This window comes from Crocuta crocuta, unplaced genomic scaffold, assembly GCF_008692635.1.
Source record: "Crocuta crocuta isolate KB4526 unplaced genomic scaffold, BGI_CrCroc_1.0 scaffold415, whole genome shotgun sequence".
NCBI lineage: Eukaryota > Metazoa > Chordata > Mammalia > Carnivora > Hyaenidae > Crocuta > Crocuta crocuta.
In genome coordinates this window covers 718,794-789,890 of record NW_027531525.1, presented here as the reverse complement: position 1 = coordinate 789,890, position 71,097 = coordinate 718,794, and the positions used below count along the sequence as shown (strand labels likewise).

Here is a 71,097-nt window from a genome sequence, read left to right as displayed (position 1 = left end):
TTAAAATTTTTAATGTTTTATTTATTTCTGAGAGAGAGAGACAGACAGCGTGAGCAGGTAGGGTCAGAGAGAGAGGGAGATACAGAATCCAAAATAGGCTCCAGGCTCTGAGCTAGCTGTCAGCACAGAGCCTGATATGGGGCTCAAACCCACAAACCGTGAGATCATGACCTGAACCGAAGTCGGACGCTTAGCCAACTGAGACACCCTGGCGCTCCAGAAGGACATCATTAAGAAAGTGAAAAGACCATCCACTAACTAGGAGAAAATACTTGCAAATCTTATATCTGAAAAAGAATTTGTATCCAGAGTATATAAAAGAACTCTTAGAACTCATTAAGATAAACAGCCAGTAAATAAGGGGCACAAGATTTGCATAGACATTTCACCAAAGAAGGAATAGGAATGGCATATAAAAAATTGTTCATCATAGGGGCACCTGGCTGCTCCAGTCAGTGGCGCACGCAGCTCTTGAGTTCGAGCCCCATGTTGGGTATAGGAATTACTTACAAAGAAAATCTTTAAAAAAACCAAGATGCTCATCATCATTAGTCAATAAGAAAGTACTTATTAAAACTACAGTGAGATACCACTATATGGCCACTAGAGTCCCCACAGTGAGATTCCACTGTATGTCCAGTATAATCAAATAGTGGGGCGCCTGGGTGGCTCAGATGATTGAGCCTGACTCTTGATTTTAGCTCAGGTCATGATCTCATACTTGATGAGATCAAGGCTCGCACTGGGCTCCGCATTGACAGTGTGGAGCCTGCTTGGGATATTCTCTCTCTCTCTCTCTCTCTCTCTCTCTCTCTCTCTCTCTCTCTCTCTCTCTCCCCCCCCCCACTTCCCCCATACCCATGTGCACACACTTGTGCTCTCTCTCTCTAAATATAAATAAAAACTTTTTAAAAATGTCTTGCGAGAATGTGGAGAAATTGGAACCATCACACGTTGGTAGACATGTATGATGGTATAGCCACTTTGGAAAAACATTTTGGAAAAAAAGGAAAAACGGTTTCATAAAAAATGAAATGTGACTTACCCTACAGTGTAGCAATTACACGCCTAAGTATTTAGTCAAGAGAAATGAAACTATGTCCAGATAAAGAAAGATTTTTATTCACAGTTGTATTATTTTAAGAGCCCCAAAGTGGAAAACTCAAAATGTCTATTAACCAGTGAATGGATACACAGACTTTGACATATTCATGTTAGGATACTGCTGAGCAATAAAGAGGAATATACTTTTGATACATGCAATAACATAGATGAACTCAAGAATCTTAAATGTAAGAAAACAGACACAAAAAACTACATGCTGTATAATTCCGTTTGTATGACATTTCTAGGAAAGGCGTTACTAACGTAGAAAGCAGGTCCCTGGGTGGCTAGGAGATGGGGAGCAGGTGTAGCCTACAAACAGGCACAGCTGAGTCTGGGGGCAGTGGACATGTCCTAAAATGGAACAGTGGTAATAATGGTAGTTGCACAACTCTATAAATATATTAGAGAGCATCAAATTATAGACTTAGAATGAGTGAATTATATGTTGTACGTTAGCCCTCAAATCTATAAGAATGCAGTTAAAGTAAACAGATAATATTCTGAAAAAGAAAAATGTTCTAGAGGCCATTTGCTTAGCAGATTCTGTATTTTGGGTTTTCTTTGTTTTTTTTGTTTTTGTTTTTTTTCTCCCCACTTATAATCCTAGGATAAAGACAGGAGAAATAAAATCCAAGTCCTTTGCTGATAGGCCATGAAATTAGATGATCATAAAAGTGTCCATCTTACTCTTCTTTTTCATTTTTAGGAACTCTTAGGAAAGAATATTGTAGAATTCTGTCATCCTGAAGACCAGCAGCTTCTAAGAGATAGCTTCCAACAGGTAACTTTTTCCCGTGGTTTGGATCTGAATAATATTTTTATTTAATATTTGTCATCATATTAATTCCTCAAATATTTATTGACCACTGATCGAGTACTGTGACAGGCACCACCATAATCTTATGTTTAGTACATAGCCTGTGATTTTAAGCCACACAAAAAAAGGACCGGTATTTTGAAACTATGGATAACGTCCATATTTTGGCTTTGGCTACTCACTGTCTTATACCTAGCTAGCTGTATCCAAAAGACTCATATTTAAAATATTCGAGGCCTCACTGAACTGTGTATGGTAGTAGAAATATTCATTTCACAGTTCTTTTATAGATAAGTAAGAGTTAATGGCTTTTTTTAAACCTCACAAATAAGGATTTTTTGTCACTATTAAATGTCTGAATTTTATACAGATTCTTAGACTGATGGCTCATATCCATCAGCTCATTCAACTTTAATACTGATCTTATCCCCAGTGGCTTTCTCAGAGCTAATACCTTCACCATGAAGCTCCTTGAGCTTTCCCAGTTCAAACTCGGGCTTCTTCAGCATTTTTACCTTTCTAACAAAGACACCATGAAGTAAATAAATAGATCAGCAAGCTTTTCTATGTCTTTTCTGATGCTATCTGGAATCAGTTTATTTACCATTTCTTTGAAGTCATTTGCACTCTCAGGTTATGATTTCTACCATCTTTTTCCAAATTTGGCAGACCTGTTGGTGCTGAGCATAAGAGGTCTTCTGATTAATCTGACTGATGTGATTTTTAGTAAAACCAACACAAAATAGACCAAATAACCACTGGTAGTCTTAACATGAACATGAGCTTCAATCATTGTCTGCCACTTTTTGACCATGGAACATATTTTCTCACGGGTAAGATTTATGCCATGGAAATTAGGCAGTTTTTGCCCTGAACATCCTCAGTAATTAGCTTGAATTTTGTAAATGCAACTTCGTCATTCACGGCAGATCAGCAGGGCTCACTTCAAAAACATGACCCTTGAGTCCATCAGATGAGATTTTGATTCCATACGTTCTCATGAGTAGTATTTTTCCAGTATTTCTTACATTGAACGTAACTGGTGCCTTCGCATCATAGCAGTCTTTCTGAGAAAATGGGTCATCCACTTTCTCTTTCATAAGGCATTGGTTCTTGCCAACCTCCATGGTGCTGCCCAAGGAGCCAAAAGACCAGAGTTAACTCTTAATTGCAAGCTGACTCAGTTGTTATTTTCAGGTGCTAGATTCTGTAAATATCTGGTGAATTTAATTTCAGTACAGATTTGGCTTTAGGAAGCACTCTAATTTTATATTACACTAATTTCTCTCTTTAAGCCTCAGTAGTGTCCTTAGGAATACAGTAGGTATAATAACAGTACTTAAATTCAGAGGGTTGTTGGGGATATTAAGTAAGACCAATGCATTTAAAGCACAGAGCCCACCTGCTATAGAAAATCAGATGGTGGCAGTGAAATGGCTCTGTCTCCTGTGTCCTCAGCATTAGCAATTCCATGTTCAGCTGCAGCTCACAGAAGAGTCACATTTCGTATATGTGTAGGCTCAGAAAAACCATTCTGACTTCTGTTGAATCCATTCAAAACTAAGGACATGGACCTTCAGTGTGAGAAGATATTGTACAGTATATTTTAAATCCTTGAAATTCCAAATTCTTGACATTTTGGCCATAGAGTATTATCTTATCACTTCTGGAAAATGTTTATTCCAAAACAGCTTTAATGACTCATTTAGACACTATATAATAAATATCAAGGTTGTTATTCTGACATTAGTTGCTACTGTGACTTCAGAGTACCTAGATAAAGGTGCTTTTTAATGTGTGGTCTCCAGCTGCTTGCTTGATTGCTGATTTCCTGATTTTGCTATCTCTTTAAGTCCAACTGAATTTATATTTCTTTTTCAGTAATAAATTTAGTTATTTCCAGTGAAGCTTGTTTTCCTTTTTTTACTCTTCCATCTTGGTTACTGCAGTAACCAAGTGTTTCATGCTTGATTTGTAAAAGGTGTGTGTGTGTGTGTGTGTGTATGTGTGTATGAAATGTGCCATTTTGTTACTACTAAGTAAAGTACATACCATTTCCTACTGTAATTGTTTCTCAGCTTGTAACGTTACCAGTTATTTCTACACTGTTTGTTGCTTAAATACAAATGTTACCACTTTTTCTTAAAAAACAATATAAAGTAGATATTTTGAAGCACTGGGCTTATACCTCCTTGGAATAGATATATACTGCAATCAGGTTTTCAAAGCCAGTACTTAGTTGTGTATAGATGTTATAATATTCATTCTGCGTATATTACACAGTGAGCACATGTAAGAATTAAAGGCTGCTTAGTATTGTAAAATGCAAATACTCATATTTCCTTTTTATCATGCAGTTAATGTTCTAATAGAAAAGCACATAGCCCAGTGCTGAATGTATAGTAACTACAAAATAAATGTTAGTTACAAATATTATTATTTTTTTACTGTTAGGGAGGGACAGTCAAAAGATAATTTTTTTCCATAATTACTTTCTTTTAAAAAACAAAATAAAAAAAGTAAAGCCAACTTAGTTTTATTTATAGAAACCTCTCAGTTGCTGTGAAAACAGAAGTTCTCAGGTATGGGGGGAAAATCTAGGATTGAGGAGCAACATGTGAGCTATTTCAGTGTCAAACCAGAACTTTCTAGTATAGACTTGTAAAGCTAGATCAGTAGATCTTTAAGGGACTTTCCAAGGGAAGTGGGAAAACAGTCTTTACTCTCCTGGAAAAAATTGTTTCTCTTGTTTGACTTTGACGAGAGTGGTCAGATAACTACTTAGGACTCTAGGAAGAAAATAAATATACCTCCCATTCCTTAGCACTTAGTTTTCACTCTGCATATTGTTTCATCAGTAACATTGAAAGAGACTGGTATTTCAAGGACAGTGACACAAGAATCTTAGGTTTGTAGAAATGGGAAATTTAAAAAAAAATCTAAAGAAAATTTTTTGTGGGTTTCACTGATAGCATGAAAACTTTTTCAGGTGGTGAAGTTAAAAGGCCAGGTGCTGTCTGTCATGTTCCGGTTCCGGTCTAAGAGCCGGGAATGGCTCTGGATGAGAACCAGCTCCTTTACTTTCCAGAACCCTTACTCAGATGAAATTGAGTACATCATCTGTACCAACACCAATGTGAAGTATGTACCATGAAGGCCTTGACCAATGTTGGGTATTTCTCGTGGGCCAAGTCTGCATAGCCTGATCAAGCTGTCTCCTCCTTTTCTACTTCTGGGATAGTAAATACCGTTAGTTTGAAGTTCTTCCTCTTCCAGCTTACTACAGAATTTAGAGCAATTCATCCAGGTAGAATAAGATTTTAACAAACAGTAGTTTAAAGAGTAAGTTCTAAGATGTGAAGGGTTTGTATTTCAACTTTATGTTTCAACTCTTTCTAGAAAGGATATTGTTTTTTTAATTTTTTTAAACATTTATTTATTTTTGAGAGATGGAAAAATAGAGCAAGAGCAGGAGAGGGGCAGAGAGAGAGGGAGACACATAATCTGAAGCTCTGTGTCAGCACAGAGCCCGATGCAGGGCTCACACCCACGAACCATGAGCCCATGACCTTAGCCGAAGTCAGACGCTTAGCTGATGAGCCACCCAGGCACCCCTAGAAAGGATATTGTTTTATACAACAGTTTATTGCTCTGTTCTGGTAGGATTTTCCTTTAGAGCAGGTGTCTGTAAACTGTTTTTGTAAAAGGCCGGATAATAATTATCTTAGCTTTGTGGGACATATGGTCTCTATTCTAGTTACTCAAGTCTGCTATTATAGCATGAAGAGTTCTTGACAAATGAAATGAATAAAGACAGCTATGTTCCAACAGACCTTGATTTACAAAAACAGACAGTGTACTGGATTTGGCTCATGGACCATAGCTGAGCGCAGAGCTACATCCACTCTTACTAGTTTCTGTTGCTCAGTTCCTTGATTCCTTTCCTTTTGAGCTTTTCTTCTTCAACTTTGTAAAAACCAGTTTTACTGAGATATAGATTGCATGTACCATATACTTCACCCATTTAAAGTGCATACTTTTTTTTCCACTACATGCTGATTCCCCCTGAAAGAAATTCTGTACTCCTTAACAATCATCCTCCCCTCTCCCCAAGCCTGTATGACAACTAATCTACTCTCGGTCTCTATAGGTTTATTCTAGGCATTTTATATGAATGGAATCATATAATACATGATTCCTTATGACTGTCCTCTTACGCTTAGTGTAATGTTTTAAGGGTCATCTCTGTTGTAGCATTTATATGTACTTCATTTTTTATTGCCAAATAATATTCCTTTGTATGGAGATACATTTTGTTTATCCATTCATTAGTTGAAGGTCATTGGGTTATTTCTACTTTTTAGCTATTTGGAACATGGCTATGAACATCTGTGTACTGGTTTTTATGTGGTATGTTTTTATTCTCTTGGGTGTATACCTAAGAGTGGAACTGCTGGGTCACTTGGGAACTCTGTGTTTAATCTTCTGAGGAATTGCCAAACTTTTTCAAAGCTTCAGTACCCTTTTACATTTCCATCAGCAATGTAATGAGGATTCCAGTTCTCCACGTTCTTACTATCTCTTTTATTATTATAACTGTCCCACTGGATGTCAATAGTCAGGTTACTGCTTTTCCATTTAGTCTACCTGTATAGAATTGCCCTTGAGCCTGGCTCTTGAAGATCTGCCTAGAAATAATCATCAAATATAAATAATACCTGTGACAATACGGAGTCTGTGTCTTTCTAATTATAGTGCTTTTAATATTACTTTCTAATTAGTATAACAGAGTGGATTGAGTTAGAAATTTGTATTTACTTAGGACTCAAGTACATGATCATGTTCACTGTAATTTTCTAGGGTTTCTTTTTGTTTTTGCATCTTTATATTATAGAACAACCATTGTTTTGTGTTTCCATTTTGCTTAAATTTAGAAAATTTTCAGTCCTTTTAAAACTTGTTTCTGAAAATAATGGTGTTCCCCATTTTTACATATCGTTTTGCCCACTACAATTTGCTTTAAATAATTCTTAATATTTTTAAAATAAATATTTTTTATTTTTTAAGTTTCTAAAAATTTTTAATGTTTTTTTAAATTTATTTCTGAGAGAGAGAGAGTGTGAGCAGGGAGGGTCAGAGAGAGAGGGAGAAACAGAATCTGAAACAGGCTCCAGGCTCTGGGCTGGCTGTCAGCACAGAGCCCGATGTGGGGCTCGAACCCACAACCTGTGAGATTATGACCTGAGCTGAAGTCGACGCTTAACCGACTGAGCCACCCAGGCGCCCCCAAAAATAAATATTTTTAACAATAAAATTTGGAAACATTGGAAAAGTTATAAAGAGGGGAAAACATTCTTACTATCCTAAAAGACTCTTTGTTGTTTGTTTTTATTTTATTTATTTATTTATTATTTTTAAAGTAGACTCTGTGTCCATTGAGGGGTTTGAACTCCTAGCGCTGAGATGGAGTCTCATGCTTTACTGACTTAGCTAGCCAGGCACTCCACAGAATCTTTGTTAATGTTTGTGTATGTATTGTAAGTTTTTTTACCTACACTTTTAAAAAACAGTGTACAGATACACACACACAAACACACACACACACACACGTATATAGTTGGTATATACAGTACCTAGAAGTACCTAGGATACCTAGAAGGATTTGACCCTATGCAGGATAAACCACTGTGCCATGGGACATCATTTTTGTTTGTACCTTGTTGTCCATGGTATGAAGTATTTGCTGAATCTTAAGTCACAGGTTACTTAAAGGATTAGACTTCAAAGGGCAATTTATTAGTTACAGCCTCACCTACAAGTAAATGTATTTAGCTTTATGTTCAAGCAGTGTCTCATCCTTTTATTCCTCTCTGTTCTGTCTGCTCTCCTTTTTCCCAGGAACTCCAGCCAGGAACCAAGGCCTGCACTGTCCAACACAATCCAGAGACCACAGCTGGGTGCCACGGCTAATTTGCCCTTGGAGATGGGCTCAGGGCAGTTGGCATCCAGGTGAGAAATGGTAGCAGAATTGTTTATTGATGAGCCTGGGGAGTGGGCTTCTGCAGTTCTGTTTGTTTGTTTGTTTTCTTTCTTTCTTTAAGGGACTCACCTGAAACTCTTTCGGCCAGGGGAGATTTTTTCCCCAGATTAAAAAAAAAACACAAAACTTTCTCTTCCTCCCGGCCTTTAAACATACAGGCAGCAGCAGCAGCAAACAGAATTGGACGTGGTGTCAGGAAGAGATGGACTGGCTGGCTACAACCATTCCCAGGTAAATGTGTCTGTTTTGAGGAGGACCGTGGGCACGTCCCCTAGTGCCAGTCAGAGTTCATGTGGGTGTCAGGGTTGCTGAATTGTCATGTTAAATCTTTCATGGTTATTTTTATCATGTGTCCCACAGGTTTCGGTTCAGCCTGTAACAACCACAGGGCCAGAACACAGTAAGCCCCTTGAGAAGTCAGATGGTCTGTTTGCCCAGGATAGAGATCCAAGATTTTCAGAAATCTACTCCAACATCAATGCAGGTATGTGTCTTCCTCATTGTCCTTTTAAATTCTCATGTAGATCACTTACTGATGTGCCTACTACTGCCCAGCGTCTCTCCACTTAATCATAATACCTCATGAGTAAATAGGCACTTGCTGAACTAATGTACTACAGCCCCTTGACTGGCCCTCCCCCCGCTCCTTTTGGTCCACAGATCAGAGTAAAGGCATCTCCTCCAGCACTGTCCCTGCCACCCAACAGCTATTCTCACAGGGCAACACATTCCCTCCTACCCCCCGGCCGGCAGAGAATTTCAGGTGAGCCCCTCATGTATGTGCTGCTCTAGGGGGCAACTGAGGCATTCAGTTGCTGAATCCGAGTGTTGTCCTTCCCTGGCTTTCTCTGGTTATTTCAGACAAAGCGGTGGAACTTGTAGGGCTTATGACAAGGCAGGCTGCTTTCCCGCCTCCTGTTTCTCTGCACCTGTCCTGTGGCTCTGTTAGGTTCCATCTCTGTGTGTCCAGAGCAGTGTGTGACTCTGTCAGCTTTTCTCATCTTTTCCAAATTCTGTTACTAAGATTTCCTAACTCCCAGAGAAGTCAAAGGGATCTAGGGAAAGTACTAGATTGTCCTGTGATACCTCGATTTGGAGATAAACCCATCCTTTTAATCTTTTCCCGCACTGTGTGTTCACTCCTAGAAACAGCGGTCTGGCCTCTCCTGTAACCATCGTCCAGCCGTCAGCTTCTGCAGGGCAGATGTTGGCCCAGATTTCCCGCCACTCCAACCCACCGCAGGGAGCAGCCCCCACTTGGACCCCTAGCACTCGCCCGGGCTTCTCTGCCCAGGTAAAGCTGCTCCTCTGTCCCTCCCCTGTGTACTAGATTTTGTTTGGTTGGTTGGGCTTTTTTCTGTACGTAAAATTATTGTCATCTGTCTTAGATATCTTCTTCCCAACCTCTACCTTCCAATTCTTTTTTGTTGTTGGGAGTAGCTAGATAATTGAAAAAACAGATAATCCCTAAATATCAGACTTTATGGTTTTCACATACTTGCTTTAAATCAGAATTGTTCATATAGAAGAACATGTTAAACAGGTTTCATTTACATACTTGTTTTGGAGTCAATTCTGAGTTTCCATGTTGGTTAGTACTACAAAGTACAGGAACAAAGGAGAAAAANTCACAGACTGAAACAGGCTCCAGGCTCTGAGCTGGCTGGCAGTCAGCACAGAGCCCGACGCGGGGCTCGAACCCACGAACCGCGAGATCATGACCTAAGTGAAAGTCGGACGCTTAACCGACTAAGCCACTCAGGCGCCCCCAAAAAAATGTGTTTAAAAACCTTATGTCATATATATTATATGTATGTTAAGCTTGCACAGTAATTTTTTTTAAGTTTATTATTTTGAGAGAGCACATGCATGCCAGTTGGAGAGGGGCAGAGAGCGAGGGATAGAGAGGATCCCAAGCAGGTTCCACACTGTCAGTGCAGAGCCTGACATGGGTCTCGAATTTATGAACTGTGAGATCATGATCTGAGCTGAAATCAAGAGTTGGATGCTTAACCAACTGAGCCACGCAGGTGCCCCAACACAGTAATATTTTAAATAAAAAATCCCAAGCCAAAAAGTATAGTCCAATTATGTTCAGTATAACCTCAAATGCATAAAAAAATGTGTAAGAAAATAACTGGAAAAAATTCTCACAACTCTAAATGTATAGTATATTAATCCCATAGTTCTTTGGTTTTTTTGCACTTTGTCCTAGAAGATTGGCATTAATTAGAAGAAATAATAGAGCGACTCTTAAATACGAAGAACAAACTAAGGGTTGCTGGAGGGGCTGTGGGGGGGGATGGGCTAGATGGGTGGGGGGCATTAAGGAGGACATTTGTTGGATGAGCACTGGGTGTTACACGTAGGGGATGAATCACTGGGATGTACTCCTGAAATCATTATTGTATTACATGTAACTAAGTTGGATGTAAATTAGACAGACATACGTAAGAAGAAATACAGAGTAAGAAATAAGTGATGAGCTTGGCTCAGAAGAAATCCAGTGGTTGGCAGAGGGAATGGCATGTATAATAATGTTAATATTCTGCTTGTTCTCTGTCCCTTTCTCTCGTTCAGCAGGTGGCTACTCAGGCTACAGCCAAGACTCGTTCTTCCCAATTTGGTGTGGGCAGCTTTCCGACTCCGTCCTCCTTCAGCCCCATGTCCCTTCCTGGTGCTTCAAGTGCGCCACCTGGCGCTGCTGCCTACCCTAGTCTCACCAGTCGTGGATCCAACTTTGGTGAGTTCACAATTAAAAGGAGGGCAGGGCCGCCTGGGGGCCTCCGTCCTTTAAGCATCCAACTCTTGATTTCGGCTCAGGTCATGATCTCACAGTTGTGAGATGGAGCTGCACGGGGCTCTGTGCTGGGCATGGAGGCTGCTTGGGATTCTCCATCTCTCTCCCTCTGCCTTCCACACTCGCACACTCTCCCTGTTTCTCAAACAACCACCACCACCACCACGAAGGAAGGGGGGTGACAGGAAAATCACACTACTAACAAGGAAGTATCTGGCGGTTCAAAGTTTCTTGTGTCCTGGATGTACTGACCTGGTTATGGGGAAATTCGGTGACGGTCCGTTTGGAATTTAAAACATACCCCCTTGAAAAAGACTTTATCATGTATTAAAAAGCACATAAGTTATTACACATTAAATAGCACGCAGATTTAATCTATGGGGCGCCAGGGTGGTTCAGTCGGTTAAGCGTCCGACTTCGGCTCAGGTCATGATCTCACAGTTCATGGGTTCGAGCCCTGCGTTGGACTTTGTGCTGACTGACAGCTCGGAGCCTGGAGCCTGTTTCAGATTCTGTGTCTCCCTCTCTCTCTGACCCTCCCCTGCTCACACACTCTCTTTCTCTCTCAGAAATAAATAAAACATTTTAAAAAATTAATCTGAGTGATAAAAAAACTCTTTGGAAGGGCTACCCAGAGAAGACAAATGAGTCTGGGGCTGGGTTTAAAACAGAAGAGGCGCTGAGAGTTCCTCCTCTCCAGTGGAGTTAGTAGCTTAAAGTTGTTTGCTCTTCCTTGCTGTATTTGCAGCTCCCGAGAGCGGACAGACTGCAGGACAGTTCCAGACCCGGACGGCAGAGGGCGTGAGCGTCTGGCCGCAGTGGCAGGGCCAGCAGCCTCACCACCGGTCCGGCTCCGGCGAGCAGCACGTGCAGCCGCCCGCAGCGCCGCCGCCCGGCCAGCCCGAGGTCTTCCAGGTGAGGGGGCGAAATCCGGAAACGGGAAGGGAAAGGGCCAGGGAGCAGAGACCGGAAGGGAGCTGGCACAGGTGAGGTGCGCAGCGGAGCAGAGAGAGACCACACAGTGGGGACGGGCAGGTCTGCGTGTCACTAACTAGAACTGAAGTGTGTGCCGTGCAGCCTTCGGCAGCAATGTGAAGCACCGTGCCAGGGTGTTGAAGGAAGTCATGTCAGCCATTCCAGGGGGCCACACCGACTGCACAGTGGCTTGGGCCTAAACATACTGACGATCGCTATCAAAGCCCATTCACCTGAGTCCCGTGGAGACTGCAGGGCCAATGGCGTAATCTTAGGACAGAGGAAGAGGTTTTTAGGACAGAGGTTGAAAGAGGCAAAACAGGTTTTGGGGGAAAACAAATAGGGTAAGAGACACTCCATGTATGTTCATAAGGGGTTACGTGCAATGTGGGAAGCAGATCTTCCTCCTTCTGAAAATATGGAGGACGGGAAAAGGGGGAAAATGTAGAACTGTGTGAGGAAACCAGAGAAGGACCAGGAAACAGAGTTGTCATAAAGGGGTCTGAGATGGGGGATGGGGAGGAGTGGGGAAGGCTCGGGGCACTCCGCCCACAGAGACTGTGGGGCCGGGGCGATGCCTCAGGGGAGTGCTGGGGAGAAGCTCAGGAGATGGAAAGCAATTGAGGCGCGTGACCAGACTTGGTGTTTTTCTCTCACCAGGAGATGCTGTCCATGTTGGGAGACCAGAGCAGCAGCTACAACAACGAGGAATTTCCTGACCTAACTATGTTTCCCTCCTTTTCAGAATAGAGCTGCGGGGTGAGGATAAGGGGTGGGGGAGGAAAATCACCGTTTGTTTTTAAGACAAATCTTTCTGTAAAGAGAATAAAAGTCCCTCTCCCTTCCCTTCCCTCACCCCTACTGTGTACCCCTTCCCCTTCTGGCCTTTCCTTGTCGTCCTGCCTCTGAGAAGAAATGGGGTGAATCCTGAAGGCTTTGGGGATCTTCGAAAAACGGAGGCTGGGTGAAGTTAAGAATGCCTTTCCTTACACTTCCTGACCAGAGATTGCTGCAGAAATGATTTGTGCCAGGGTCAGTAGGCAGGTCGGAGAGCCTGGCATCCATTCATCCACGATTTGCCTTGGATACCATGGCTTGGTTTTGGAAAGAAATTCTGAATAAGGTTGGGGAGCGGAGGAATGTCCTCATATTGGAGGACCGTGACACATGGTAGGTTATATATATACCTATATGGCTTTAGGACGTGAGCATAGGCTCTTTCTGCTGCCTGGTGAGTGAGGAAGTGAGAAAGGGAGAAGGAAACGTGTGCATGTGTGTGCATGAGTGCGTACACGTGTGTGTGTGCACGCGTGTGCGTGCACGTGTGTGGTTGTGTTTGTTTCTCCCGATTAGGGAGTTATGCAAAATTTGTCCCAGATTTTATCTTTGTTTTTCCATGTAATTTTCAAAGAGTCCTAAGGAGTTAAATCTTCTAGGTATTTCCCACTTAGTATTGCAGCCAAAGAGTATTTAAATAAATGTCTTTGCTGCACTCACATCTGTGCCCAGCTAACATGGAGCCGGAAGCAGATACATAAAGTCTTTTGATATGGCCGATCTCGCGTCGAACATATTTAGTAATGAAGCTGGGCCATTCCCGCTTGTGGTGCTCTCACCTTATATGGAAGGTCTGCAAACATGACAGATGATTAGGGTGGGAAGATAAACCCCTTTTAAAAACCCCATACTTGGCCATACTTGCTGCATTTTTCTGTCAGAATCACATACGATGTGTGTTCTGTAGAGGTTTTTTCTGCATGGAAACTCAACTTCTTGGATCAGCAGTCCCAGGGAAATCTTCACTGCCAGAGGTTAAACCAAATACCAGGTCTTGCAAAGTAGCCTCCTTCGTCCCATTCCCAGTGCAGTCTGGCTAGAAACTGAGACGTGGGTCTGTTTTGGACCTAGAGTTCTTCCTCTCTGCTCCCTCCAATCTTCGGATTGGATCTTGCTTTATGATACAAGAGTATGAATCCATGTGATAGATGGGGCCTGGACCCCCATTCTAACAGGGTCACGGAGTTAACTATAGCCATATAAATGCAGATACAGGTTACTGCTCTCTCTGTACCTTCCTCAGGTCACAGTCATGTGTATCAGCCTTTTTTTTTTTTTTAATTGGCTCAGGCCAGTATCTTAAGTGCAAGACTGACTTAATAAGGAGAAGACATTAAACATAGCCATAGGAGACCGAGGAGCATAGATGGCCTTGGAGAGGCTGAGAGATCATTGCTGGGTTTTTCTCCCTTTTGTCTCCGGTCTGGTGCCAGGTAGTGGAGTTGAAAAGGTGACAGTTTATTTTTTTATTCTATGTGCACACATACCATATACATATATATTTATATCACAATTTAAGAAGCCAAAAAGTTGAGTTTCCAATGGAATCCTTGTTTTTAATAATTGTTTTTAAATGTGATCAGGACTATAATATTGTACAGTTATTACAGGGCTTTGGGGGAAGGAGAGGGGAGGGAGAAGATGCTCTGGGGGGGTTGTTTCTGCTTTTCCTTCAGGGTTTTATTTTTGACTGTTCTGTTTTTTCTGTGTTGGCCATTTCTGTACTGCTGGCATCTGTGCTGAGCTTTACAGGGACAGAAATAATGACATGTAGCAAAGATTTTAAAACAAGATATTTTTTCCTTTTGTAAACTTTCTTGTGTTGTGTGATCTTGATTGCGGCTTTATTATTCCCTTCCAGCTCATAAGCAACAAATACCCACAAATATCCACTAGTTGAATCCATAGCCTAACCTCCAAATACGCAAACATAAAGCACGGTGTGTATGTAATCTCAGGATCCAGAAGTCATAAGGCTCTGATCACTCGGCACTCCTTGGTTGTGCTCCTGACCCTGACTCACTCTGAGTAAAATTGGCAGGGACATCTGACAATGAGATGGGGTTGGGGAGCCGCCCGTGTCCCCAGAGCACACGGAGAGGAAATGCGAGACCAAATATTCCTTCCCTGAGAATCTCTTGCTCTCCTGGAATAAAAGGAATTTGGGATGGGGAAATTTAATCTCTTCAGGTCTGGACTTGGTTTCCCTCTAGGACCATGTGGTTCATTGCCAAATCTTAAAACTCACAGGCATAAACCTGTGTTCTTGAGGGTCTCTATGCAATCTAGCTTGAGACGAAATCGATCCTATGTATTTTCTGTTCCAAGGACCATCTTTTCCTCTTCCCCCGCCTCTCTTTATGGAAGAAAATGGAGTTTGGGGATGTGGTTTAGGGACTGAACTAGACTCTTATGATCTGTCACATGCCTGGATGTTGGGGGAATCATTTGGAGAAGCTCATGTGACTGGTCCTGGATTGGGGATTTTAATAACTGAAACAGATAATGTTCAGGCATCCTTCCATCTGAGAGTTTTAGCAACAAGGAAGTCACATGGGAGTTGCTCAGTGCTTATGGCACTGAGGAGTGCTGCCTTGGGTTCCTTTTAGAACCAGCTTCATCTGGGCTTCCTGGGCGTATCCTTCCTCAGGAAAACCATGTTAGTCTGGGAGAGGTACTGACGACTTGTAGCCAACAAACTGATAACGTACAAATGATTTTGGAGCCTGTGGTTTCCATTACACTCTTTTCTAGTCTTCTGTGTTTATTTCCTCGTCCTTGCTCTGAGGGTCAGACACAAATCTGAAAACTGAGGTTTCAAAGCTGGAGAGATGAGTGATCACAGGAAAAGGGCAGGAAAAGATGTAATCCTTAATATAATAAATACCATATAGTAAAGATGGGGGGATCAGGACTGCGTCCCAGTAACCGTGGTGAAGGTAAGCCCCCCCACCCCCCAGTGAACGTGTATGGAAGTCATTGTCTGCCCTCGAAGACAGTCACATGGAACGAAATGGCCGCTTTCTGCCTTGATGCACACACTTCACACACACACAGAAACCCTGCGAGTCTGCTACTTCCTTTCCTCTCCAACCCTGCTTCTCAGCATTTCTTTCCCCGCCTCCCTATCCTGTTCACATTTTCCAGCCAACGGCTGGAACGGACTTCCGCAATCCTAATGAAATAAATCCAGCACCCCTAGTCATCTGCCCACATGATCCACACTCCCCAGCTGAAAGGAGCCCGGAGCACAGAACCCCATCAGCAGGTAAAATTTTCTACTTGCTTCTCGTTCCTTCCTTTGCCTGTTTTAGGGGTACTAGGGATGTAGCAACTTGGGGATCACGGTGAAATCTGTAGTTGTGCGGGTGAAAACAACAATATGCCCTTCGGTCATTTTCTGCCCAAATAAAATTTGCTGGAAATTTTTAGGACTCCTTCTCTGATTTCTATGTCTGTATACATGGTTGTTAGTGAAACCCCAGGCTGTAGGGAATCCTTCACCCTTCCCTCAAAGGGTGGCCCCTCCCTGTAGGGTTTGTGGTTTTGGCCAAAGGTACCAAAAGAGTTAACTTAGCAGCAGGGAGGAGGAGTGGTGCCCGGAGGTTACTTTTCTATTCCTTCTCAAAGCCCTTAACACTCCAGATACTGTAGAATGTTTTGCCAGTCTAAGATTACACAAAAATCAGACTGTAAATTAAAAAATTATGCAAACCGAATGACTTGCTTCAGAATGTAAATTGTTCTTAAAATGGAGAGCATGGGACTAAGCAAGCTGTTGCAAGAAACACAAGTGAAGCTAGAGAGTAAACTTCTAAAAAGCTGTTAATTTAATGGTCATAGAACACTGCTTTTGGGTCTTAACATTTTTCTAGCAAACTTTGGTTGTGAGGTTTTTGTCCTGTGAGGCCATCACAGAGGTTTTTTGCTGTCAGGAAGAAGAAAGAAAAACTCCTTCCCAGAGTATCTGGTTGAGATTAGGACAGTTTCCGGCCTGAAGAGGGAGCAGGAAGAGAAAGGAGGAAGAAATACATGACTAAGGAGATAGTAAACATCTCAAAAAGAATGGGAAATATTTCCCTTGTCCTCTCCTGGCAAGATCTGAAAAAGTATCAGAATTCAGGCAACGGAGTGAAAAATGCCTTGAAGAAATAAATAGGAAACAAAACTTAGCTGGAAATCTCTCCTTTGTGTATTCTCCAGCCCCCTCCAACCTCCAACCTTGTCAGTCTCCAAGTCTGCAGGGGACATTAGGAGACAGGTACCGAGTCCGGTCTGCCCCCAATTCCGGTTTTCTATGCAGGTGTGTGTGTGTGTGTGTGTGTGTGTGTGCGCGCGCGCGCTCGCTGAATCTCCCTAGGTCTGTGTGTGTGTGTGTGTGTGTGTGTGTGTGCGCGCGCGCGCGCGCGCTGAATCTCCCTAGGTCAAAATCCTTGAAATCAGATGTACCAGCCAGCACTCAATCCAAACCCAGACCCTTCCTGTCCTTGTTTTATCATACACAAACCACTCTCAGTTCTTTGTATCCCCTCCTTATAAATTCTTGTCATTTGCCTCGTGGTCCCAAGGAGGAGGTTCTTTTCTGGGGTTCATGAGTCCCCAGAATCGTTGCGTGTGCACATGCATTTCCTGGGTGATGGCTTACGGGATTTTATTAGCTTCTCAAAGGAGTCTATGGCTCCCAAAGGTTAAGAGCCAGCCATCTGGGAATACGGGTCCAGCTGTTTCCTCATCCCATGCCAGGCCGTGAACCCCTTGGCAAACAGAAGAACCTCCCCTAACTATCCCCTTCCCCAGGATGTGGGGGCTCAAGGTTCTACTGCTGCTGCCCATGGCAAGCTTTGCCCTGTACCCCGAGGAGACCCTGGACACGCAGTGGGAGCTCTGGAAGAAGACCTACGGGAAGCAGTATAACAGCAAGGTGCCTGGGGCCCTGGGGGGAAGCGTGGGGAGCCGGCACTCCAGACCCTAGTCCTAGCTTCCAGAAGCCCCTCTCGATCTAAATACCTTAGCCATCCCAGCCTGCAAACCTGCCCTGTTCTCTTTGACAGTTTCATTCCTCCTCTTCCACTCACCCTCCCTCCAGTTCTAGCCTCCTTTTCTTTATAATTGTCATATTTCTCTTTGGGGAAGACTTCTCAGATTAATACTGTTAATCCGTAAGCAATTTTTCTACATATCTCTGCAGAGCTTTGCCTTCTATTACTTGTATTTGTTTACACATTTCTTTTCGCATGCTCTTAATAATCCCATGGTCAGTTCCCCAACTGGACAGAAAACTGTATGTTTGTAAGTTTCGTCTTTTTTCTAAAAACCTCCAGAGTATTTTTTATGTGACCGTGTACACAGGACGCAGTCTTTGCCACTCCTGACTCTGCTCCGTTTAGGTGGACGAAATCTCTCGGCGTTTAATATGGGAAAAGAATTTGAAGCATATTTCCATCCATAATCTTGAGGCCTCTCTTGGCGTCCATACATATGAACTGGCCATGAACCACCTGGGGGACATGGTGAGTTGACCCTCAGCTCCTGGCCCACCTGCCCTGCTTGCCTTGGTTTCCTGCTCACGGCTGGCCTTTGTGTTCCTTGTCTCAGACCAGTGAAGAGGTGGTTCAGAAGATGACCGGACTCAAAGTGCCCCCATCTCGTTCCCGCAGTAATGACACCCTCTATGTCCCAGACTGGGAAAGCAGAGCCCCAGACTCCATTGATTATCGCAAGAAAGGATATGTTACTCCCGTCAAAAACCAGGTATGCTCCTTTCTCCAGGGGACAGGAATGTAAGCGGGCATGACCTGTTTCTTTCTGTGTCTTCGTCCTTAACTAGGCGCGAACTGGGAAGACAGGGCAAGGAATTAAGGGATGTGTCCCAGTGCTAAGAGAAGGTAGCCTATTGTGTTATTTATGTCATCACCTATTTTTGTACAGTTTTGTTGTTTCTCTTATTTTTTACAAGCAGCATTGCTGTAAACACCCTTGTGCATATGTTTATGAAAACATGTGCAAATATTATTGCAAAATAAACCCTAAAATTGGAATTGCTAGGTCACAGAGAATCCTATCCAAAATTTTTTTTATAATCTTAACATTCTTCGCAGCAAGAGAAGGCCAGCTTCCCCACAACATTAATGCTGATTTTATCAACCAGATGAAGAACTGATTTAACACTCATTCAGGAAGCACATCTTTTTCAGAACCGACCAGGTATAGTGCTAGCCAGTGGAGATTCAAGTTAGCCAAGACATAACCTGTGTCTTCAAGAAATCCTCATTGTTAAAAACTAGAACAGGAAAGAAAGAAAAATCTACAATCTACCTGCACAAATACTAATAGTTACGGCACTTTTTGAGAGATCGTTGTATGTCAGAAACTTATAAATCCTTTACATGAATTAACTTTTTAAATCTCCATACTCCATAATTAAGTACATTATTATCCACATTTTACAGATAAGGAACTAAGGCACAGAGAGGCTTAGTAACTTACCCAAGGTCACATATCTTGTGGGTTGCAGTCAGCACCCTGCTCTACTACAGCTAATGGTCACAAGAGTAACAATAGTTATCAACAGAAACAATAGCAATAGAGCAGTGCAACAATTAGATGAAGAGAAACAGGAAGACATCACAGAAAAGGGGATGTGTGTGCTAGAATTTGTAACATGTATGGAGTTCCATCAGACAGTTTAAAAATTTTTTTTAATGTTTATTTTTGAGAGAGAGAGAGAGAAACAAAGTGTGAGCTGGGAAGGGGGGGGGGGGCAGAGAGACAGGGAGACAGAATCCAAACCAGCCTCCAGGCTCCGAGCTGTCAGCACAGAGCCCAACGCGGGGCTCGAACCCACAAACCGTGAGATCGTGACCTGAGCCGAAGTCGGACGCTTAACCGACTGAGGCCGCCAGGCGCCCCTCCATCAGACAGTTTAGAGGGAAGACACAAAAAGCGTGAGCAGCAATGCCTGACAGTTTCTCTGTTACGCTTCTCAGGGTCAGTGCGGTTCCTGTTGGGCTTTTAGCTCTGTGGGCGCCCTGGAGGGCCAACTCAAGAAGAAAACTGGCAAACTCTTAAATCTGAGTCCCCAGAACCTTGTGGATTGTGTTTCTGAGAATGACGGCTGCGGAGGGGGCTACATGACCAATGCCTTCCAGTACGTGCAGAGGAACAGGGGCATTGACTCTGAAGACGCCTACCCGTACGTGGGGCAGGTGAGGCCGCCCCGCAGGGTTCCACAGCGCCATAATGGCTCCTCCCTCCCCAGCAGAGCCTTCTGTAGGGGAAACGTCCCATACATCTTGTTTTCTCTTGCCCTATCCTGCCTCCTGGATGGGCTAATCTCCTATAGGAGGCCAGGAAGAGTCTCCCAGCCTTGGAGACTTGGGGGCCCAGGGCCACCATAGCCCTGTCCGCCTCTCTGCCCTGGTGAAAACAGCACAGGTGACCCCACAGACTGCCAAATAGCCCTCCGCAGCCTGCGGTTCAGCTCCTCCACTCCCATCACAGAGACCCAGGCCCGCCCCATGCTAATTTACCAAACCGGGTGCCTTTATTTTGCATGATCTCAGCGAGGGTTTGGGGAATGTTTACGCAAGTTACGTACTGAACCACATGTTAATCTTCATAGCAGAAGGTGAGGTAGACTTCCCCCCTTTACATGCGAGGACACTGACACTGAAGGAGACACTACAGGTGATTGAATTCACACCCCTAGTTACGTAGCAGCGCCGAGACTGAGCTGCCACATGCTTAGCAGCATGTAATACCCTGGAGCAGAACTGAGTCTTGGGACGCATGCTCTTCAGCTTTCCTAGGTAATGACACACTTTGCCGAGACATTTCGAAACGTCTGTATCCCCACCTGAAGTGCATCAGAATTCCCCAATTTCCATCTCCTTCAGTACTTATCTGGCCATCTGCCTTTCTTTTTTCACGAACTGACTGTTTGTATCTTTGGCACATTTTTAATTAGGTTATTTTGCTCTTTCTCACGATGTTTAGGAATTTTTTTAAGTTTATTTTTTTGAGAGAGAGAGACGTGAGCAGGGGAGGGACAGCGAGAGGGAGAGGGAGAGCATCCTGAGCGGGCTCTGCACCAGCTGCGGGCCCAGTGCTTGGCTCCGGTATATGGACTGTGAGATCATGACCTGAGCCAAAACCAAGTGTCAGACGCTTAACAGACTGAGCCAGTCTGACCGAACCGACTTTTAGGAATTTAAAAAAGATATCCAGATACTAATACTGTGTGTTGTAGGTGGACATTTGTCTTTTTACTCTCTTTATATCCTTCTTTTTTTTTTTAATTTTTTTAATGTTTTATTTATTTCTAGGAGAGACAGTGGGGGAGAGAGAGAGAGAGACAGCGTGAGCAGGGGAGGGTCAGAGAGAGAGGGAGTCACAGACTGAAACAGGCTCCAGGCTCTGAGCTGGCAGTCAGCACAGAGCCTGACACAGGGCTCGAACCCACGAACCGCGAGATCATGACCTAAGCGAAAGTCGGACGCTTAACTGACTAAGCCACCCAGGCACCCCTCTCTTTATATCTTTCAACTCAGAAAAGTTCTTAATTTCAGTCTAGTAAAAACGACTGTTTTCCTCTGCCATTTGTGCCTTTTAAAAAAATCCAGTAGCAGTGAGTTTTATTCATTCGTGCTTAGTCATCTGAAATGATGTCTGTTGCAATAAAATTCTCATTAGTGCGAATGACTGAGCAAATCCATGTCACTGAGTCTGCAGCACGTATGGCCACCTCGTCGCATCTTCAGGACATTGGCCATATCAAAACAGTCGTTAATCTGTAAATTTCCTCCCATTATTATTCCATGCTGTGGTTTCACAGCTCTCAGGTGTACAAGGCAGAGAAACTGGAGGTTGTACCTAAAAAAAACTTCCTTAATCCGTATACAATTTTGAGAACTCCTGGATCCCAAGTCCACGTCTGAACTCTGGGGCTGCTACTTACTATCAGGGGCTAACTTTAGGATAGCATGCTGAAGCTGCCGACAGAGGAGCTTTCAGATTCTGACCACGGCAGGCCCATCAGTGAGCTGACCCGAACATAGCAAAATATTCTTTTTTAAACTCTCAAATACTCTTTTGACAAGTTTTTGTCATCACATGAGATCGAAACATTAAATCCCAAGAGTGCATACAAAACAAAAACAACCCCAGCCAGGTTTCTGCTTACAATTTTTCCATGTTAAGTAACCCAGGCAGCCAATTTAAAGGATTGTGTAACTATATTAAAGAAAAAGAAATTAAACACTATCAGAACTAATAGTTGATCATCCATTGATACCTTATTTGTTTGGTACTATATTAACCAGTTTCTTGAGAGACAGTTTAATAACTCAGAAAGCTTAAATAATTTGAATGAATGAAAATTACATAATAAATCTTACTTTGGGATAGAAAGAGCATCTGATTTCTTGGTGTGCCTGGCTGGCTTAGTTGGTTAAGCATCTGACTCTTGGTTTCAGCTCAAGTCATGATCTTAAAGTTTGTGAGTTCCAGCCCCACATTGGGGTCAGCCTGCTTGGGATTCTGTCTGTCTCTGTCTCTTTCTGCCCCTCCCCTACTTGTTCTGTCTCTCTCAAAATAAATAAACTTTCAAAAAATTTTTAAAGAAAGAGCATCTGACTTCTGATTTCTGTTAGCCTGCCCCTCAAATGATCTCTTTAGCAACTTGGAATGAGTTTGGTCTCATAATCAATTAAAATGAAGACTTAGCCATATGAGACACATATTCCATTTATAATATTCTGAATCTTGGGCTTGTGTCTACTTTACAGTTTTTAAAAGCCATTATTATCTAAAAATAGAAGCACTCGTGTGAACACACGGATGAGTGAACGGGGGGAGGCGAGGAGAAACAAGCGGGAAAGAGGGCTGCTAGAGGAGTGGTCGGGTAACACAGTAATTTAAGTCCATTCCGGCCTAAATGCAGCTTATGTGGACTTTAAAGTATTGTCACAGGTCATTGTTCCAAATCCATTCCCAAGGGATTGTTATTTGCTTACAAGTCTGCACGAATTTTGGCACTGGGTGGCATCACGGGTCAGGGAACAAAGGACTCCTGAGACAGGAGGCTCGGAAGTCTTAGAACATCGTGTCTCATCCTGCCATTATTGTCAGTAGTCCGACAATACGTTCTCGTAGATTCAGCTGGAAGGCTCTGGAGGGGAGCCCGAGGAGAGTGAATCGCCACGAAGAATACACCATGTTGATGTGCGCTGCCCTGAGGTTGTGTAACTGCAGTGACACATACTGTTGTTGACTAGACCTCCGAGACACAGTGTTAGTAACCCACGGGCGAGGCCGCTCAGTGCTTCACCTTTTTTTCGGGTCACGTTTTGTGCTTTTACCAAAGTCTCTCAGGAGAGCGCAAGCGAAAACTCTTCCTCACGCTAGTCCCCCCAGTATATGCGCATAAGGCCCAGGCTGGGCCACGGCCTTGGCCTCCTCCCCAGGCCTCCTCCCCACGTGGCAGCTGGGGCCTCCCTGCCTTCTAAGGCTCACACGTACGACGTGGCCAGAGATGATTCGTGCCTTTATTTATTTTTTTAATAATTTTTTTTAATGTTTTTATTTTATTTCTAGGAGAGAGAGAGAGAGAGACAGTGTGAGCAGGGGAGGGTCAGAGAGAGAGGGAGTCACAGACTCTGAAACAGGCTCCAGGCTCTGAGCTGGCTGTCAGCACAGAGCCCAACACGGGGCTCGAAGCCACGAACCGCGAGATCATGACCTAAGCGAAAGTCGGACGCTTACCCGACTAAGCCACCCAGGCGCCCCAATTCGTGCCTTTAGAAACATCTTATTTCAGCTCTCTCTCTCTACCCTGAGGGAGTAACAATGTCCTCTCGCTCAAGTTTCAGTGTTGCCTCTCACACGTATGCTTTAAAATAACCTGTAGCTGATTTTTGTATATGCGTGAGGTGTCCGCTTTCCATATTCTTGTTTCTGGTTGTCTAAAACGGGGAGGCGAGAACAGACGTCCCCCCCAAAGACAGGCCCTCCCTGTCGGGTGACCCCCGCCACGGCTCAGGGGAAGCTGCTCATGTCCCAGCCCCTGGCCCTTGGCTCTGTCCCGTCCTGTCTCAACCTTGTCTTTTCCAGGATGAAAGCTGTATGTACAACCCGACAGGCAAGGCGGCCAAGTGCAGAGGGTACAGAGAGATCCCCGAGGGGAACGAGAAAGCCCTGAAGAGGGCAGTGGCCCGGGTGGGACCTGTCTCTGTGGCCATCGATGCAAGCCTGACCTCCTTCCAGTTTTACAGCAAAGGTAAGGAGCTGCTCCTATCTAGCACAGTCGCCCGTGTCCCCCGACATGGGCGGGCAGCGCCGCAAAGGCCGCTGAGCGCTCGGGGTACTGAGGCCCCACACTGAGACTGAGGCTGCCAGGCGGACGCAAACAGCGGCCATTCGGTGATCGGCCCCCCCAAGTGGGCAGGATCCTGCAGTGGGGAGACCCCGGGGCTGCCCGGGGCCCCAGCCTGACGCTCTGGGCCCTAGGTGTGTACTACGATGAGAACTGCAACAGCGATAACCTGAACCATGCGGTTCTGGCGGTGGGCTACGGGGCCCAGAAAGGACGCAAGCACTGGATAATTAAAAACAGGTAATGATGGGGACCCGGGGTCTGTCTCTCAGTCACCCTATTACTGTACAACCTCAGCTCCAGCCTCCCAGCATTCCTTGCTCGCAGCTCAAGAGAAAGTTGCCTCAGGCTTTTTAGTGCTCCCTTCCCAGTCAGAGGCTCTTCACGGGCAGATGGGGCTACTCATGCTGCCCAGCGCCTGCTCCACGTGCAAGGGCTCAGTCAGGTGAGCGTGAGCGAGCGTCTGCCTCCAGTGACCTCACGGCCCCCGAGGCAGGCAGACCTAACTAACCAGAACAGACAGTAGCACAGGAAACTGGGAGGAGGCTTGGCATTACATTGTTTTTTCTGTCTCTTTTCCATAACGGGGCCAGTTTCTTAGAGAGCTTTGTGTCATCAGTCTGTTTGGAAGCAGTCGGGAACCACGTACAGGTTTAACATCCTCTTGTGCGACTTTTTGCCCTTCCCAAGAGGCTAGGGTAACACATATAAAAACTGGCCCCAAATTTTGAAGCATGTGAAAAGGAAGACTTTTCAGAAAGTAGATATGACAACAACAACGACAACAATTAGTGTTTCCTTCCCTGTTATTGGGAAGAAACAGAACTACAGGGTATTCGCCTCTCCTTTTCTCTTTAGCCCCTTGTGACTTTGGGGGGTAGACGCAGAGAATCCCACATCTCCTTTCCGCACTGGCCAGTACTAGCCTGGTGGCAGCACTACCTAAACTTGCTGTCCTCGGCGCCCTCCAGGGAGCAGGAGGCCTACACTCAGGGGGTTCAGAGCTCTGAGCTGTCAGCATAGACCCTGACCCGGGGCTCGACCCCACAAACTCTGAGATCATGACCTGAACCAAAGTCAGACGCTTAACCAACTGAGCCACCCAGGCGCCCCTGGGTCACTTTAAATGCCGCCTTTTGCATTAGGCCTTGATCCTTTTATCCCAAGCAGGCTCTCCTACCTTTGAGGCCTATAGCATTTTGTCTTCTCTCCATTCCTTTACTTTAAACTCTTCAAGGCAAAAACTGTACTTAAAAAAAATATTTTTTACATTTATTTTGGGGAGGGGAAGGGAGAATGAGACACAAAATGCAAAGCAGGCTCCAGGCTCTGAGCTGTCAGCACAGAGCCTGATTCGGGGCTGGAACCCACAAACGGTGAGATCATGACCTGAGCCAAAGTCGGACACTCAACCAACTGAGCCACCCAGGCGCCCCTATTTGTTTTTTACACTACCAGTACCTAGGCCCGTAGTCAGTTAAGTGTTTGAATGAATAAATACGCTGAAGGTACTAAACATTTTCCTTCACTGACCCCACAGCTGGGGAGAAAACTGGGGAAACAAAGGCTATATCCTCATGGCTCGGAATAAGAACAACGCCTGCGGCATCGCCAACCTGGCCAGCTTCCCCAAGATGTGACCTCGGCCAGCCAGCCTCATCCTGCTCTTCCGTTCCTTCTACGAGGGTGCGACGTACCGGTGCACTTTGGAAGGGAGTTGGTGTGCCTCTCTCGAGGCAGATGTAGCAATATAGAGATAGTCCAGTCGGCTTCCCCATTTGTTTGTGCTTTGAGTGACACTCCTACTGCTTTCCCTCTCTCCACCCAAGGCCTTGAGTTGTCATCGTGGCCACAGTAGCAATTTTCCTAACAAGCGTGCGTCCTTCGGCTAAGAGACATGACCACAGCCCGCCCTGACTGCTGCCATGGCTGATGCTGTGCATGTAGTCAGAGGCCGGAGATCTTTCGATGGATCCTTATTCACAGGATAGTTAGCTTTCACCTTCTGGAGGACTAAGGGGACCTGACCTCTCAGTCTCCAAGTTCCCTTCTGGATCCTGAAGGTAGAAACTTCTGTTTTCCACCCTGGTTCATAAATATATTCACAAATCTTTGGGACAAGTTTATGTGACATTAGAAATATGCTTCCTTTTGCCTTCTTTGCATTTTTAAAGTAAACCAAGTATTTATCTGTCTCTAATTTAATAAATACCTATTTAGTAAATACTCATTTGGTGGCAGATGCTTTGCTGGGTGCTGGAGACAGAAAGATTAAAATCCCCACACAGTCCTTCTACTTGGTGTGCTCCCCGCCTGCTTGGAGCGACCGTCACAGAAACAGTTCACCCTAATTCATTTCTTCGTTCATTTCTGCAGCCAACATTTATGAGGTGCTTGCTGTGTACTAAGAACTTTGTAAATCTGGGGAATTCCATGGAGATAAGGAGACCTCGGTATATAATTCTATCTGTAAGGGAACCAGATTAATGACACATGAGCCTGGCTCTTGAAAAGCACCTTATGGCCCTTTCTGCAGTTCTACAGCCTAAACGGTTGCTGTCATCAAGAGAGGAAACTCTTATAATGGTGTCCAAGCAGCATTATTAACTCTAAAAGACTGCACAACTGGTTTTGCCATTTTTCACAAAATGTTTATTGAGTACCTAATATCACCACTAGAAAGAGTTTGCATTTATTCAATACTTAGCATGCATCAGGTGCTCTTTTATTTCATTCTATACAAAAATTATTTACTTTTGTGTGTAAATATTTATTACCCTGTTGCAAGCAGTACATCTTAAAAATGTTTATTTATTTTGAGAAGGGGAAAGAGAGCATGAGCAGAGGAGGGGCAGGGGGTGAGAGAGAGAGAGAGAGGGGGGGGGGCCCAAGCAGGCTCCCTGCTGTCAGCGTAGAGCCCCATATGAGACTCGAACTCATGAGNGGGGGGGGGGGGGGGGGGGGGGGAGGGGGGGAGGGGGGGGGGGGGCCCAAGCAGGCTCCCTGCTGTCAGCGTAGAGCCCCATATGAGACTCGAACTCATGAGCCATGAGATCATGGCCGAAGCCAAATCAAGAGTTGGATGCTTACCACGGTGAGCCACCCAGGTGCCCCATAAGCAGTGTATTAAACGGTAGGAGGATGGAACAAACTAGTATTAAATGGTAGGAGGATGGAACAAACTAGTAAGACATGGCTCTGACTTCAAGAATGTTATAGACTAGGGGCGCCTGGGTGGCTTAGTCGGTTAAGCGTCCGACTTTTGCTTAGGTCACGGTCTCGCGGTTCGTGGGTTCGAGCCCCACGTCGGGCTCTGTGCTGGCTGCCAGCTCAGAGCCTGCAGCCTGTTTCAGTCTGTGACTCCCTCTCTCTCTGACCCTCCCCTGCTCATGCTGTCTCTCTCTCTCCTAGAAATAAATTTAAAAAAAAAAATTAAAAAAAAAAGAATGTTATAGACTAGTGAAAAAATATGAACCCATGATGAAATAAATGCTAATTATGCAAGCTCAGGAATGAAAAATTCATTCTTTTTAAAAATATTTATTTAGTTAGTTAGCAAACAGGGAGGGGCAGAGAGAGAGGGAGAGAGAGAATCCCAAGCAGGCTGCAGGCTGTCAGTGACGAGCCTGGGATGGGGCTCAATCTCACGAACCATGAGATCATGACCTGAGCCAAAATCAAGAGTCAGTGGCTTAACCAACTGAGCCACCTAGGTGCCCCATGAATCATTACTTCTTTATTTTTTTATTAGAAAAATGTTTTGATGTTTAATCAGTTTTGAGAGAGAGAGAGAGAGCACGAGCAGAGGAGGGGTAGAGAGAGGGAGACATAGAATCCAAAGTAGGCTCCAGGCTCTGAGCTGTCAGCACAGAGCCCGATAGGGGGCTCAAACCCATGAGCTGTGAGATCATGACCTGAGCCAAAGTAGAACACTTAACCGACTGAGACACCCAGGTGCCCCACGAATCATTAATTCTTAATGGGATTTTAGAAGAGGCTTCATTGAGAACAGAGCTTTGCAAGATCTGAATGGGTGGGGAAAATGGAGGTGGGGTGGAATAGATGGAGGGAGGGCAAATCAGGCAGTAAGTTTTGGGTGAACCAAGAGAGCTAAGGAATGGTGAGGGGGCTGCGTTACCTAAGGGTAGGGTACAAGGCATCTATAGTAGATCTGAGGTGAGCAAAGTGGATTGGAGTTAAATCCTGGGAGGCCTTGAATGCCTTCCATGTCCAAGAAGCTCATACTTCATTTTATAGATATACAGGCATTTAGTGGACATCAAGTATTTTTAAGAAGGAGACAGACATGATCAGATCTGTATTTTAGCAACATTCCTCTGGCAATGCTGTAGAGAACAAAGAACAGATGGAGGACAAAATGGAGAGGCAGGAACTGGAGAAAAGTCAACACTTAGGAGACACTGCGCATACTCCATCTTTTCTCAAAGGAAGAATATTGCACAGAATGACTCCTGAACTTTTTTGAAGATTAAGTAGGAGTTTGGCAGATGGGGAGGTGGGAAAAGGCATTTGGACCCAGAGAATAGCATATTCAAATGTGCAGGCATGAGAGAGAACTTTCAGCAATCTGCCAGTAGCTTTTGTTGAGCTTTGAAAAAGCCAAAGACGGATGAGCTTGAGAGATGTCTAACTCCCCACCGGGAAAATCTACACAGTTCTGTTATCTTGATCTGGGGTTTTTTTTTTCCCTTCTGCCTAAAGAGCATCTTTTAGAATGTCCCTTGGTACAGATATGTGGACACACGTGGACAACAAATTCACTCTGTTCCTGTATGTGTTTGGATTTGTATCTAGATTTTTCTATTCTGGTACACGAATGTGAATATCTACACTTGTCCAGTATCACACATTTATACTCGTTTTCATGTCTAATAGTTTTGTCTTCCCCCTCATCACTCTCCTTTTCTAGAATTCTTCCTGAGTATTCTTGCTTTCTGCTTTTTCCATTTGCTCTTTAGAATCAGTTTTGTCATTTGTAAAAAGTCTTTCTAGTATTTTTATTTAGATCACATTACGTTTATATCTTTAAGTTTTTTTTTTCCCCCGAAGGGGCAGAGCGAGAGGTTGAGAGAGAATCCCAAGCAGGCTCTGTACTGTCTGCACAGGCTGATGTGGAGCTCGAACTCATGAGCCACATGATCATGACTTGAGCTGAAACCAAGAGTCAGACACTTAACTGAGCCCCCCAGGGCCCCATATCTTAATTAGGGAAAATTGACTACTTTATACTACTGAATCTTCTTATCTGAGAACAAGAGATGCCTTTATATTGTTTCTTGTACTTTTTTGTGCCCTTAAAGATATTGCTCATTTTTTGGTAACACTTTTTACAAGTTTAGAATGTTTACCTTTTATTATTATTTTTATATTTAAGTGGGGTCTTTTCCAACATATTTTCTATTAGATGTATATTTGAAAGCTGTTGCTTTTTGTTGTTGCTGTTGTGTCAGCTTTTGTACTCAGATCCTTTATCTTGAATTCTCTTTTTGTTTATTCGGTTTTCAGTTGATTCTCTTGGATTTTTTTGAGTCAATAAGTGTATGGTTCACAGAGGTAAATTTTACCTTTCTGATTTTTACCTCTGATTTCTTCTTCGTTTGTTTGCATTACATAAAACTTCCAAAATGATGCCAGAATTGATAGATCCTGACCTAAAAACATAATTATTTTTATAGATAAAATTCCTAGATGTACATAATTAATTTAATCAAACCCCCAAATCAAAATTTCTATTGTTTCCAGTGTTCCCAGGTACAAAAAAAGACTGCAATTAATGATGGATATTTCAATACAGAAAATCTTTAATTGTGCAGTTAAATCTGTCATTATATAATTTTTTAATTTTAGAGAGGGAGAGAGTGCGCAAGCAGTGGAGGTGGGGGAAGAGAGAGAGAGACAGAGAGAGAGAATCTTATGCAGGCCCCATGCTCAGTGTGGAGCCCAATACAGGCTCCATCCCATGACCCTGGGATCATGATCTAAACCCAAATGAACAGTTGGATGCTCAACGGACTGAGCCCCCCAGGTGCCCCTGAACATTTTAAATGTATGCAAAAAGAGAGTAATAGAGTGAAGCCTCATGTACATATCATCCATCTCGAACAACTAATCAACATTTTCCAATCGTCTATCATCCATTCCTCTTCCATTTTCCAAAATTTAGTATTTTAAAGCAAATCCCAGATATCATTTCACTCATAATCATTATACACCTCGGGAATTTTTTAATATAATCACCATGCCACTGGCATGCCAAACAAATTGAACACTTGTTTCTTAATATCATTCACTGTTCAGTACATTTAAAATTTTCTCCAGTTGTTTAAAAGTGCCATTTTACTGTTTATTCAAATCAGTATCCAAACAGTTTTACACATTGCACTTGGCTGTTTCTAAGTGTTCTATTTTCCACGACAATAATGGCCCGACCTGCACTCCCCCAAACACACAGGTTTTTTCCTTCCCATAACTGATTTCATGGAGAAGCCAGCCCATCTTCCCAGCAGAATGTGTCCTACTCTAGATTGGGCTGATTGCTCGCTCTTTCTGAATCTAAGGTCCTCACTCTTACCCACTGCAGTATACCTGGCTTCTCACTATACTTCACAGATGCTGTGACGAGGAAATGAAAACTTACAAGTGACAGTCCATTAAACTTTTAGTGGCCCTGATAGTGTAGAAATCCTGGGAAGTTTTATTCTTTTTACAGTACATATCCTTTTGGCTGAATGTTCAGGCTCTTCTGCCCTTGAAAAGCCTTTGTGAGTGATTGATTGACAGGCTTCCTAACACTTACAAGCTGAGTTTGTCCAAGGACTTCAAGAACCTAGTTTTTCACTTCTGGGTGAAGCCCTTTAAGCCTAAAGGCTTGGTTTCTTCAGACTCTCTCTTTATATATAGATTTGACAGAGTAAAGATGTTACACTTTTGCAGATGACAAGATTGTAAGAAAATTCTAAGGAATTAACTAAAAAACTATTAGAACTAATAAATAAGCTCCGCAAAACTGCAAGGTACAAGATCAATATATAGAAATTAATGTTGGGGCACCTGGGTTGCTTATTTGGTTAAGTAGCTGACTCTTGGTTTCAGCTCAGATCTCACAGTTTGAGTTCGAACCCCGCATCAGGCTCCACACTAACAGCACAAGCCTGCTTGGGATTCTCTCTTTCCTTCTCTTTGCCCCTCCCCCACTCATTCTCTCCCTCTTTCTCTCTCAAAAATAATAAACTTTAAAAAAGACATTAATGTTATTTCTATGGAGTAGCAATAAACAGACTGAAAATAAAATTAAGAAAAAGAATGCCAGCTCAGTCGATTGAGTATCCGACTCAGGTCATGATCTCAGGGTCATGGGCTTGAGCCCCGTGTTGGGATCTGCACTGAGAATGGAGCTTCCTTAAGATTCTCTCTCTGTGGGATGCCTGAGTGGCTCAATCATTTGGACATCCGACTTTGACTCAGGTCATGATCTCACAGCTCGTGAGTTCTAGGCTCCCTGGTCTCAGTGCACAGCCTGCTTTGGATCCTTTGTTTCCCTCTCTCTGCCCATCCCCTGTTCATTCTCTCTCTCTCCCCCTTTCCCCTGCTTGTCTACTCTCTCTCTAAAATAAAAACAAAAATGCCGTTTACAACAGCATCAAAAAGAATAAAATACTTAGGAACCCATCTAACTATGCAATATTTATACTCTGAAAACTAAAAAACACTTGTGAAAGATATTCAGAAAACCTAAATAAATGGAAAGACATCCCATGTTCATGAATTAGAAGATAATATCATTAAGATGGCTGCATTCCCCAAACTGATCTATAGATTCAAAAACAATTCCTATCAAAATCCCAGGGGTGTTTCCTTGTAGAAATTAACAAGCTGACACTAAAATCATATGGACATCAAGAAATCAAGTATAGCTAAAACAATCTTGCAAAAGAACAATGTTGGAGGACTCACACTTGCCAATTTCAAAACTTACTACAAACCAACAGGAATCAAGACAGTGTATTACTGGCATAAGGATATAGATCAGTGGAATAGGATTAAAAATATAGAAATAAACTCTCATTTATGTTCCATTGGATTTCAACACAGGCACCAAGATAATTCAATGGTGAAAGAATAGTCCTTTCAACAAATGATGCCGGGGCAAGTGAATAATCTCATTTAAAAGAATAAAAGTGAAATGCAAGCTCACACTATATACAAAATTAATTCAAAATGGTTTAAAAATCTAGGTTTAAGAGCTAAAACTATAAAACTCTTAGTAAATATATAGAGCTAAATCTTCTGGGCTTTTTAAAAATTTTTAATGTTTTTTATTTATTTTTGAGAGAGAGACACACAAAAAGTGTGAATGGGAGAGGGTCAGAGAGAGAGGGAGACACAGAATCTGAAAGAGGCTCTAGGCTCTGTGCTGGAGCCCGGTGCAGGGCTTGAACTCACGAACAGTGAAATCAGACCTGAGCTGAAGCCCGATGCTTAACCAGCTGAGCCATACAGGCGCCCTTCTTGGCTTTTCTTAGACATGACACAGTAAAATCAACAAAAGAAAAAAAAACAAAACAGATAATTGGATTTCATCAACACTAAGAACTGCATCAAAGTGTCACTCAAGAGAATGAAAGACAACCTAGAGAATGGGAGAAACTTGCAAATCACATATCTAATGAGGAATTGCTATCCAGAACATATAAAGAACACCTACAACTCAACAACAACAAAACAACCCAATGTAATACTGGGCAAATGACTTAAATAGACATTTCTCCAGAGAAAATATTAAGATGATTATTTTTTTTTATTTTTTTTTAATGTTTTATTTATTTCTAGGAGAGAGAGAGAGAGAGACAGCGTGAGCAGGGGAGGGTCAGAGAGAGAGGGAGTCACAGACTGAAACAGGCTCCAGGCTCTGAGCTGGCAGTCAGCACAGAGTCCGACGCGGGGCTTGAACCCACGAACCGCGAGATCATGACCTAAGCGAAAGTCGGACGCTTAACCGACTAAGCCACCCAGGCGCCCCTTAAGATGATTATTAAACACAGGAAAATATGCTCATCACTAGATATTAAGGAAGTGCAGATCAAAAGCATAATGAGATGCCGCTTCACACCCATCAGGATGGCTGTTACAAAAAAGCAGAAAATATTAAGTGTGGCAAGTATGTGGAGAAATTGGAACTCTGAAATATTGCTGGTGGGAATGTAAAATGATCCAAGTGCTGTGTAAACAGTTTGGTAGTTCCTCAAAAAATTAAACCGAATCACCATATGATCTGGGGTGCGTGGGTGGCTCAGCTGGTTGAGCATCTGACTCTTCATTGCAGCCCAGCTCATGATCTTACGGTTAATGAGTTCAAGCCCCACCCTGGGCTCTGCACTGATAGTGTGAAATCTGCTTGAAATTCTCTGTCCCTCCCCGGCTCACACACACACACTTTTTCTCTCAAAAAGAAATTACCATATGAAATAGCAATTCCAGGCTAGCTGCATATACAAAAGAATTGAAAGCAGGGACTCAAACAGATACTTGTACGCTAATGTTTTTCACAGCATTGTTCACAATAGCTAAAAAGTGGAAACAACTCAAGCATCCATCAACAGATGAACGGATAAAGAAAATGTAGTATATACGTGCAATGGAATATTATACAGTCTTCAAAAGGAATTACATGATGTATACTACATACTTTAATATGATAACTGATAGATACTATGCCATGGAATAGCACTGAAAATAAGCCAGACACAAAAGGACAAATGATTCCACTTTATATGTGGCATTTAAAAGAGGCAAATTTAGAGACACAAAGAAGAGGCTATGTCTATTAGGAGAGGCTGGGGAGCGGGTAGAATAGGGAGATATTGTTTAATGGGTGTTAACGTTTCTGTTTGGAATGATGAAAAGGTTCTAAGTAGGGGAGGGTGTGGGATTATGTTTTAGAATTTTCTATATTTTCAGCTTAATTTTGCTATAAGCGTAAAACTCTAAAAAACAGTCTTTTTAAAAAAATTCTAGAAATAGATTGTGGTAATAATTACACACTATTGTGAATGTATTTAATGCCATGAAATTGTATACTTAAAAATCATTAAAATGGTAAATTTTATGTGTATTTTAACATAATTAAAAAAAAAAAAACGAATCAGGAAGGCACCTGGGTGGCTGAGTCAGTTAACCGCCTGACTTGAGCTCACAGTTCCTGGGTTCAAGCCCCACATCAGACTCTGCGCTGGTCTGGAGCCTACTTGGGATTCTTGCTCTCTCCTCTCTCTCTGCCCCTCCACCACTCACGCTTTCTCTCTCTCTCAAAATAAATAAATAAACTTATTTGAAAATATTTTTAAAAAATAATAATAAATAAAATTTAAAAAAGAATCAGGGGTGCCTGGGTGGCTCAGTCAGTTGAGCGTCTGACTCTTGATTTCAGTTCAGGTCATGATCTCATGTTTATGGGATCAAGCCCCACATTGGGCTCCATGCTGCACATGGAGCCTGCCTGAGATTCTCCCTCCCTCTCTCTCTCTCTCTGCCCCTCCCCTGCATGCTCTCTCTCTCTCTCAAAATAAATAAACTTAAAAAAATAAAAAAAGAATCAAAGAGAGAAGTTCTAATGACTACTTAAAGCTTCATTATCCAGCCATGTAATTTTGAACTAAACATTGCTCAGTCACTGTTTTGTTGTGATTCCTATCTTCTCAACTTCTTTTATGGTCTATATTAGCAAATTTTGTCCCTCCATCTTCAAAATATGTGAATCTGGCCACTTCTTTACCTCTACCATGATCTCCCAGTTTAAGTCCCCATCATCTGAGCCCTGGTGGGGTCTACGGTGGCCCCACTAACTCCCCACTCCCACGAAACCCTGCTCTGCTGTAGCTCACACTGTATCTGGTCTCTGTACACCAGGTCAGATCATTGCCCTGTGCAAAGCCCTCCCATTACACTTTCATTTAACAAGCTGGGCACTGTTCTGGAAATGCAGCAGTGACAAAAATCCACAATCTCACAGAGGTTATATCTATCTATCTATCTATCTATCTATTTATCTATATACATATATCTATATCTATATATTTTTTAATATTTATTTTTGAGAGAAAGAGAGTATGGGTGATAGGAGCAGAGAGAGGAAGAGAATCCCAAGCAGGCTCAGTGCCATCAGCACAGAGCCCAGTGCAGGGCTGGATCTCAGGAATCTGAGCCAAAATCAAGAGTCTGATGCTTAGCTGACTGACCACCCTGGCGCCCCATGGAGCTTATATTTTAGTGAATTTAGAATATAATACAAACATTCTTAAGCGGCTACCAGTATGATCTGGTCCCAGGCTACCTCTCTGACTTCATTTCAGCCCATGGCCCTATGAAGAGCATTTCTCTAAGCAAAATTAGAATTCTCCTGAAAAGAAAGAGGTGAATGGTTGTTAAAAAGTGTTCATGCCTATGGGCATCTGGTTGGCTCAGTGGGAAGAGCATATGACTCTTGATCTCGGGTTATAAGTTTGAGCCCCACACTGGGGGTAGAGATTACTTAAATAAAATATTAAAAAAAGAACTGTTCATGCCTATATAAAAGAGTACTTACCAATACCCCCTCCCCAGTGAAAAAACCCAGGGCTTTATCTGGTTCAGCTGTTAAGACCAGGATATATATATACATATACACATATAGACTTCTTCATCAATTTGGAAATGGCCCCTTGAGGCTTGGCAACCTAAAATCTGTCTGATAACTAAATTGATGAAGAAAAAACAGGGTAGTAACTACATGAAAAGTCTAACTCTGGAAAGGGGTGAATGGATGGAAAATAGCACACAGCTATCACTGTGCTGCAGCATAAATTATATCCTGCTAGGCAGGAATAAAGACTCCCTGTTGGTAAAGTGAATTTCTTGGCCAGCCAACAGGAACCTCTAGTTCTGTTTCTGTAAAGATCTTTCTTATTGTCCACCATGACCTCTGGTTCTTCCTACTAGATGACCTTGTTTGTCCTTATTCTCCACGGCTCTGCCAGAGGTGGGCATAGGGGAAATGCCTTTTTTGGATACTCAACTTCAGCTGTGAGCCTAGAAAAGCAACAGACTGTTAGGCTTGGGGGTTCTTTGGCAATACAGTTCCCATAAAAGGTTCAATTCTTTCTGCTAGTTATCACAGAAAAAAAAATTTCTAGTCACTGTAGCCAAAGGGATGCAAAACTTTGATAGGCTAATCTTGGGACCTACATCTATTCTTGGAACCAGGGGTGAAGTTACTTCTATCTTAAGCCCAGGAGTGTGTGTGTTATGGGGGATGGTCTCCATTTTAAATCCCCCTTCTATTGCCATAAGAAGGGGAAATGGAAACTAAGTGACAAAAACAAATAATTTACACTGTCAGACGTTCTTTGGCTCAGGTATTTTCAACTTTTCTTCACTATTGCAGAGAAGACAGATATTCACATTTATGACGTATTTCCATGATACATTCACAAAATAATGTCTCTGGGAGCTATCTATAAACTATTCCCCCTTCCTCTCCCAGAAGGCATACTGAAATACACACATTATCAAAGTGATGTTATTACAGAGATAACCTGAATCTGCTCCAGTTAATTCTTAGATAGATCAGTTGGAAATTTTGGTACTTTATTACTACTAACAAACTTATTGTGACTTACCTTGCAATTGATTGTTAACACACCAAATGTGTCACGGTCATTATATACTTGGGGGAAGGGTCTTATCTTTGGTACCTCAAGTAATTCTTAGTTATGTCTTACTTTGATCTCTTGGTAAAATTAACCTTCCTCCTTAGAACAAACATTGCCAAGTAATAGAAAGAAGCACCCAGGATAATGGGGAATGTCCACCAGGATCAAGAATCTCCAGTGAAAAATGCACCATGCAGATAATCTATACAGAAAGTATTAAAAATAATGTGTATTTTTAATTTAGAACGTTCCTATTTTCCTCAATGATTCGAGAATCATGTTCCCTTTTGGGGAGGGGATGCTGGGTACAGTATACTTTATTGATGGTACATGACAAGGCATGACTCCTCAAGCCCCTCCCCTTCTTCAGGGGATCTGGGATGGGAATGGTGTAGAGCCTGGGACATTCTTAGTGTGCTGGGAGATGATTTGGGGCAAGGATTCCCCAGCAGCTGAGGGCCTCTCTCTTCATCTTGCTCTTGCTGGGGTTGGCAGTCCAGGGGGCTGTTACTCCTTGGAGGCCATGTGTACCATAAGGTCCACCATGAGGTGCTGTAGCCAAATTCATTGTCATAGCAGGAAATGAGGTTGACAAAGTGGTCAAAGTGCTCACTGAAAGAGATGCCAGCCCCAGCATCAAAGGTGGAAGGGTGAATGTCCCTATTAAAGTCACAGGGGACAACCTAGTCCTCAGTGTACCCAAGGATGCCTTGAGGGGGTCCTCTGATGCCTGCTTTACCACCTTCTTGATGTCTTTGTATTTGGCAGCTTTCTCCAGGTGCCAAGTCAGTTCTACGACATTGGGGCTGGGGACATGGAAGGCTATGCCAGTGAGCTCATTCAGCTCAGGGCTGACATTGCCCACAGCCTGGTGGCACCAATAGGAGGATGATGTTCTGGGCAGCCCCTTGATCATCGCATCACAGCTTCCTGCGGGGCTGTGTCTTCCAGGTGGCAGTGACGGCATGAGCTGTGGTCATGAGTCCTTCCATGATACCAAAATTGTCATGGAACACCTTGGCCAGTGGGACCAAGCGGCTGGTGGTGCAAGAGGCATTGCTGACAATATTGAGAGAGTTGTCATACTTCGTGCCTATCATGGTTCGAACCTCATGGTTCGTGCCTATCACAAACATGGGGACATCAGCTGAAGGTGTAGAGATGACGACCCTCTTGGCCCCACACTTCAAGTGAGCCCCAGCTTTCTCCATGGTGATGAAGACCCCAGTGGACTCCACAGCATACTCAGCACCACCCTCACTCCATTTGATGTTGTCAGGATCTCGGTCCTGGAAGATGGAGATGGGCTTTCCATTGATGACAAGTTTCCTGTTCTCAGCCTTGAATGTGCCACTGAAACCAGTCACGGGTGATCTTGATAGAAATAGTAGAACTGAATTAGCTGTGGGTAGAATCATACTGGAACATGTAGACGTGTAATTGAGGTCAATGAAGAGGTCACTGATGTTGAAAGCAGCCCTGTTGACCAGCACCCAATACAACTAACTCCATGTACTCCGAGCTTCACCTTCGTGTCTCTGGGACATGGTTGGCACCACACCAGAAGATGCAGCTATCTGTCGAATGGGAAGGAACAGAGATCCCTGTTTTCTTTCCTCAAAGTGTAAACTAGATAATTTTAACAAAGAGGTAATTAATTTGTTAGTCTCCTATACTCTAATCAGGGTATTCTTCCATCCCATTTTTGTGTATTTCTTGGGCAGAAGGGTCAGTAATAAGTGAGCTATTTCAACAATGGAAATAATGTTGTTATTAAATCCCTAGCACAGAGTTAATCACTTGGGTAAATTAACAGAGAATAAAACTAACATCAGTATCATCCTAAAATTCAGAGCCCTTTCCTTTAAGACTAAATAAGATAGTTCCTCACAGAAACCTGAAGCAGTTCATTTCAAGGGTACATAAGGCTAAGAGAGGGTGACTTTAAAACATGGAGAAGGCACTAAGCTTCCTTATTCTGCTTTCATTTCCCTTTTCCACATCATCCAGGCGATGTTTCTTCATCTGCTATAGAAGGGAAGCAGCATTCTACAGAAAATTTACAAGTACTATAGCAGGTTTCCTTGTTTTTATCTGTTTTTAATCTTGCTACAGATCTTCCTCAACTTATGATGGGGTTACAACCACCCAAACCCATCGTAAGTTGAAACTTAATTATAGTTGAGAATGCATTTAATACACCTAACCTGCTAAACACCATAGCTTAGCCTTGTCTACTGCAAGCATGCTCGGAACACTTGTATCAGCCTACAACTGGGTAACATCCTCTAACACAAAGCCTACTGTATAATAAAGGCCAAATATCTGATGGATACTGAAAGCGACAAAACGGAATGGTTGTGTGGGTACAGAATAGCTACCGGGGCACTGGTGGTTCACCCCCATGACTGTGTGGCTGGCACCCGGCTGCAGGTGATGGGCAGCATCATACCACATGTCACTAGCTTAGGAAAAGATCAAAATTCAAAATCTGAGATGAGGTTTCTGCTGAACGTGTATCACTTTCGTACCATCATAAAGTTGAAAAATTGTAAGTCGGGGAACATCTGTGGCAAAGTAAATTTGCAACAGCCAGGGTGATCCATTTCAAAGAAGCCTGCCACACAAAAACCCCAACCTACAGCTCCGGAGTGTTGCAGGATGATTTTAGTTTTATAAAAATGGATGATGTGTACATGGGGTAGACTATGTAATGACATGTTCCCTTAATGTCTTGGAATACTGTAGATTTTTATAGACTTTTACACACCAGGAGAACATAAACTGCAGAGAAACCTGAGACTAAAAGCCTCAGGGTGGGGGGAAGGCCTTAGAAACCACTGCCAAATGGGTTATGAATCAGAAGTGAAGATAAAACATACAGAAGATTATAATTAGGAAATCAAGCCAAAAAATATTCCTTAGTTATGGCCTACACATTTGTTAAGCCACAGAACAATACAAAGATGAGTAAGACAGGATTCTTCATTCTCAAACTAGCTGGTGAGATAAAACTATCATGCGGGGCGCCTGGGGGGCTCAGTCGGTTAAGTGTTCGACTTCGGCTCAGGTCATGATCTCACGGTTCATGAGTTCAAGCCCCACGTCGGGCTCTGTGCTGACAGCTCAGAGCCTGGAGCCTGGTTTGGATTCTGTGTCTCCGTCTCCCTCTGCCCCTCCCCTGCTCAAGCTCTCTTTAAGAATAAACATTTAAAAAAATGTAAAAACTATCTTATGTAATAAAATATGGAATAAGTTCAAACTGTGGGTTATAATTTGCAAGTGTCGTAGAAATATAGAGAAAAGAAAGATGAGTGAGCTAGTTAGAGAAGGCTTCGTGGAGAGGCGGTGCTGCGGTAGGTCTTTCAAGAGAAGAGAAGTCAAGGTATGGACAGACCATTTCAGAAAGACACGACTGGTCACACAATGTGGGAGGCCCACAAGACCCGCATGACTACAGCAGAGGTTGAGAGTTAAAAATCTGTTCTAAATTGAGTAAAATGCTCAAGTATGCGCCAGATTGTGAGGAAATGCAGCACACAACAGAGAGCACTGGAAAAAAAAAAAAAAAAAAAAAAAAATGGCATGATAAAAATGTGTCTCAGAAGTACAAGGTAGACTAGATTGAAGGCTGCTGAAATAATTCAAATCATGTCAGTAAATATTTAGTGAGTGCCAACAGTATCATTGCCATACATACTGTGGAGGACACAAAGATGAGTACGATGTACACAACTCCTGCACTCAAGAGGCTAATCCGTATGGCAAAGACATAAATAATTGTGATAGTAAGTAGAAAATTAAAAGGATGATTTTTGTGTTCTTAGAATCTATGAGATTCTTGAAGAGTCTCAAAGCACTATAGAGATTAAAAAAAAAGACATCAAGTTGGGGATAAAGGAAGTTTGGTGGGGTTTTTTGTTTGTTTTGTTTTCTAATGTTTTTTATTTTATTTTTTGAGAGAGCGAAAGAGACAGCGTGAGCAGGGAAGGGTCCGAGACAGAGGGAGACACAGAATCTGAAGCAGGCTCCAGGCTCTGAGCTAGCTGCCAGCACAGAGCCGGACACGGGGCTTGAACCCATGTACCGTGAGATCATGACCCGAGTTGAAGTCGGATGCTCAACTGACTGAGCCACCCAGGTGCCCTGTTTGGTTTTTTGTTTTTTGTTTTTTTTTAAGAGGTGTGTTTTTGAATGGGTCATGAAGGAGCAACAGGATTTCAAGAGGCAGAAATGAAGAGAAGGAAATTCCAGACAGTAGGAGGCAAAATAATACTGTTGGGAAAGCACTACTATAAAAACTGGGTTCAATTCCATGTCAACAATCAGTTCTGTCATCTTGAACAAGTTTTATAACCTCTCAGAACTTTCATTTCCCCTCTGTAAAATGAGGATAATAATTGTATCTAACTCATCGTGTTGTAAAGACAGAATAATAATACATGAAGTGCTCGCTTCACCAACACATATACTGAATAATAATGTACGAAGAGTCTAGCACATACATTGGCATATAATTGGCATCCAGCAAATGTTAGCTGGGGCTGTTATAATAAGAAAGTGAGCATGAGGTGCAGAGGATGATAAGCACGGATGTTCTGGACACATGAAGAAAACTAGTTGTTTTAAGTATGAGGTCTGTGTGTGAAATAGATGTCTTAGTTTGCTCAGGTGTCTATAACAAAATACCTAAACTGGGAGGTTTATAAACAACAGAATTTATTTCTCACAGTTTTAGAGAGGCCCAGCTTGATATAAAATACCCAGTCCATGCAGCAAGGGACAGTAAAAAGAGTGTGGACTCTGAGTTCCAGATCTACCAGTCACTTCCACAGTGACCTCAGACAAGTCTTTCTTAAGTCCCATTAGGCAGTGTCCAGGAAGGAAGGCGGAAGACATCTATCTTTTGCCCAACTACTACATTCATGCTCTGTACTGAGTATAGGTTTATAGACTCTGTCAGGCAGAGAAATAACGACTAAGAAAAACAAAATTGAACCTTTCTAAAAACAGTCGGTTAAGCATCCGACTTTCGCTTAGGTAATGATCTCGCAGTTCGTGGGTTTGGGCCCCGCGTTGGGCTCTGTGCTGACTGCCAGCTCAGAGCCTGGAGCCTGTTTCAAAGTCTGTGACTCTCTCTCTCTCTGACCCTCCCCTGCTCACGCTGTCTCTCTCTCTCCTAGAAATAAATAAAACATTAAAAAAAAAAATTAAAAACAAAAATAAAAACGGTTGTCTATATTTTTTAATTTGTTGAAAGAAATTTGTTTTTATGCACATTTCTCACTAAGGAAGCTATATCAGGAGGCATAAATACATATAAAGGCACCAAGGCTTTGGTGCAAAAAATAAAAGCAAAAGCAAAAAATTAGGTATGATATCAGATGTATAAACAAGGACAGAAAAAGATAATCTGAGGTAACTGAGGGTCCCAAGATAGCTTTCTTCTGGAGTTCCTTCTGTTCCTGGGCACACCAGCTTTCCAACCTACCTGCTGAGTCTCATCCCTTGTTTCCCCAAACCCTACACTCTCTGGATGTCATCACTGGGCTCATCTACCTGGGAGCTACAATGTATTTTAAAATAGTAGGGCTGCCTGACTGGCTCAGTTGGTAGAGCATGTGACTCTGGATCTTGGGGTCTTGAGTTCAAACCCCACATTTGGGTGTAGAGCTTACTTTTAAAAAAAATTATAGGAAGCTCATAAAATCTCTGTAAAGGCCAGAAAATCAGGCGTGGAGATGCTGTCCCCCTTCTCAAGTCCCAAACCACACAAGGAATGCTGCTCATCCTCTACTGCTACTCAACAGACACAGTATTTGATATGAACACTTATGCACGTGACACTGGGGACCAGACGCAAAGATACGCCGCAGCCGCTGTGGGACATCTCCTCTACCGTCCTTATCAAAAAGCCTACAAGGCCTGGTTCATCCCATACTCATCCTGAACCGATGTCTTCTAGGAGTGTGCCTGATCGGCCAAGGCTGGGTCACATGTCTGTACCTTAACGGCAACGAAGGCTTGGAGACAGAGTTTTGGCTTCCAACTTGGAGAAGTAAAAAGTATAATGTGGGAAATTCTCCAAACATAACGAGATTGTTCAAAAGATGCTAAATGGCCAGAACAATAAATGAGGACCATATATACTACTGTGGAGTTGTTCTCAGGCATGTCCAGGAATGAAAGCAGAAGACATCTATACTAAAAAACTGTACTACTTGCTAAAGTAGTTTCCAAAAATCTGAGAATATAACTTGTACAAATATAAAATGAACATGGGTCAATATTTTATTCAGCTCATCAATTGGTAAGGAATCAGTAAGATATTAAAACTGGTTCAAATAAGAACCGAAGTGATGGCTATTTACATTCTCTGTTCAGTAGAATCTACTAGACAAAACTCATTTGCATTTTTAGGTACAAGAATCATCTCCAGAGTTATTCATTTTTTATAACCTAACTTTCTCTACAGAGTTGTAAAATAGTTTGGTCAATATAAGTCCATCAGACTCTTGCACCCTCACAGAATCAGGTAACCCTGCCGCCCTGCTTCAGACTTCACTGAAAGTACAGCCGATAATCTCATTTTGTTATTTCTAAGGACTGAAAAAATTTCTTAATGCAAGTGGAAACAAGCAAGGTGGAGAAAGGAAGGATACTGATATACTGGCATATTTTCTTATTTTTTAAAGTGAGAAGATAAACCATAAATTGTTAAAATGGGTACCTATTATCAAAGGAGGAGGGGAGTACTATGGAGAGGACAGAACTACAAGCTAGACTTCTCTGAATATACTTCATTTTGCTGATTTGGCTTTGGATCCATATAAATGTTTTACAGAATTATAAAGCAAAATCACATACATTTAAAAAGTGTCTCTAGGGGCGCCCGGGTGGCTTAGTCGGTTGAGTGTCCGACTCTTGCTCGGGTCATGATCCCAGGGTTGTGGGCTTGAGCTCCGTTTGGGATTCTCTCTCTCTTCCTCTGACCTTCAGCCCTGCTTACACACACACTCTCTCTCCTTCTCTCTCTCTCTCAAATTAAAAAAAAAATAGAAAGAAGAAGAAGAAGTGAAATGGAACACATGAACCTAACTGGCCTAACAGGTGGTAGCATAACCATACAGGGAACTATTCCAGGTGACTGAAAACACAATAGCTGACTTACATCCTTAGCGGAATATGGCCTAAGGGGGGTGGGGGTGGGGAATCTGTTATTATTCTCTGTAATAACCTTATTGGTGGTAGACTAGGTATTATTATTATGGAATATGATGGGGTAAACTAAATGAGTACTTACGTTGATATTTTAGAGAACTGAAATGTTCAGCAGGTTTGAAAGAGGTACAGATGAAAGACTGGTGAGGTTAGGTAAAAACTCCATAGCCTTCCATCTGGATTTGAAGTGTCAGTGTGAGTTTGGGATTTATTTAATCTATTTATATGATAATTATACATAATATACATAATATACATAATAATTTTATATATATTGTAAAATTATATATAAATAAAATCCCCTTGCTCTGTCTACGGAAAGGCTTAGAAACAATGATCAATCTGGTATCAGTGACACTCCTACTGCCTAGGTTTTGGTATTTATACATCATTTCCACTAATGATCCACTAATGATCTCCTTGGAGAAATGGCTGATTCCAGGTCTGGGGCAGGAAGTGCTCCAAAAAAGCCTATGACAGTTCATCATACCAGAAAGTAAAGAACCTATTAAAGGGTACTAATGTCATGCCAAATACAGAGACTCAACAACCCAGAAGCCAATTTGAGTAAGTTCCCACTGGCCAAAGATGGGACAACATGGATATTAATAGGCACAAAACTGTAATGGGTCAACACATAGAATATGGTTAAATCCATGAATTCGTAATGATACAAAAATAGCTCAATGTTTTGTACGTGGATCTTATTTGGATCTCAACTCAAACAAGTTATTTTTTTAAGTGTATGAAAAAAGGAGAGTGTGAATACTGACATGATTGATGGCTTTAAGAAATTATTGTTAATTTGTTTCAGATGTGTTCATGGTCTTGTAGTTGGATTTGTTTAAGAACCTTTATCTTTTAGAGATACACACTGGAATATTTATGTAGGGAATAATCTGATGTCTAAGATTTACTTCAAAATAATCTGGGTGGTGTGAGTGTAAATGACAGAAGATCGGTCATGTATTGATAACCAGAAGCATGGTATAATGGTTTCATGGGGGCTCACGTCACTATTATCTCTACTTTTATACATGTTTAAAATATGCAAATAAAATTCCTTTAAAATTAAGTGACCATAAAGCTGAAAATGTCTACTACAGAAGAGAAGCCTCAACATTATGACATTGAGTCACCCCAAATTTACAGATATGTCTGCAATTATATATACAGCAATTCAATATACATATAAACATAGCAACTCAAATAAAAACTCTGACAGAATTTTTCAGAAAATCTGATATGCTGATTCATATGGAAAATTCATATGGGAAAGTTAACATGCACAAAATACCAAGACAACTTTGAAAAAGAAAAACATAAGAGTGGAGGAGTGACTTGTCCTATGAGACATGAAAAGAGATACAAAGCTGTTTTAATCAAAACTCTGTGATATCGAAGGAGCAACAGAAAAAAGAACAGATCAGTGAGCTCAGAAACCAATCTATGTATATATGGGAATTTGGTTTATGACAGAGGTTTCCCGTTCACAATGGGAAAGCAAATAAAATAAGCTCCCTATTTGACACCATTTAAACAAAACTAAATTCCAGATGAAATAAAGACCTAGAAACAACTATAAAAAAGGAAAAATAATACACCCTCTAAAACTAAGAAAATTAAATGAGTGTATCTTTTTTATACTAGAATGAACAAATTTTTCTTAAGATAAAAAAAGGGCACCTGGATGGCTCAGTCAGGTAAGCGTCCAACTTCAGCTCATGGCCATGATCTCATGGTTTGTGAGTTCAAGCCCCACGTCGGACCCTGTGCTGACAGCTCAGAGCCTGGAGCCTGCTTCGGATTCTCTGTCTCCCTCTCTCGCTGTCCCTCCCCGACTTGTGCTCTATCTCTCTCTGTCTCTCAAAAATAAATAAATGTAAAAAAAATGTTTTTAAGACAATAAAGCATGTATCATAAGGTAAAAGTGAATAAATTTTTCTGTACCAATATTGTAAAATTTCATAGAGAAAAAATCAATAGAAGCCAGAGACACCTGTGAAAGACTGAGAAGATATTTTTCATATATATCACTGTCAAAGATTAGTAGCCAGAATACACATATATATGTGTGCATGTGTGTATAAAACAACTACAAGACACTAAGAAAAAGCAACAATAGAAAAATGAACAAAAGATATGAACAGTCATTTCACAGAAAACTCCAATGGTCAATAAATGTGTGAAGATACTCAACCTCATTAGTAATTATGAATATGCAAATTATTAAAAATGCTAATTCACCTTGCCCCTTCCTCTGCCCAGTTAACTCTAGCAGTAAGATGTACCTAGGGGTATCTTTTTTCTATAAATATACTAACCTATATTACTATCAATAAAGTATCCTTTTTCCATAAATACACTAACATCTATTACTATCAGTAAAGACATTTTGAATTGATGAGCCAAGGAATAGCTGAGTAAGAATTAGACAACAGTCGTTGCGGGTGGACGGTCATGGGTTTTCCTAGGAATTCCTGGAGGAAGCGGGGGCTTCAGGAGCTTAATGCTCATCTCTTCATAACTAAGTTTATCCATGTGAAAATTGGTGTTTTGAGGTAAAGTGAATTATCAACATGATGAGGGATGAAAGGGTAAACTTGCACTGCTCCTATTTTGCTGAGTGTGTTCTCCTGCCCTGCTCTCCTGGGGGCTCTCTGAGGGGCTTACTGTACCCGTAGGATGAGGGCCAGAGAGAGCTGATCTGGTTAGACTTTAAGTGAAACCGAAATGAAAGTGTACTTCCTCATTGTGGATACCTCATGTGACAAGGTCTGATTTCTTTTTAAAGTCAATCTAAGTGAAGTCTCTTTGCTGCCTTAAACTCCTTGGAGAGGGCCCACCTTCAAGCATTCTTAGTACGGAGCGCCTGCCAGGTCCATCATGTATGTACTGTCTGTTCTTTTTCTCCCATTTGATCTTTAAAGCCTCCGTTTATGTCTGTAGCTTGCTGTGCCTGCCAGGGTGTAAATCTCTGGTTTCAGGAAGTAAACTAAAAAATCATGCCACTCAACTTGCCTCGTCTTTTTCTGATTAAAAAGAATCTATTTTTGCAAAGTTAATGTCTGCCTGCACATCTAAACCTGAGGCTGAAACGTAGCTTCCTTTGGAATATAATTTGAAGACTTGCATGGTTACAGTTCCAGCTGTTTTGAATTAAAAAGAAACAGGAAAGAAAGCATAATCCAGTTTGAAGGAGGTAGTTGCTGAATTTCTGTTAAAGTCTTTTTGTATTAAATATAGAAATGATGTTTTCAAAAGTAAAGTGCTTCCTTTGAAGTATATATATTTTGATTGTTGGAAAAAACAGTTAAAAACATAAAATGACTCTAGGATTTGAAAGCAATACATGGGAGTTGTCTTTCAACTACCTCTAAAGGTTGTGGGTACTGAACTAGACTAGAAGAGCCCAGGTATCCAAAAGTTATGAAGATAAACTGATTTTTCAAAGGTTTGCCCTCCTCTTAAGGATGATGGGGTCTGGGGAGGATTTCCCTTGATTGCATCTTGTAAAAGTCCCTGCTCTCCCGGCTCCTCCTCACCCCCACCCCATCCCTCCTACCTCGGATGAATGTGTAGTATACCAGATATGAGGAAACTCTTGAAAACCACTCTTTAAAGTGCTACTAAGTACTGGAAGTGGTATTCTCATCATAAATCATGAATTCCTGTGACAATATATCCCAGAAAGCTTCCCATATAATTCTGATTCGTATTACCCCTTTGACAGGCTTTACACTGCTAATTTTTTTTAATGGAAAAATATGGTCACAATATATGCAGCTAATAACTACCTTTCCTACGTTACCTTTCCTGTAACAGAATGAAACAGCTGGCTTGGGTGCTCCTGGTGTGCTCCTATGCAACGGCAGCAGCACATAAAGACCCCACTCTGGACCATCACTGGAATCTCTGGAAGAAGACCTATGGCAAACAATACAAGGAAAAGGTAGGCGGGCCTATCAATGAGCAATCCGCTTTGGCTTGAATAGCCTATGCTTTCTCTCCCTCAAATCCTTACAAGCAATGTTTTCCATAAATGCTTATGCACTCATTTCTCGGCAGATTCTATTCTTGGTACTAAAGATATAGCAGGAAACAAAATAAAGTTCCTGGTTTTGTGCAGCTCATATCCTAGTAGAAGAAACAGGAACTAGGTAAAGAAATATGCAGATATGGTATGTTAGGTGGTGATGAGTGCAGTAGAGAAAAATAAAGTAAGGCATGGGGGTCTGGTGAGACCTAGAGCTGAAGGCCTCTGGGAGACAGCTGTGAGAGGTCGGCAGTGACTATTCTCTGTACGTGACAGAATGATCAGGGGAGCACTCTAAAAGAAGGTGACATGTGACCTGAGAATTCATAGACACCAGGGAGCAAACAAGTCATAACCGCAATGAAGGTTCCAGGTCAAGGGGAGAGTACATGTTCAAGGACAAAAAGACCTTATTTCAGTCCCTGGTGCAGAGAAGCGCTACCAGATGTTTTTGACTCTCACTTCCCACTTTGTACTGTTGTTTTTATTTCAAAACATACTTACTGATTTTTAAGGCCTTAACCCTAGTGCTTCAAATAATTAAGTCCTATAACTTATAATTTTCCTGAGTTTGGGGGTGCCTGGCTGCGAAGTCAGTAGAGAGTGTGACTCTCAATCTCAGGGTGGTAAATTCAAGCTCCATGTTAGGCATGGACCCTACTTAAAAAAAAAATTCTGACAGGCACCAGGCTGGCTTAGTCTATGGAACATGCTACTGTGGAGCTCAGGGTTGTGGGTTCAAGCCTCACATTGGGTAGAGAGATCACTTAAGAGTAGAACCCTTAAGGGGTAGCTGGGCAGTTCACTTGGTTGAGTCCAACTTCAGCTCAGGTCATCATTTCACAGTTCATGAGTTCGAGCCCCACGTCAGGGTCTGTGCTGACAGCCAGAGCCTGGAGCCTGCTTCAGGTTCCGTGTCTCCTTCTTTCTCTGCCCCTCCCCTGCTCATGCTCTGTCTCTCTCTTTCAAAACTAAATAAACATTGGGGAGCCTGGGTGGCTCAGTCGGTTAAGCATCCGGCTTCGGCTCGGGTTATGAGCTCATGGTTCATGGGTTTGAGCCCCACATTGGCCTCTGTGCTGACAGCTAGCTCAGAGCCTGGAGCCTGCTTCAGATTCTGTGTCTCCCTCTCTCTCTGACCCTCTCCTGCTTACGCTGTCTCTCTCTCTCTCTAAGAAATAAAAAAAAATTTTTTTAAACCTAACTAAAAAAAACTAAATAAGCATTAAAATAATTAATAAATATATATATATATCTGAATTTGTAAGCAAGAATTATGTATGTATGTATGTATTTGATGTATTATTTTGATGTAAAAATGACAGTTTTAGTAGGATGTCCACTCTGAGTAGTTTTCTTAGTAGTGATGAATTTTACCCTCATCCAATTCCCTTTAGAGCCAGGCCTCTAATTTCAAGGTTAACTACAGTTAGATGTTCAGTTAGTACCATTATCTGGTTAAATGAATGCTCTCTCTCTTTTTAAAGACTCTAGTCCCTTTGAAGGGATGAAAGTGACCTTTGATTAGTATTCTACCTTTATAATTGACCTTAAAGTTCAAATACATAATGCTATTCGACACTTAATAGCTACAGTATAGTGTAAACACGACTTTTCTAAGCACTGAGAAACCAAACAATTCATTTGACTCACTTTATTATGATCTTTGCTTTATTGCACTGGTCTGGAACTGAAACTACAATATCTCTAACATATGCATGTAACTAAGCTCGTTTTCCTGATATTTTAGAATGAGGAAGTAGCACGGCGTCTTATCTGGGAAAAGAATCTAAAATTTGTGAATCTTCACAATCTGGAACATTCAATGGGAATGCATTCATATGATCTAGGCATGAACCATCTGGCAGACATGGTAAGTAAATTACAAATAATCCCACTTTCATCTCTGGGTAAACATAATTTCCATCTCCCGAAAGGCAATTCGAAGGTAAACAGCAGGGGAATGTATCTATATGTGGACAAAGTTAGAAAACAGTAGAATTTAAGGACATGAGAATTTTTTTTCCAATTAAACGCATTTATTAATTTTTATTTATTTTTGTTTACAAATAGTTTATTGTCAAGCTGGTTTCCATATAACACCCAGTGCTCTTCCCCACAAGTGCCCTCCTCCATGCCCATCTCCCCCTTCCCCCCCCACCCATCAGTCCTCCGTTTGTTCTCAGCATTCAAGAGTCTCTCATGGTTTGCCTCTCTCCCCCACCCCCACTATTTCCCCCCTTCTTCTCCCCCACGGTCCTCTGGTCCTCCGTTAAGTTCTTCCTAATCCTCCTATACGTGCAAACATATGGTATTTTAAGGACATGAGAATTTGCAGATGCATTGTTTAGTCCTATTGTGACCATTTTCCTAAAACATTTTTCAGAGAAATATTTGAAACTCACAGGCTACTGCTGCTTTTGCTTTTTTAAATTAATTCTAGAAAGCATTGCCTAAAGATTACTCACAATCTTTTAGTTAAGTTACCATAATTCTGTAAGTTTAAATGATAATATGGTCCACCTGCTTTCTNTCGTATAGATAAACCACATCTTTTTTTTTTTAGCTTTTAAAAATTTATTTGTTCTCACTGATTCCATATATGATACACAGATATAAAGAAAATTAAATTATTTCTGAGTTGTTGGTTTAGGAATTTTTTACTTTCTTTTGGTTAAATTGTATTTTCTAATTTTTCCATAATAAATACTGATTGCTTTTATAATAATAAAAATTATTTTTATGTTTGTGTGTGTGTCTTCCTTGAATAATTCTTACAAAGTCTTCTTATTTTAACTCTAAGATGAATGGGAGAGGCAGAGAACACAGTCATTTGGTTACCACCACATCTTCTTGATCCATTTGTCCGTTGATGGACACTTAGGCTCTTTCCATGTTTTGGCTATTGTTGAGAGTGCTGCTATGAACATTGGGGTACATGTGCTCCTATGCATCAGCACTTCTATATCCCTTGGGTAAATTCCTAGCAGTGCTATTGCTGGGTCATAGGGGAGTTCTATTGTTCATTTTCTGAGGAACCTCCACACTGTTTTCCAGAGGGGCTGTACCAGTTTACATTCCCACCAACAGTGTAGGAGGGTGCCCATTTCTCCACATCCTCGCCAGCATCTAGAGTCCTCTGATTTGCTCATTTTAGCCACTCTGACTGGCGTGAGGTGGTATCTCAGTGTGGTTTTGATTTGTATTTCCCTGATGAGGAGGGATGCTGAGCATCGTTTCATGTGTCTGTTGGCCATCTGGATGTCCTCTTTGGAGAAGTGTCTTTTCCTATCTTCTGCCCATTTCTTCACTGGGTTGTTTTTCGGGTGTAGAGTTTGCTGAGTTCCTTATAGATTTTAGATATTAACCCTTTATCTGATGAGTCATTTGCAACTATCTTTTCCCATTCCGTTTGTTGCCTATTAGTTTCATGGATTGTTTCCTTTGCCTAGCAGAAGCTTTTAATCTTGATGAGGTCCCAACAGTTTATTTTTGCTCTTGATTCTTTTGCTTTTGGGGATGTGTCAAGTAGGGTCCACCTGCTTTCTCAATGAGGGAATGTAGGTATTTAATATCACAAACACTCTCCCATTAGTTTTTAGATTTTTTTTCTATCCTACGAAACTTTACCACTGTGGCCAAAGTTAAAAATCATAGTACCTCTTGGTATATGTGCTGCCGAAGCGAGCACTCATAGTACCTCTTGGAAGAGAACACCCTGGGTAGATGAAATCTCGACTCAAATGCAGGCATTTCCTCTGTAATTCTTTCTCAGAAAGAAAACTCATTCAGTCCACTTTTTAGATGGCCCTTATAAAATTCTGCCTTGCTTTAAACTGAAAATCTCCCTCCTTGGGACTGCTAGTTTCTGCCACTTTATTCTTCCTCTTCCTGATGCCCAAGTGGGAGCTAAGGCAAAGCGTGAAGGAGACCCAGACGACCCGCCTATCAGAGAGTCAGTCAGCAGTACCTACGCTGCCACAACTATTGCTAGTTTTTCTCCATCATTAAATATATTCAGTTATGATTACTAGAATGCTGAAAAGGTCATAAGTGAAAGGAGATATGTATATTTGCCTTGTAGACCAGTGAAGAAGTGATATCTTTGATGGGCTGCCTGAGAGTTCCCAGCCAATGGCAGAGAAATGTCACTTACAAATCAAGCTCTAATCAGAAATTACCAGATTCTGTGGACTGGAGAGAGAGGGGGTGTGTTACTCAAGTGAAGTACCAGGTGAGTACCGTCATCCCAGGCCTCTGTACCCCAGAAGGAGCTCTGTCTTCCATCAATATTTAGTCTAGCTACAGAATTTAGCAGTGACTCTCCCTCATGTTATTTCTAATTATTTTTTTTATTCTCATCTTCCCAAATAAACTGTAAGCTCCTTGAGGACAATGACCACATATCATACTTTATTTGTATTCTCCATTTAGTCCTTGTTCAGTCTTACTGTGACCACTTTCCTTAACAAAACTTTTAAAGGAATATTTGAAACTCACAGGCTACTATTTCTTTTGTTTTTTATTAATTCTAGAAATCATTAATTAAAGATTAATTAGTTACTTAAAGATTACTCACAATCTTTTAGAGTAAGTTACCATACTTATGCAAATATAAATTGATATTAGACTTAGAACACCGATGGTTAAAGCCACAGTAAACAAAACTGTCAACTGAGCAAATATGTCTCTAAGACAAACTTGCAGTGCTCCTACTATCTACCCATCAGTTCCACCGACCCCTCCACCAAGTCAACTGCTTGAGAAATAGTATTGTGTATGTGAGAGAATATCGATCAGGAAGTTTCTCTCTCCATTTCAGGGTTGAAGGAGAGGAAAAACCTAGAGCTGAGAGTAGCCTGTAAATTGTACCAATAAAGTTAACTAATGACTAGGCTTGCATTGTTAGAATAAGAAACACAGTATGTGTTTTATAAAATTGTCCCTGTCTTTGTATTTCCTTTAGTTTGCTTGTTTTTATTTTTTTTTTAAAGGCAGCCAAAATCCTAAATTAGTTAGGGAGAACTAAGGGTAAAGCCCACGTATCACCTTAGAGATCTGAGGAAGAGAGAGAAATCAGTGTTCTGAGCAGCTGCCCCAGCTGGTGACCAATGAAGAAAGTAAAACTTAAGAAGTGAATGATGCTAGGCACCTGGGGGGCTCAATCCGTTAAGCATCTGGCTTTGGCCCAGATCATGATCTCATGGTTTGTGTGGTTCGCGTGTTGGAGCCCCACACTGGGCTCTCTGGTGCCATCAATCACAGAGCCCGCATCAGATCCTCTCTTTCTCCTTCTCTCTGCTCCTTCCCTGCTCAATCTCTCAAAACAAACAAAATAAAACAAAACAAAATAAAATAAAATAAAATAAAATAAAATAAAATAAAATAAAATAGAAGTGGATGGTGCTGCTAATATCTTGTTCTTTTCTACCTGGATATTTTTCTTGCAATTAGTTTTCGGTTTCTTACTATAGCTTCTCTAAAATAAAAGTCTGGGAGGCTGCAGTAAACTACACATTTAGATGTTAACTATAAATAACTTCATGAGCTCTTTTCCCTGGGTGCTTGCATTTAAATGAGTGATTTTGCTTTAATCAAAAGCAAATTCAATTTGCTTCCTTTGGGTGGAGAGCANTTATGCTTACCTGTAAAATATCTTTGTTAAATTTTATTTATTTTATTATTATTATTACTATTTTTTATTTTAGAGAGAGAGCAAGAGCATGACACGGGGAGAGGAGAAGAGGGAGATAATCTTAAGCAGGCTCCACACTCGGCACAGAGCCTGGGGTGGGGGGTGCGGGGCTTGATCCCATGACTCTGGGATTATGACCTGAGTCAAAATCAAGAGTTGGATGCTCAACCAACTGAGCCACCCAGGCACCCCAAATGTAAAATATCTTTGATCCAAAAATTATGAAGCTAAAAATGTTTGAAAACATTTAACCTTATATTTTCAGGCCTCGTTTGAAAGGAGAAAGGGTATTTTAGGTCAAGAGAAGATTTGAGCTGCTCTCAAAATCACTGTACTGTAGCTGCCGAATTTACCTCACACACAGGTGAAGATAGCTGGGATCTGGTACACGCTCAGTAGGTACTTTTTCTTAGTACATTTGATTATACTCTGAGCTCTGCCATTTGCAAATCTCTCTCAACATTGGACTTTGCTCAGAGGTCAATCAAGTCTTTAGTCGCGAGGCCCATGTCTAGGAAGCAAAGAAACCACAGTGCGGGGAGCTGTTCCTGTAACAACGGCCAGAGCTGACATGTTGATGTTAAGGAAGTCCTTATGGACTCGCTGACTGCCTTTGTGACTTTCTCTGTTTCAGGGGTCTTGTGGTGCTTGCTGGGCTTTCAGCGCTGTGGGGGCTCTGGAGGCACAGGTGAAGCTGAAAACAGGCAACCTGGTGTCTCTGAGTGCACAGAACCTGGTGGATTGTTCCACTGAAAAATATGGGAATAAAGGCTGCAATGGTGGCTTCATGACAGAGGCCTTCCAGTACATTATTGATAACAACGGCATCGATTCAGATGCCTCCTACCCCTACAAAGCCATGGTGCGTCACAAGCAAACTTGTTAAGCTGCTATGGGACCTTATGCTATCCCTTGACTAACTAAACTACACTTACCTTGAGAAGCAGTGTATGAAAACCCTGATCAGGAATTCTTAAGCTTACAAGAGTTCTCTTCCTTATTCAGTGGCCTTCTTAATTGATCAGTGACACAATACTTTTAAGCAAGTAGAGTTCATGCTTAAAAAATGGATTTGTAGCAAACCTTAGAATTCTCTCTGTCCATTTGCCTGGTAATTTCAACTTGTTTTTCCTGTAGTTGCCCATGCTCAACCTTATTCTCAGATCATCAACCGCATCATTCTTGTCCCTACGAAAAAGCTAGCTAATGCTCTCTTCTTCCTCCTCATAGGTTCATGACACATTTTGTTAAATGAATTAATATATCCATATTACAGAAAATTTAGAAAGGATCAAAAATATCATTCCAAAACCTCATACCTTAACCACCGTTATTTTGGTTTATTTCTTTCAAGTTATTTCTCCTATTAAGCATTAAGAAAACAGAGTTATATGTACAACAGATGTGAACTTGTAACCTCTCTTTTCCCACTAAAATATATACTCTAAGTGGTTTTCATATTATATGGTCTTTATAGACCATCATTTAAACTGTAGATCATCTTCTAGGCATTATATCATCAAAAAGATTTTAAAGTTCGAGTACAGAGTTTATGTTCTTTATGCAGTATGCCCCCACAGTCCACCTGAGGGGCTGAGGGACATTATCTGACAACTTTACAGGCATGAAGATGTTCACAATTTAAAACAATAGAATAGTTATGTATTTCCTCTGTTACTGGTGAAACATGGAACCGTTAGGGTTTGGGAGATTTGATTTTTCTTTCTTTAAAAGGAGGAAGGAAACTTAGACATTTGAAAGGCTAAATGAGGAAAGAAAGCATATTTGAAATCCAGACGTAGGATGTTGGCGATTCATAAAGGAAGTTGAAATATACTTCTTTATCTGATTTATACTCTTTTTTGCAGGATGGAAAGTGCCGGTATGACTCAAAAAATCGAGCTGCCACATGTTCAAAGTATACTGAACTTCCCTTTGGCAGTGAAGAGGACTTGAAAGAAGCTGTAGCCAATAAAGGACCTGTGTCTGTTGCTATAGATGCAAGACACTCTTCTTTCTTCCTCTACAGAAGTGGTAAAAACTCAGATATATTATCCTCTGGTTATATGCTGCCCTGGCACTATAAGAAAGAACATTCTTCTTCCATATCACCCCACCTCTGAATGTTGAGATTAGGTTAAACAGATTCCTCCATTTCATAGATGTGGTTCATATTAGTAATTAGTAAAGTAATAATTAGTAAAGTAATACTCATCAAAGTTTACTAACACTACATGCCAAGTACTATGATCAATTCTGGCCACGCAGGCTCTTATTTAATTCTCACAATTACCCTACTTTACAGATGAACTAGTCTTAGACAGTTAAGTTGCCTAAAGTCATACAGTCTAAAAGAGGTCAGCTAGGATTAGGAACCATGCTACTTCACTCCAGAACCTGTGCCCCTAACCCCGTAGCCACTGTGCACTGTAGGGGCGGCATGGCAGAGTATGTGGGGGGCACCCCTCAATGGTAGAATGTATCAAAGTAAGTGGCTATACCTTTTAATTAATACACACACACACACACACACACCTCACCTTAAAGATTTCATCTGGTAATGGGTAAAAATGTATGGTACGAACAATTTAGGAATATGTACAAAGAAATATAGTAACTGACTCTATATATGTTAAAAATCATTAGAAAAAGGTAGCCATTTATCGAAGATTTCTGAGGGAACTGTGATTGGATTGGGTTGATGCCAAACTTGGCAAGAAAAGTGGACAAGCGTAGCATTGATGGCAAAGAATCCTGAAGTCTAAATAGTTTAATGAGAGTGTATGTTCCTAAAATTATAATTAAACTTGCCAGGATCCAAAACAGTCTACTAAAAGCAATAGCATTTTCAAATGCCCTTCACTGCCACATACCACTCACTCATCTCCCCACCCACATTTTATTCTTAGGTGTCTACTATGAGCCAGCTTGTACTCAGACTGTGAATCATGGCGTATTAGTGGTCGGCTACGGTAACCTTAATGGGAAAGACTATTGGCTTGTGAAAAACAGGTAATATGTTTGCTTGTTGATGTATGTTTAATTAAGGAATTTGATGGAGCTTCAACAAATGCTTTCTTGTATGATGATGATAATCATGATAATGACAATGATAAATATTTATGGCTTTTTATAAAGTGATGTACTAAATTAATTATTCAGTGCCTCCATTTCCTCACTTCCTATTTTGGCTTCAACACTTTGTTTTGATGATTTATCATCTATAATACTTCTCTGATCACTCCTTCTCAGTCTCTTTAATAAATATCTATTCCTCTGCTTCGTCTGCAAGTGTTGGTCTTTCCTCCAGGACTCCATCTTTTGCCCATTACTCTTCTTATTCTACATTTTTCTTGGGTACCATCATTCCATTCTTACAATTTTAGTTATTACCTATGTACTAATGGCTTTCAAATCTCTGGCTCTAGCTCTGACCTCTGCCCTGAACTTCAGACTTATTTATCTGTACATATCCACTTCCATGTACCTTAGTTTCTCCAAACTCAGTATGTCCAGGGAGTTCAGTATAGTCTCTATCATATCGTCCTCCCCAGAACTTCCCATCCCGCTAAATGACAACAAACACACAACACAACCACCCAGTTAGGGATTATGGATTTGTCATAGGTCCAGCCAGATATCATCAAGCAACAAATCAAACTACTTTTCCATGTATCTGTCCCTTTTTTCTGTCCCCTCTATGTTTCTTTAATTATGGCTTTGGGTCAGATATCTCTTGCCTGCACTATTCCTATAGCCTGCAAACTGGTCTCCCTTACTCTCAAATAGATCTTTTGTACTGCTTCCAAACTGGTTTGTCTCAAATATAACAAACTGGGCTTATAACTGTTTTATTGGGTACCATTTGGTATAAAATCAATGTTCCCTGGTGGGGAAGACAAGTCATCTATGTTATGATCCCTGCCAGCCCTGCTGGGCTCAATTGTCTTACACTCTTTTCATTCCAGTTGCAGTGAACTATACACACAGTTCCCATACATACCATTTATCTCTAATATCTTCATATCTTGGTTATGCTGTTCCCTCTGCCTGGGACATCCTTTCTCCTCACTTGGTTTAGTCCACCTTTTCCTTCAAAACTAACATGGACATTTCCTGTACCAGAATTTCCCCCCTAAATCTTTAGGCTGGGTAAAATGTATTTTTTCTACGCTCCCAAAATGTCTTATGCACCCTGGAGTATTTTATAGGTTATATTTAAATTGCGTGTTACCTATCTATCACTCTAATACTAATATTCTGTCTGTGCCTTTGGGGTAAGGACTTGTCTCGTCCCTGTACCCTTAGCACAGTACACAGCACACACACAAGCCAGTGGGATTTATACGGCCTATTAGGAAAGTAGTCGAGGGAAATAATATCTTGGTTCACTTGTAATCTATTCATAGCACTGATCAGCTGGGGCCTAGATGAGTGACCACTTTTTTAAGTGAAGCAATATTTTCACTTACATCTCTTTCTTGTTGACTTACTACAGTACGTACTTTAACTTCCTTTCTCTATTGAAATTGCTAATCTTGAAGACCATTTATACCTTTTAGTGTTTAAACTCAAAACCCCTTCTCAGCACTGAGTCACTCAACAAGTGTTTATTAGGTATCGCATCGTCGGTGAGGGGCATCATCTAAGCCCTAGAGATATAAAACTTACTGAGAAATCGTCCTGTGCCAAATGAGCTCACGTAACAGTCCAATGGCGAATCAGCTATCTTTTTAAAACAATAAACACAACACATCATGGTATAATGACATGTGTTTCAGTGGCTATGGGGCCATAAAGGAGGAGCTGCCTAGCTGCCCAAAAGTTTCACAGAGAAGGCACCACTATTTGCATTAAGTTTTCAAATAAGTGGAATTGCTCATGTGTTCAAGGAGGAAAATAAATTGCCCAACCATCCAAATAAGGGTATGCAATGGCACACAAATATGAAAAATTTCTCTGCTTTATAAATTCTACTGCATTTATTTCTTTGGCATCTATGACATAGCACTATCCTGACTCATTTTGCTATATCAACTTTAGCCTCGTTTCTTCTTTTCTTCCACCGGTCCCTTACACTCTAGCTCTTATCTGTACCAGAGAAAACTCTTCTGCAACTTGAGTTTCAAGGTTATTGCCACTATGTAGATGATAACCAAGTTCACAATCTCTAAAAATGACCTCTCTACCTAGCAACAGATGTCCAACTTCCAATTTGACAGCCCTGCTGAAAAGTCCAAATTCTCCACCTGCCTGCCTACCCTACTACTTCTTACAGCATCTCTCTCTCTCTCTCTCTCTCCCCCTCTCTCTCTCACACACACACACACACACTCTCTCTCTCTCTCTCAATAAGGCTAAAATCAAATTCCCTCTCCCCTTCCAACTCAACTCCCCTTCCATCCTCCACCCCTGGAAAGTATTTTAGAATAAACTCAAGGGAAACTCATTCCCTGTTTTGAGCAATGCATCACCCTCTTCAGGTTATCAAAGCCTTGGTATCATCTTGAGCTCTCCCCATTCTCTCTCAACCCACACAACCCTGTCCTTTTGGGCTCTGAATCGTATTTTATATTCTTTTCTATCCAGGCTCTAATTCAGATTCCAGTCTCACCTAGCCATGAAAGTATCTTCTTAAAATATAGATCATGTAGGGGCACCTGTGTGGTTCAGTTGGTTAAGCATCCGACTCTTGATTTCAGCTGAGGTCATGATCTTGAGGTTTGTGAGTTCAAGCCCCACACTGGGCTCCAAGCTGACAGTGTGGAGCTTGCTTGGGATTCTCTTTCTCTGTCCCTCCCCCTTGCTTATGCATGTATGTACTTTTTCTCTCTGTCTCTGTCTCTCTCCCAAAATAAACTTAAAAACATATATATAGATCATGTAAACCCATACTCAAAAATTCTCCACTTGATCTTAGCCAAAGGCTAAGAAGCAATACAAGGTCAAAAATTCTAAATAGTTTACCATTGTCATCATAATGATGTCCAAATTCCCGGCCAGGCATTCAAGATTCTCCATTATCTAGTTTCCAACACAACTTTCTAGACTTTTCTTCCACTATGTTCTCATGTACATATATTTGCACTTTGGCCACAATGAACTACTTACTTATTGTTCCCTAAGTTTACATCCACTTGGCTATTTCTGTATCTTTACTTATGCTGCTTCATCTTTCTGAAATGCCCTTATAGCCCACTGCTGCCTACAGAAATCCCACCTGTGTGGGGCCCTGGGGGGCTCAGTTGGTTAGGCCTCTGACTCTTGATTTTGGCTCAAGTCATTATCTCACAGATCCATGAGTTTGAGCCCCACATTGGGCTCTGCGCTAACAGTGCAGAGCCTGCTTGGGATTCTCTCTCTCTGCCCTTCCCTCACTCTCCCTCTTTCCCTCTCTCTCTCTCTCTCAAAATAAATAAATAAAACTAAAAAAAAAGAAAGAAAGAAATCCAACCTCTATATGGGGAAATGGGCACTCTCCTACATTATAGGAGAAGAATTGTTACAATCCTTCTTGAAAGCAATTTGATAATATGAATCAAGAACTTTTTAAATGTTCACATTCTTTGTCCAGCTTTTTTTCATTTCTTGGAATCTATATGAAGAAAATAATCCTACATATGGAGAAAACGTCATATCCAATTTATGTAGATTGTAGCATTCTTTTTCTTTAACATGGAAAGCCAGTAAACAACCAAAAGTGCCTAACAATAGGGACACTATTAAGCTATTACACAATCAAGTCCATGTATTAGAAATTATATTAGGGGCTCTCGGGTGGCTCAGTCAGTTAAGCGTCCGACTTTGGCTCAGGTCACGATCTCATGGTTTGTGAGTTCAAGTCCAGTGTTGGGCTCTGTGCTGACAGTTCAGAGCCTGGAACCTGCTTCCGGTTCTGTGTCTCCCTCTCTCTATGCCCCTCTTCCATTTGTGCTTTCTCTCTCGAAGATAAATATTTAAAAATTATTAAAAAAAGAAATTATAATTATTCAGACTACTATTAATACCTCAATAAAATACTTGGAATATATGTTTAAATTGAAAATACATATAAACAGGGGTGCCTGGGGGGCTCAGTCAGTTAAGTGTCCAACTTCGGCTTAGGTCATGATCTCACGGTTCATGGGCTCGAGCCCTGTGTCAGGCTCTGTGCTTACAGATAGCTCAGAGCCTGGAGACTGTTTCAGATTCTGTGTCTCCCTCTCTCTCTGACCCTCCTGTGTTCACACTGTCTCTCTCTCTCTCTCAGAAATAAATAAAAACATTAAAAATTTAAAAAAAGAAAATACATATAAATATAAAATTTATGTATAATATAAAGTTTAAAATAGTATGCCCATTTCTCTGATTCATGTTATACTAAAGAACCAGAAGGAATGATACCAAATGTTAATAATGGTTATTTTTGTCTACCTTTATGTATCTTCAAAAGTCTTTAACATGTACCTTATTACTTTTAAGATGAAAAAAAAATCACTAAAAATCCTATTCATTCTTTGGGGTGCCTGGGTGGCTTAGTCGGTTAAGCGTCCGACTTTCGCTTAGGTCATGATCTCGCAGTTCGTGGGTTCGAGCCCCGCGTCGGGCTCTGTGCTGACTGCCAGCTCAGAGCCTGGAGCCTGCTTCAGTCTGTGACTCCCTCTCTCTCTGACCCTCCCCTGCTCATGCTGTCTCTCTCTCTCTCCTAGAAATAAATAAAAAACATTAAAAAAAAAAAAATCCTATTCATTCTTCAAAGCCGACCTGAAATGCTATCTCCTCCATACCCCCATTAATTTACTCAGAACTGTTTCTCTAACTTCCAAGCTTTAGAAATGCCTTATAAATTCTATTATAGTATTTACTACATTGTGCCTTGTATTGTAGCTACTTCTGTAAAGCATGCTCCATTCACTAGATTATAAACTTCTTAAAGGTAGAATAGTTTCTTGTTCATTTTTGCATCTTCATTCATACCTTGATTCAACAAACATATGTTGAGTACCTACCAAGTGCCAGAGTGCCAGGCAGATATGGCAATGAAAATACAGCCTTTCTATCTCCCTTCAAGATACTCATAGTCCAACAGAGTCAGGAAAACAGGCAGGTGCACGTACTGACCATTGCAATAGACTGTGATAGGTGCAAAGGCCGAGGGATGCGCCAGGTTACAGTGGAAGCACAGAAGCGTACTTGGCTCAGCCTGGGAGGTCAGGGAAGGCCTCTGAGATGGGTTATTTGACTTAAGGCCTTTTAGCTGGTTATTTGACTTTGTCTTGGAGGACAAGAAGGAATCTGCCACATAAACAATGAGAGCAGAAGAAGCTAAATGTGCAGAACCTCAGAGTGAGAGAAAGTAGATGAGTTAAGGGAACCACATGTTCTTTTATAAAGATTGTAGTATAATGTGCCTGTTAGAGAGAGAAGAGAGATAGAAAGAGACCAAATCATGAGAGAGCACAAGGATCACTGACACTGAGTACTAACAAGGAAAGACTAGACATGGAATGAATTCCCGACTCTATAAGAGGTTAACTCAAAATCTTCTTAGGTCATCAACCTTTATTATTGATCTCTTAAAATGTTACATTATATGTCATTTCCAATGCTACCAGGTTAATTAACCTCAAGTAAAAGAAAGTGAGTCTCCTTCTATTTGGCTTCTTCTTTTATATCGTCCTTTTGTTTATACTTAATCTTTCTGGCAGATGTATAACATTGATCCATGTTCCTGATTTTTCCCCCTTTTTGGATATAGATATTTAGCTTCTTTATATAATACACTGTAGCATAGTGAGTAAAAGCAGTAACTTTGAAGCCAGGCAGATCTTGGTTACAATCCTAGTTCCATTTACTATCTGTATGACCTTAGGTAGTTATTTAACGTGTTTAATGTTCTATTTCCTCATCTGTAGAATGAGAATAATAGCCTCAAGGTCATTATAAGGATTAAATGGGACAATGTCTGTAAAACACTTAGCACACAGTGCCTAGCACATAATAAGTATCCAACAAATCATTATTATTGCTATTATTATTCCTTCCTTGAATCTCTATTAAAAAAAAAAACTATGCCCTCAATAGCTTCCCAACCATAAACACAGTTATGTTTTATAGAATGCTTTCACGTCTAAAAATATAGACCAATAATTTAATTCCAAAGCACAATTGAGAAAAATTATTTTATGGGGGCAAAAAATAATACAAAATGCCTGATTGTACAACCCTCTGATGGTTTGCCTTAATCCAGAAACCAAAGAGCATCTACATGAGGAATGGTGAACTACATATTCTTCAGGGACATCTCCTTAAACATGAAGCAGTAAAAATTCTGAGGTTATACTATCTGATAAGATCCTGAAGTATTTGTACAGTCTTGTGTTGCCACTTGTGGGCAGATCCATAAATTTAGAGAGCTAGATACAATTGCTGTCTACTTAGAAAAGCTTAGGAGCCTAAGAAGGAGTGAAAAGCCACACCAGTCTAAGAGACTCTCAACAAGAAGGGCCAAGACTGTCTTTAGAAAAAAAGGGAGTTCACTGCAGCATTATTCGCTATAGTGAAGATATGGAAGCAACCTAAATGTCCATCAATAGATAAATGGATAAGGAAGATGGGATATATATACATACACACACAGATATATATAGGAATATTCCTTGGCCATAATAAAAGAATGAAATCTTACCATTCACGACAACATGTATGAACCTAGAGGGCGTTATGTTAAATGAAGTAAGTCAGAGAAATAAACACCATATGATTTCACTTATATGTAGAATCTAATAAATAAAACAAACAAAACAAAACAGAAACAGACTCTTAGAGGGGCACCTGGGTGGCTCAGTAGGTTAAGCGTCCGACTTTGGCTCAGGTCGTGATCTCAAGGTGCGTGGGTTTAAGCCCCACGACTGACTCTGTGCTGACAGCTAGCTCAGAGCCTGGAGCCTGCTTCCCATTCCCATTCTGTATCTCCCTCTCTCCCTGACCCTCCCCTGCTCACGCTGTCTCTGTCTCTGTCTGTCTCTGTCTCTCTCTCAGAAATAAATAAAACATTAAAAAAGAAAGAAACAGACTCTTAGATACAGGAAATAAACTATTGATTACAGAGGGGAAAGGGTTTGGGTGGATGGGAAAAATAGGTAAAAGGGGATTGAGAGATATGAACTTCCAGTTATAAAATAAATAGGTCATGGGGATGTAACGTATAGCATAGAGAAGATAGTCAACAATATTGTAATTACTTTGTATGGTGACTGGTGGTAACAAGACTTACCAGGAGGATCATTTGTAATGTATAAAAATAGTACCCTATAATATAAACCTGAAAATAATAGGATATTGTATGTCAATTATGCCTTTTTTTTTAAGGCAGGAGTTTAATCTAAATTACAGATCAATGAGTAATGGGGGCCCAAAGTCATTAAGTATAGAATAGTTTTAGCCTGGGGGGAAAAATGAAAGATTTTAACCATGTGCTCATGAGAACCTTAAATACACACACATATCCCCAAAATACTAAGAAACCATCCAGAATACCTTTAAGCAATATCTGATGAACTCTCCATCAACTTTCTTCACTGTCTCTAAGATAAATAGTTACAAAATAGATGGGCCTCCAGACAATGAAGAAAGTTGATGCCGTTGGTGGATGTGAAACACTTATGCTTCCTTTCATCCATAAGTGAATGTAGTAAAATGCAAGTTGGAAAAAAGAATATATTCCATTTTCCCTCACTGAAAGCTACTGTCTGATCTTTCAAGTGGTCCTGACTCTTAGAGTATATGTTCTACATTAAACATCATAGGTACTTTCTCCTCTCCATGGAATCAAAGGCTGGAAAAGGGTTAAATAAGAAAAAAGTTATAATCTCATGATTTTTCTTAGAGATTTATCTACAGAGATTAAGAATGTGCATATTGGTTTATAATTCAAAAAGAATATTTATTGCCACTACTCCATTGAAATCACTCTTGTCTGAGATTAGCAATCACCTCCATCTTGCCTCATTAAACTGTTTTCAGGTCTCATCTTCCATGAATGCTTAACATTTGACGTACGGTCATTCTCTACTTTCTGAAACACTTTATTCGACTTTCAGGGGACCATACCCCCTGGTCTTCTTCCTACTTTACTTTCAGTCTCCTGAGCTCCTTAGTTCCCCTTATTCTTCCTCACTTTTATAAATATTAGAATGCCCCAGGGGCGCCTGGGTGGCTTAGTCGGTTAAGCGTCCGACTTTCGCTTAGGTCATGATCTCGCGGTTCGTGGGTTCGAGCCCCGCGTCGGGCCCTGTGCTGACTGCCAGCTCAGAGCCTGGAGCCTGTTTCGGTCTGTGACTCCCTCTCTCTCTGACCCTCCCCTGCTCACGCTGTCTCTCTCTCTCTCCTAGAAGTAGATAAAACATTAAAAAAAAAAAATTTTTTTTTAAATAAATATTAGAATGCCCCAGCCTCAATTTCTCTCCCTTTATGATCTCATTTAGTCTCAGTTTCAAACAATACTTGATGACTGTCAACTTTGTATCTCTGGCCCTAACATCTTCCCTGAGCTCCAGACTCTGTCCAAAAGCCTACCATCTGCCTCTCTACTTGAGTATCTATAACCCTCTTTAATGAACCATGTCCAAAATAGAACTCTTGACTCCCTGCTACTACCCCAGTTTTTCTCCTCTCAGTATATGACAACAGCATTTACCCCAGGCCAAAATATTGGAGCCATCATTTCTTTCTTCGTTTGATACCCTACACCTAAACCATCAGCAAATTCTGTCCTTTCTATCATCATTAAATTATCCCAAATCTTACCAGTTCTCAGTATCTCTACTGTTACCACTTTAGTTCAAGCCACCATCTATTCAGTTCTTGATCGACTGCAATCATCTCCCACCTGGTAGTCACTTCCCCCCTTGTCTGCCTACATTCAATCCTCTACACAGTAGCCAGGGTGATCCTTCTAAAGCACCAAGCAGATTATGCCATTCGCCTACCTAAAACCCTCTAATGGCTTTCCTTCACACTCAGAATAAAATCTGTGACCTATAAAACCATGACAACTTCTGGCCTCAGCCTGTCTCCCCAGCCACTACTTTCACCTGTCTCACTCAGCTCCAAGGACACTAGCCTCTTTCCAGTACCTTTTCTCAAGGTACACTTGCAAGTTCTCACACATCAAGGGTATTCCCAGCTCTTTTTCCAGATCTTTGCATCACTAGCACCTTCACTTTACTAGATCTTTGCTCAAATATTTCCTCAGAGAAGCATTCCCTGACCACCCCTTCTAAAATGTAGCCCTGATTCCCAATATTCCATATCCTCTAACTCTGCTTTATTTTTCTTTATAGTACTTATATCTTATCATATTCTTTATTTCTTTGTTTATTGTATGTTTCATGTGTAGGCTTTGAAAAGACTTTGTCTGTCTTATTTACCTCCATAACCCTAACACCTAGAATAGTGTCTGGCACAGCCTACAAAGCTCAGAACTGTGGTTTATTACAAAGGAAGCTGGCATACATTCTAGAAGGAATGTCTAACAAGTTAGTAGTCTATAATATGCAGAGAGAAGGTAGGGTGACCAGTCATCTCACTTTGTCAAAGACTAAGGGGTTTCCAGGCCACAGGACATTTAAAAAAAAACAAACAAACCAGAACAGCTCCAAGGAAACTGGACTGTTGGTTACCCTAGAAAAAGGCTATCTTATTTTAAAGGAGATGGACTCATATTTGGGCAACAAAAATAGCTACCTTTACTTATTGAGCATTTACTACATGCAGACACTGTACAAGTGCTTTACATACATTTTCTCACCTAATTTTTAAGGTAATATGCATTTTATCTCCGTAATACAGAATAAGGACCTCTGATACTGACAGAGTTAGGAAACTTGCCTGCAGGTGAACAGTGTGAATGAAAGGGCTATAGAGTTAGCAAAGATAAACAACTTGGTAAGGACTAGAATGAACCTTTGGAGCTGATCTTATACAGTTCTGAAGGAAAGAATTTGTCCTCAGATATTTATTTAGAGACTTTTAAATCAGTTTTATTCTTTAAGAGAAGGTTGGCAGGACTCAGTCAAAGAGAGTCTGGGATTTCTACAAAGTTTGGGACAGTTGAACCTGGTCTATGAAACTGCGAAGAGTAAGCTGTCCAGACACTGAATAGGACCTCATTGACTTAGTTGATACTACTACTAATTACAACCTCAATTCAACTTTCATTACCAGACCTTGCCTAAAAATTGTCACCTACTTTTTTAAGGCAATGAAATAACTACAAAGCAAGGCATCGTAATATATCTTATATAATTAATATAAGGTCGTGGATGTTCTGGTCTGAATTGCATTCCTCATACTACCTCTCTCATAGGAATGATGTAGGATTAGGGATAGTATAAATGTTAAGAGTAGCCTTTGGAATAAAACAATCCTACATTTGTGCCCTGGCTTCATAATTGATCATCTAGGTAATTATCACTTTGACCGCTTTCCTCTTTAGTAAAAAGAGGGTGATCACAGGGGTGATGATTAAGTGAAATAGTATATATTAGGGTGCTTAGCACAGAGTAATTGTTCAATGAATGATGGCTATTAATATTAATAATAGCTTTATCATAATTTATTATTATTGGTTTTAAACACTAAAAGAATACTGCATCCATTGATGACAGATGACAGTGGAGTTTGGATTTTATTTTAAAGATATTGGGGAGTCATTAAAGGATTTTAAGCAGCAAAGTGGCAATAAATGACAGGAAATAATAAAGAAGCCCATGAAAGGTTTTTTTTCATTTTTTAAGTTTTTATTTGAGAGTGAGAGAGAGAGAGAGCATGAGCAGGGGAGGGGCAGAGAAAGGGTCCCAAGCAGGCTCTGAGCTATCAGCAGGGAGCCTGATGGGGGAACCCATAAACCCTGAGATCACGACCTGAGCTGAGATCACCACCCAGGTACCCCAGCCCACAAAAGAGTTTAAGAGGAGCGAGCATAGAGAGAAGAGAATAATCAGGACACAGTAATATCTTCAGGCCAGGAGAGAAGTGATAGATAAGGGTGTTAAAAGGTACAAGCGAGGAAAAATAAGGCCTGGAAAGCGTCTGCTAACGGCTGATACAGAGAACATTTAAGTCCTGTTAGAGCACAGCCATCTTAAAGCAGCCACTAGTGGACTTGCAATAAAGCAGCGTTTCTAGTTTCTCTACTGCACATGAAAACACAACCAACCTTTCCTTCGAGTCCTGAGCAAACATTTGCAGTGGTTTCCCTTTGCCTACGGAATTGAGACTACAAGTTCCTTACCCTCTTGTTCTAATCTCTTCACAACATGGCCCCGAACCAACCTTCTAACCCCTTTGTGTCCTGCTACCCTAAAGCCATCCAATTTTCCTTGCAACTAAATGTCTTCTTACTTCTCCAAATATCAACACAGTAGGCATTTCCGCAATTTCATGCTTTTATTTGTATCCTAATTATAGCACTTAGCAAATTCGCTGAATATTATCATTACTTGTATATCTACAATTACAAAATCTCAGAATCATAAAAAACTTAAATTATTTCTCTTACAAAAATTGTGACCTGCTTTTTACTAGTCTGTGGAAAAACGAGAAAAAAATAATATTTTGGTGTGTCTTCCATAAAATAAATGTATCTGACTCAAAGGACTGTCCTTAAGTTAGAGACTATGTCCTCTTAAGTTTTGTTTTGGTGTTCAATGTCCTTTCTTTTACAACATGGTGGTGATAACAAAGAGTATGGGTTTGTTTTTGTTTTTAATGTCCCTTCTTGCTAATTTAAAACTTGGTAACCTTAGGGGTTCCTGGGTGGCTCAGTTGGTTAAGTGTCCAACTTTGGCTCAGGTCATGGTCTCATGGTTCATGGGTTCGAGCCCTGCATTGGGCTCTCTGCTATCAGCAGAGAGCCTGCTTCAGATCCTCTGCCCCTCTCTCTCTGCCCCTCCCCTGCTCACACTCTCTCTCAAAAATAAACATTAAAAAAAAATTAATTAAAATTGGTAAAATTGCAATTTTTTTAATTATAAAAGTTTATGAAATCAAAAAGAGAACCACTGATCTCTTCTAACCCTTACCTGACCCACGAATTCCCTCTGCAGCATCCCTAACAAGTTATGCAAGCCTCCAGTTGAACACTTACAGAGCCAGTAAGCTCACCTCCTCCCAAGATAGCATATTCCATCTTTTCACAGCCTTACCTACGAAAAAGCCTTACCTCAGCTCCACTTCCATGTCAAAAAGCTGTTTGAAAGCTTCACTTTTTATTGCTTACTTTGGAATTCCCTGCCCTATGCCTTTTCCATAGTAGTCACTTAAAAATATTTCTTAGTTGACATTCTCTAAAGGAATTTAAGTTTGATAGAAAATTATACCCTAGGATCCTACTATGCAAAAACATTTAGAGATGAGGCCTTTCCCTGCAGAAGGCCTATTTACAAAATAGGAGGATTAAAGGTTTGGGATGGAATTTATATTGTTTTCCTTAGGTATTAATCAATACAGCATTAAACCCTTCCAAACTATCCTTTGAAAATTGCCTAAAACCCCTGGGGAAATTATTATATTATTTTGTTCTAATTTGGTTTCATGGTTATACATATATAATATATACATATTACATACATCTATTATATATCTATAAAATTGCTTTAGGAGAAAAACAATAGGAGATAAAAAGTTGATAATGTGATATGATTATATTCATTTGTAATTTTGTGTTATGTCTTTTTCTGAAGCTGGGGCCTGAACTTTGGTGACCGAGGATATATTCGAATGGCAAGAAACAGTGGAAACCATTGTGGGATTGCCAGTTATCCCTCTTACCCAGAAATCTAGAGGGTCTCTTCATCTTATAACAAGTCAGGAAAAGAAACATTTTCTCTTAACCTGCTATAAACCATAGAAATAAGAGAATCATGATCACTGTATATTTAATGTACTAACAAAATAGTTTGACTCTTGTACTTTTTTAACCTCGAGTTATGGACAAGTTTGGCCACGTAAGTCAACAATGTGTTATAGATACATCTGTACGAGAATTGGTCAACCTAAGACAATCTGTCATGTTTGTTTTGTCACTGTCTTATTTTACAAGCTTTGTCTTTGTAAGTTCCCTAATGTCTTTTTGTAATGTGATGACATATAAATGCTTAATAAATATCTCATTTCATCTTTGTATCATTACCACATGCCATTCTTTTCTTATCCTTAGGTAACTATCACAATCTATCATGAGAATGTAAATTGTAGTATGTTGGTGAAGGGCTTTGACCACTTTAATGGAAAATGTTACTAGGTTATTAAGGTCTCAGGGCTCAGATTGTATCTTTGCATATTAAAGGATTCAATAATTTTTTTTAAATAAATGATGTTAAGGTAGGCAAATATAGTAAAACCTTGGTTTGCGAGCATAATTTGTTCCAGAAACATGCTTGTAATCCAAACCACTTGTATATCAAAGTGAAATTCCCCATAAAAAATAATGGAAGTTCAGATGATTCATTCCACATCCCAAAACTATTCATATAAAAACTATTATAATAATGTAATATAATATAAAATAATAAAGAAAATACAAAATACAAAATTACAAAAATAAAAAATAAGCAAATTAACCTGCACTTGCCTTCAAAAACTTTTGTGGCTGGTGTGAGGGAGACAAGAGAGAGGAGGGTTAATGTGTAGGACGACTTTCACTATCACTAATGAAATCACTGCCTTCCATTGGCTCAATGGGATCTTTTACTGCGTGGGGGCCACTGTATACCTTTACAATATTGACTACAGTACAGTATTCATAAACTCTTGTTACTGTATTTAATGTAGCTGGCAATAAGGCAGCAGAGGAAAGGGTCTATATCTACAGGCAGCCTGACCTAGAATGCAGCAAAACATTCCTAAGCTTACTCTTGTATGGAAAAACAAAGGACTGTCCACAGGGGCTTTGAAGTGACAAAAAATATATTAGTGCCAGTTGTGGGCACCTTCCAACATTCTGAAAAATCACTGATTTCTGCCAGATGCTGAGGCCTGAGACCAAGCATCCGAGCTGGGAAATGATCACCTACAATCTCATGAGAGAGAGAGAGAGAGAGAGAGAACCATTGGCTCAATTGAGATCATGTGACATTCCGTATCATATACTACTCGTACTGCAAGACATCGCTTTGTTTATCAAGTCAAAATTTATTAGAAATGTTTGCTCGTCTTGCAGAACACTCACAGAGCAAGTTACTCGCAACCCAAGGTTTTACTGTACTTAAGAGACAATCTGTTTTCAAGCACTTTGGAAGAACCATTTTAATAATCAACAACGAATATACTAATTCAAATTATTCTTACCCAGTCATTGGCAATTTGGCCAGAACCTTTTGGCGGCAAATAATTCAGTCAACCTGTATAAAATAACCAAAGTGCATCTCTTTTAAAATATTCCATTACTGATATTTTTATCTAATTCAGACTGAACTTCCTCTCAACTGCTCTGGAATAGTAGACAGGT

At 41.1% G+C, this 71,097-nt stretch overlaps 3 protein-coding genes and 2 pseudogenes across 6 annotated transcripts in view; 3 read left to right on the top strand and 2 right to left on the bottom strand.

Moving 5' to 3' along the window:
• Window positions 1-14,388, top strand: part of ARNT (aryl hydrocarbon receptor nuclear translocator) — a 73,176-nt gene extending 58,788 nt beyond the window's left edge. Inside the window, exons 13-22 of one of the 2 annotated variants that reach the window (XM_077772654.1) lie at window positions 1,814-1,888; window positions 4,914-5,065; window positions 7,823-7,933; window positions 8,123-8,195; window positions 8,325-8,448; window positions 8,625-8,727; window positions 9,111-9,258; window positions 10,548-10,707; window positions 11,513-11,679; window positions 12,400-14,388. In XM_077772654.1, the coding sequence (XP_077628780.1) occupies window positions 1,814-1,888; window positions 4,914-5,065; window positions 7,823-7,933; window positions 8,123-8,195; window positions 8,325-8,448; window positions 8,625-8,727; window positions 9,111-9,258; window positions 10,548-10,707; window positions 11,513-11,679; window positions 12,400-12,489 (1,203 nt within the window). In that variant the 3' untranslated portion in view covers window positions 12,490-14,388. Of the gene's footprint in view, window positions 1-1,813; window positions 1,889-4,913; window positions 5,066-7,822; window positions 7,934-8,122; window positions 8,196-8,324; window positions 8,449-8,624; window positions 8,728-9,110; window positions 9,259-10,544; window positions 10,708-11,512; window positions 11,680-12,399 lie in introns of both variants that reach the window. The other variant, XM_077772653.1, reaches the window with a different exon arrangement.
• On the bottom strand, window positions 2,299-3,051 carry LOC144238724 (small ribosomal subunit protein eS1 pseudogene; annotated as a pseudogene).
• Window positions 14,389-15,593: 1,205 nt separating the features above from the next.
• CTSK (cathepsin K) lies at window positions 15,594-26,177 on the top strand. 3 transcript variants are annotated; one of them, XM_077772658.1, is made up of 9 exons: window positions 15,594-15,844; window positions 16,780-16,879; window positions 17,374-17,497; window positions 17,964-18,086; window positions 18,172-18,327; window positions 19,563-19,781; window positions 23,686-23,851; window positions 24,082-24,187; window positions 25,488-26,177. In XM_077772658.1, exons 3-9 carry the CDS (start codon window positions 17,375-17,377, stop codon window positions 25,585-25,587), a joined length of 993 nt encoding a protein of 330 aa, XP_077628784.1. In that variant the 5' UTR covers window positions 15,594-15,844; window positions 16,780-16,879; window position 17,374; the 3' UTR covers window positions 25,588-26,177. The 3 variants fall into 3 exon arrangements, with proteins under 3 accessions (XP_077628784.1, XP_077628782.1, XP_077628783.1); XM_077772656.1 differs by having other exon boundaries at window positions 15,595-15,844; window positions 16,780-16,837; XM_077772657.1 differs by lacking the exon at window positions 16,780-16,879 and having other exon boundaries at window positions 15,596-15,844.
• A 10,776-nt stretch (window positions 26,178-36,953) lies between these two features.
• Window positions 36,954-39,111, bottom strand: LOC144238686 (glyceraldehyde-3-phosphate dehydrogenase pseudogene; annotated as a pseudogene).
• Window positions 39,112-46,640: 7,529 nt separating this feature from the next.
• On the top strand, window positions 46,641-69,779 carry CTSS (cathepsin S). Its single transcript, XM_077772655.1, has 8 exons — window positions 46,641-46,763; window positions 47,701-47,827; window positions 49,662-49,784; window positions 51,996-52,145; window positions 54,241-54,468; window positions 55,475-55,640; window positions 56,516-56,618; window positions 69,332-69,779. Exons 2-8 carry the CDS (start codon window positions 47,702-47,704, stop codon window positions 69,429-69,431), a joined length of 996 nt encoding a protein of 331 aa, XP_077628781.1. The 5' UTR covers window positions 46,641-46,763; window position 47,701; the 3' UTR covers window positions 69,432-69,779.
• Window positions 69,780-71,097: the final 1,318 nt, after the last annotated feature.

Bases quoted from the DNA above. Each gene is read 5' to 3' on its own strand.
- CTSK (XM_077772658.1), top strand. From the start codon at position 17,375: ATGTGGGGGCTCAAGGTTCTACTGCTGCTGCCCATGGCAAGCTTTGCC. The intron at 23,852-24,081 runs GTAAGGAGCTGC...TCTGGGCCCTAG, and splicing joins CTTCCAGTTTTACAGCAAAG to GTGTGTACTACGATGAGAAC. The intron at 24,188-25,487 runs GTAATGATGGGG...CTGACCCCACAG, and splicing joins CACTGGATAATTAAAAACAG to CTGGGGAGAAAACTGGGGAA.
- CTSS (XM_077772655.1), top strand. From the start codon at position 47,702: ATGAAACAGCTGGCTTGGGTGCTCCTGGTGTGCTCCTATGCAACGGCA. The intron at 52,146-54,240 runs GTGAGTACCGTC...TCTCTGTTTCAG, and splicing joins TTACTCAAGTGAAGTACCAG to GGGTCTTGTGGTGCTTGCTG. The intron at 54,469-55,474 runs GTGCGTCACAAG...TCTTTTTTGCAG, and splicing joins CCTACCCCTACAAAGCCATG to GATGGAAAGTGCCGGTATGA.